Source organism: Acomys minous (assembly GCF_964271855.1).
Source record: "Acomys minous genome assembly, chromosome: 12".
Classification (NCBI taxonomy): domain Eukaryota; kingdom Metazoa; phylum Chordata; class Mammalia; order Rodentia; family Muridae; genus Acomys; species Acomys minous.
In genome coordinates this window covers 19,596,968-19,667,259 of record NC_140493.1, presented here as the reverse complement: position 1 = coordinate 19,667,259, position 70,292 = coordinate 19,596,968, and the positions used below count along the sequence as shown (strand labels likewise).

Sequence of the window (70,292 nt, the reverse complement as noted above, 5' to 3'; positions counted from 1 at the left end):
AACCCTGGGTGGGGGTCCTCAATAGTGTGGTGTGTAATACAGGCATGCAGGAGGTAGAGGCAGGAGGATCGAAAGTTCAAGGTGGCGGTGAGGTAGCACATTCGGTAAGGTACTTGCCAACAAGCCTAACAACTTGGCTTCAAGGCCCTGAACCTGCATGACAGAAGATGAGAACCAGTTCCTGCAAGCTCAAGCTGTCCTCTGATCATCACACAGGCATTGCTGCAGCACCCATACACACAGGCACAATAATAAATAAGTGTAATAAGAAGTTCGAAACAAAATTTCAAGGCTATCCTTAGCTACATAGCAAGTTAGAGGCCAACCTGGGCTACATGACACTCTGATAAAAATAAAATAAAAATAAAAGAAGGTATACACATAGCCAATAAACATCATCAGTGACCGATCAAACCACAGAGAAACATCATTTCATACCCACTAGGATGGCTGTTGTCAAGAAAGACGGGAGACAGTAAGTGCTGGTGGACAGGCAGAGGAAACAGAATCCTTGAGCATTCCTGCTGGGAGTGTAGGAACAGTACAGTCACCAAGAACAGTACAGTATGTCACCTAACAACTAGGCATGCACACCCAAAAGGAGTAAAGGAATAGCCAGGCGTGGTGGCAGACCCTTGCAATGCCAGCACTCAGGACAGGGGTATAGGTGCTGAAGCTGGCCAGGGCTACCCAGTGAGACCCCGTGGAGAGGGAGAGCTCAGTGGGTAAAGCCCATGTCCCACAAGCATGATGCCCTGAATTCAAAGCCCCAGTGCAGGCAGACACAACAGCATGCACCTGAAATCCCTGCCCTCCTGTGAGGAGATGGAAGTGGGGGAGACAGGAGGATCCCCTAGAAGCCAACAGGCTAGGCAGCCTGACCCACACAGTGGCCGACAAAAAGAGAGCCTGTCTCAATAAGGTGAGAGATGGAGACTGCCATCCGAGGTCCTCGTCCAAGCTTCGCATGTGTGCCCTGGCATGCATGTACCTGCACGTACAAATATATACTTGATTTTTTTTTAAGGTGGAGCGCACTATTGAGGAAGACACATGTAACTGCACATACAAATATATACTTGATTTTTTTTTTTTTTTAAGGTGGAGCGTTGTATTGAGGAAGACACTCAATGCCAGCCTCTGGCTTCCACATGTGTGCACACAAAGTCAGAAAGGAAGGGGGAGTAGGGAAGGAATGGAGGCTGGGAAAGAGCAGGTTTCCATGGAATGCTTTGTGCTGGGATGTTCAGAGCAGCAGCGTCCACAGCAGTGAAAAGAGAGAAGCTGCTCAGGTTTCACCTTGAGCAGAACAGCGGTAAGTCCAATTCTTTTTTCTTTCTTTCTTTTTTTTTTTTTTTTTTTTGGTTTTTTGAGACAGGGTTTCTCTGTGTAGCCTTGGCTGTCCTGGACTCGATTTGTAGACCAGGCTGGCCTCGAACTCACAGAGATCCGCCTGCCTCTGCCTCCCGAGTGCTGGGATTAAAGGTGTGCGCCACCACGCCCGGCTGGTAAGTCCAATTTTTGTACTCAGCTACAAGAAGGCACAGGGTACCAATGCATGCTACTGCCTGGATGAACCTTGAAAGCATGCTATGTAGAAGAAGGCAGATGCAAAAGGACACAGCTTGTCTTCTTCTTTTTTTTTTTTTTTTTTTTTTAATTTTAAACATTCAAGCCTGTCAAAACCACAGAAAGAGAAAGTAAATTAGTGGTGGCCCAGCCAGGAGCTTGGGAAGGAAGGACTAGGAATGATTGTTAATAGGCTCAGGGTTTCTTGGGAGAATGATTAAAATATTCTGGAAATAACAATACTGGTGGTTGTACAAGTCTGGAAATATATTAAAAGCCAGCAAATCACACACTGTAAAGATGTGTAGCCAGGCCAGGCATGGTGTTACACACCTGTAATCCCAGCACTCAGGGAGGCAAGGGTAGGCTGATCTCCGTGAGTGCGTGGCCAGCCTGGTCTACAAAGCGAGTCCAGGACAGCCAGAGATACACAGAGGAACCCTGTCTCGAAAAAACAAAGCAACACAACAACAAAAAGATGTGGCGCCAGGAGTGTTGATGCATATCTGTAATCCCAGCACTTGGGAGACTGAGGCAAGCATTTTGAATTCAAGACCAGCCTGAGTTAATTGTATCTGTGTGTGTAACTGTCAAAGAAAGTGACATCATCACAGTAACAACATGATTAAATATATACAAAATTACTAGTCAAGGAAAAAAAGTAGAAAAAAAATTGCAGTATATAGATTATATTTCAGTGAAGATTTTTTAATGGGGTCCTTATACTTCAGTTTTGAGCCCACTGGTCCCCAGGATTCAGACCTAGTCAGGCTCAGGCACTGTTCCTTCACTCACGATGTACTCTTCCCCTTTTGCCTGTGGATAACGGCTGCCCGGAGCCTAGGTAGCATGGAGGTTGCATCTTCACCCATCTTTTCTGGCACCCCAAGGAAGTGATAGTTTGCCCCATAAGTTAGTGTATTGTGAAGCTGAAGAGGAAGGCCCCAGAAGGACTCCTGTGGCTTTTTTACCAAGTGAATCAGGAGACAGAAGAGACCTTTATCCCTAGCACAGGCCTAAAGAGCTTGTCCAGCATAAAAGCAAAGCTGAGTAGGTTTGTGTGATGTGATAGTCTCTCTCTCTCTCTCTCTCTCTCTCTCTCTCTCTCTCTCTCTCTCCCTCTCTCTCTCTCTCTCTCTCTCTCTCTCTGTCTCTGTCTCTGTCTCTCTCTCTCTCTCTCTCTCTCTCTCTCTCTCTCTCTCTCTTCTCTCTCTGTCTCTCTGTCTCTCTCTCTGTCTCTCTTCTCTCTCTCTCTCTCTGTCTCTCTCTCTCTCTGTCTCTCTGTCTCTCTGTCTCTCCCTCTCCCTCTCCCTCTCCCTCTTTCTCTCCCCCTCTCCCCCTGTCCCCCTGTCCCTCTCCCTCTCTTCTCCCATGAGACATGTCACTTGGTAGCCCTGGCTAGCCTAAAACTGCCTATATAGTCCAGACTGGACTTGAACTCAGAGATTTACCTGAGCCTGGCTCCCAAGTGCTGGGGTTAAAAGCTGGCCAAAACACTTTTTTCGAGACAGGGTCTGATGTAGCCCAGACCAGCCTCTAACTTGCTGTGCAGCAAAGGACTACCTTGAGCTCCCCATCCCCCGGCCTCCACATCCTCTGAGTGGGGGGATTACAGGTGTATGCCACCATGCCTGTCTTAGGTAACACTGGAGCCTGAAGGCAGGCCTTCATTCATGCTGGACAAGCATTCGACCAACTGCACTACAGCCCCAGCCTTGGTGACATTTTTTTCTCTTTTCCCCCCAAGACAGGGTTTCTCTGTGTAGCCATGGTTGTCCTGGACTCACTTTGTAGACCAGGCTGGCCTCAAACTCACAGCGATCTGCCAGCCTCTGCCTCCCAAGTGCTGGGATTCAAGTTGTGCGCCACCACGCCTGGCTCTGACATAATTTTAAATGACATAAAAAAAATGCTTGACTATTATGCTGCATGTGGTCACAAACTTGTGAATATCTTCAGTTTGACAGAACTGAGACTATCCGACGGCCCACAGCTCTCTCTGACTTTTGTCTGTAGGAAGGAGACTTTGGGCCCAGGTACATGACTGTCGAGTGCAGGAAAGCAAGGGCCTAGTCTGTAGCGTTCATGGGAAGCTGGGTGCTGGGATGAAGGATGCTGGGTGAGAGGAGGATAGTGGATGGTGGGAAAGGAAGGAAGGGCAGAAGGGCGGGCAGACGCAGGTGCTGGGATAAGACAGCGGGAAGAGAGTGCTTACATAAGCCCCTGAGCAACACTAAGCCCCGCCCCCATCCAGAGCAGAACAAGACTCCCCAGGGATGGAACCCAGAAACGTCTGGGGGTACAGAAACAGAGGGCCCCCAGGTGTAATCTACCATGGGCTGCCATGCCTCTTAGCCTGCCTCTTAGCATGGATGGATGGTTAGGGCCACAACCACCTGCTGTGTCCTGCTGGTCCTTGGCCCAGCCTGTCCTTAGGTCTCTAAGCCCCCCTTAGGGTCCAACCAGACTTCGAGGCAACACCAACACCCTCGATGCTTGCTGTCATTTAACAGACAGAGCCTACCCGCCCCCAGCCCCCCACCCTTAGATTCTCCTCAACAGCTGCCTGCTCCTGCCTTGCCCCTCCCCAAATCCTGTCTACCTCAGCAGCCAGTGGGATCCTTGCAAACGGCACATCCAGGGGCCACACCATCTGGCCTCACTTCCTCCCAGAGCTTGTCTGCTGCCACCTGCCTCCTGCCCTTCCTCCTGCGATGCTAGCCCTTCCCTGCCTCTTGACCGTGCCAGGCCAGATCCCACTCTGGGCCTTGGCTCTTGGCTTTAATCTCTGCCTGGAATAACTCTTCTCCCAGAGGTATCACCTCGGTCCATCTTTGCTCAGATGGTACCTTCTCTTGGGCACCTATTTATAAATGAAAAACAAAATATCCACCCATCTCCCTTCTCGGCTTTATTTTTCTCTCTGGCACTTAGCACTCTTGATAACAACATATGTTCCTTGCTTATTATGTTGGGTTTTTTTTCCCTGGTTTTGGTGGGATTTTTTTTTCTCTCTCTCTCTCTCTTTGGTCTGTATCTCTTAGAACGTCCTTGAGGAGGGGGTCGGCTATCATCTGCTCCATGCTATGTGTCCAGGACTAGCTGGGGCCTGCAGGACACTGATGAGCACTCTAATAAGTTTATAACAGGGCCAGGTGTGGTAGTGCAGGCTTTTAATCCCAGCACCGGGGAGTCAGAGGCAGGCGGATCTCTATGTAGAATAAAAGGAATGAGTGAATAAGTGATTGAATAAATGAACCTCTCTCAAGGGTCCAGGCTTGGTTCTGGGCTAAGCTGGGCTACCCTGGGCCCCAAGTTAACTCAATCTGCCCCATAACCACCTGGGTCTCTAGCCTCTTCTGGTCCCATCCCCTGTCGAACTGCCCCAATCCAAGGGCCACCTGCCTCTCTTAGACACTGATAGTGGTGCAGCCAGCCTTCTAGGGCTAAGCTGAGTTCAACCACAGATGGTCCAGCCCAGAGGCATCCCAGCAGCACCTTCTCAAGATGGCCTGGGTGCACCCCAGCCACAGGCTTCTCAGAACGCACGCAGAGGCCCATTCTGCAGCCCTCCTCCCGGTTTGCTGCATTTCACCTCCTCTCTGCCTTCTGTCTCTTTACTCATTTTTCTCCCGGACCTTCCAGGGGTGAGCGGGACAGATGGTAGGGCACTGGTGGAATGTGGAAGGAACTAGAGGGCACGGGCTGCCCCTGTTCCCAGATACCACTGTGGGTAATACCCAGTGATAATGCTGGTTCTCCCTCTGCCAGTCCCACTGTGCCAGGTGCACTGCATGGGTGGGGATTTCCCAGCTCCGTCTCACTGCCGCGTGCTGACAGCCACATGGATTAGACCAAGAAATCAACGGGAGTGACAGCCCCCACCCCAACGGAGGAGCAGGAACGTCTGCAGGTTCATGGTGATAATGGTAGTGAAACAGTCAGTCACTCCTCTGAAGACGCAGAGGAACGCGGCAGCTGTGGAGGTCAGGAGCCCACACGTGCACCAGTGCACACACTGCATGTGCATATTACAGGGCCCAGGGCTCATGAAATAACTGACAGATCACGTCCACACCCTGGCACCCCAACAAGTGATCTGGGAATGTGAAAGGGCACCAGGAGGGAGCAACGAGGTGTGTCTGGACCATCAGAAAGGGGCACAACAGGCCAGGACCAGGATCTCCCTGCCTCCCAACCTACAAGTACTCTCTAGGCAGCCACTTCTCAGTCTCACTTGGAGCCTCTGCCAGGCTGGTCTGATAACGCCCATGCTCCAGGGTGGTCGGAATTAGCTGTGATCATGCACTGGATGCTCTACTTAGATTATTATTGATTTTATTAGAAGGGCTGAACGTTCATTCTATAGGCATCACGGAGCCCTAAGTTCCTGCCTCCCCCTACCCCCAGGGGGTGGGGGACTCACACATCACAACAGTGATGTACACTACAGAGTGTGTCCTAGCTGGCTGGTTCTCTGAGGCATTGTGGCTCGCTGCTTCAGCAGCACAAACTCGTTTCATCCCCCGCAGAGTCCTGTAAGTTGACCTGCTGCTGTCCATCAGCAGATGAAGAAACAGAGAGGTAAAGTAGCGTGCCCAGGGTCACCCAGCAAAGCAAGGGGCACAGCTGGAGCTTCAGTCAGAAACAGTGATGCCACTGTCAGGCCAGCCAGCATGCTGGTGGCCAAATGCTCAGATCCAGGCCGTACGTGGTGGGATTGTGCAACCCGCGGCTCAGGGAACAGCAATAAGCAAACCCTTAGTAGGGTCCAGAAATTTCCAAGAGGCCAAACGTTAAGGACAGCCTGAGTAAAGCCCCAAAGTGAGGAAAGGGTAGTTCAGGCCCAGCCTCCTCCCTTCTGCCCAGGTCCTGCCTCTGCCCTTCTGACTCATGAAGCTCTCAAAGGTCCTCATACGTGTCCTGGCTTTGCCGTTCCTCCTTGTGTGTGGTTCCCATACTCTCTCCAGGCTTGCTGATAACACACCTGCTGCATTCTCGGTCACAGGCCTTTCTTACTGCACTGCCTTGCCTCACGTAGGGAACCCTAAGCCTGAGACACAAGGGGAACTTGGGCTGAGTCAGCCAGGGTATGAGCCAGGGAGAGATGGCTCCCGGTAGGTGCTAGCTGCTTAAGCCTGACAATCTGGGCTCCATCCCTGGAACCCACACGATAAAGCAGATGCAATGGTGTGTAATCTTGGCAATCCCGTGGAGATGCAGAAGAATCGCCTGGAGTGTACGGAGCAGGAGAAAGGAGAAACTCCGCCTCAGGAAGCTCAACAAGGTAAGAGAGACCCTCATCCCAAAAGCTGTCCTCCGGCCTCTACTCAAAATGATATCCATATAGACATTAAAGGAAGGAAGGAAGGAAGGAAAGGAAGGGAGGGCGGAAGGAAGGGAGGGAGGGAGGGAGGAAGAGAGGGAGGGAGGAAGGAAGGGAGGGAGGAAAAAAGAAAAGAAAAAAACCATAGTAAGTAGCGGAAACAGAATGGGCAAAGAACAGAGTCAGATTGGACTTCCGACATCACATCCTGGGGCCCAGAGCCTGTCCTCTGTCCACTGCCTTGCCCAGGAGACAGAGACTGGCTTTGGAGTCCCACAGCCCTGAACTGAAACCTGCTCTGTTGTTACTCCAGCCAAGTTCCTCTTTCTTTCCAACCCTTGGCTTTTCCGTCTCATGCTATGAGGCCGTACCTCAAGAAGTATCTGACCAGGAATGGAATGCAGCTTGGTGGGTCATGAGCTTGCCTAGCTTGCACAAACCCTGGGTTCCATCCCAAGCACCACTGGATGTGGTGGTTCACACCTGTAATCCCAGCAATTCAAAGGTGGAGGCAACGAAAGTGAGGCTAGCTTAGACTACCCAAGATCCTGTCTCAAAAAAAAAAAATCCCCCTGTTGGTTTGATGGTAGAGCCCTTGCCTAGCATGGATAAAGCCCTGGGTTCCATCCCTAATACTACAGAAGTAAATAAATAAATGTTTAAACTTTTATTCAAGATCTGGCAAGATGACTCAGCAAGTAAACATGCTTGCCTGCAAGCCTGGTGACTTGAGTTTAATCTCCAGGATGCAGGTAAAGGTGGACACAGGCGCCTAAAACTTGCCTCCGACCTCTATCTGCACACTGTGCTATGCACACACAAATACATGTACTGATGCTCGCGAGAGAGTGTGTGTGTGTGTGTGTGTGTGCGCACATACACACAACAGCAACAACAACAACAACAACAACAACAATAATAATAATAATAAATTTAAGCATTAAAAATGTATTTAAGTAGGCATAGAGACCCTTTCACAGAGTAGGTGCCTAACAGACATGAATGCCTAGAGAAATTTGATATAGTTTGTGGGCATGGGAGTGCCCCAGCTCTGGGCACCTCAGCCTCAAACCACTTTCCAGCTAGGAAGCTGTGAAAGGCAGGCCTCTAACTTTGAGAGGTTGCCCTGGGAGTCCTCCCTCTCCTGGGGATCAGAGGGCAGGTTCTGCTGCTAAGCCCTGCTTTCCTCAGGCTCATTTGAGTGGACCAGCCCAGTACCAGGGAAGCCCCTGAGGCAGATGTCTATGGTCTGGACCCTCACCTGTAAAGTCAGAGGCAACAGGGCCTGCATAGGCACTCTGCAGGGGCCCTGCTGTGAGGGTGCTTCCACTCAGCCTGTGACAGGGGATACTTGGAGGTCCAGGAGGGGGTGTTCACTGAGCACTGACTATGGGTCAGAGGGGCTGGGTATATTACAATGCTTCCTGGTGTCTAGCATTTCTGCTTTGGCTATGAGTGTAATCGTGGACATGGAAACTGAGGCTTAGAAAGTCAAAGAAGCCTGGAGTGCCCAGTGTGAAGGCTCCTTCAGCCAATGACCCTTCCCCCATAGCAGAGGCTGTTTGAACTCTAGTGAGGACAGGGCAGATCAGGACTGCCAAACTCCCCTTTGGGACAGACACCAAAAGAAAGCTCTGGCCGAGCATGGGCTGAGGTTGGCCTCTGATATCCCCCGCCCACACCCCCAATATGTCCAAATGCCAGTTCTTCCCTCTCTGCTCCCATGGCCACCTTCAGAAAGCAGCTCAACCAGCCTGTGTGCGTCCCTCAGGTAACCGCTCTCTACAAGCCTTGGTTTCCTCCAACCATAAAACAGGAGCAGAGCCCACACTACCTGAAGCGGTTGGGGGACTTTCACGGAGTTAGCAAAAGCAGAGAAGCTTCCCCCAATGGGGAAAGGCTTGAGGGGTTTCCAGAGACTCAAGTACAATGAGGACAACCTTGTGAAAGGGGACCAGGAACAGGTGTCTAACCTGTACTATCCTGGCTTTCCCAGACAAGTTCACTTGGCCCATCTGTGTATTTGAGACTGGCCTTGAACTTCTGATCCTCCTGCCTTGGGCTTCTGGAGTGTGGAAAGGGATGATGGGCTTGTGCTGCCACACCCCTGCTGAGACTCAGCCTTGCTAAGGGCAGTGGGGCACGGGGCCAGAAATATCTGAGTCAAGTCCTTCAGCTGTCATTTTTCAGCCATGTGGTAAATATAGCTGTCAATCATCTCTTTGGTGTGAGCCTTGACTTCTCCAGGAAAAGCTTGTCTATCAGAGCTGTGGGGCTCAGCAGTATGAGACCTAAGTGGAGAGCCTTCAAGGCAGAACCTAGCACACTTCAGGTCTGGGTCCCGCTGGTGACAGCCAGGCTACCCTCCTGTCAGTGATGGCTCTACTCACTGAGAGAAGGAAGGAGGAGCCACAGCTGGGGAGACAGCCAGTCCTCAACACCCTGCTCCTACAGTCTTCTCTGCCCTCCACCATGCCAGGCTTAGCTCAGCATCTGGGAGACTGGGCAGTGTGGCAGGAAAAGCACACAGTCTGGAGTCCACGGATGGGGAAACTGAGTCTCAGAGGGAAAGTGAGGCAGCTAGGAAAACATATACTTTCCTTCCTTGGAGCCGTCACTCGCACCATAACCCCAGCCCCATCACCTGCCTTTCCTCCACCAGCCTGCATCCCCCCTACCCGGCAAGGATTCCTTTTCCCGGCCCGTGTCTTGCCCTTCAAAGTCCACCTGTCCTCTAGGTCTTCTGCAACCTCTCACCTGTCAGGCCTCCTCACATATGCCCACCTCTTAGGAAGTGCCCGCCAATTGGCTAGAGCATTTCCCAGACACAGCCCTCCACTCCACCTGCTCTACAGGAGGCCGGAGACCCTGAGGGTGGGGTGTGGGTGGGTGTTTTATCCTGCGCTCAGCATAGAAAGTAGCACAAGGCAGCTGTTTAACATCTGGCATCCCTCTACTCTTTCACTCAAGACATGCTCATGGGGTCAGCAAGATGGCTTGGCAGGTACAGGTGCTTGCTGTGTAAGCCTGGTGACTCAGTCCCTGGGACCACCATAAAGGAGAGATCTGAGTCCCAAAAGTTAGCTGTCCTCTGACCTCCACATGTGTACACACACACACACACACACACACACACACACACACACACACACACCAATATTTTTGTTGGTTTGTTTGTTTTGAGACAGGTTCTCTCTCTATAGCTGTGGCTATACTGGAACTCACTATGCAGACCAGGCTGGCCTCGAACTCACAGCGATCCGCCTGCCTCTGCCTCCCAAGTGCTGGGATTAAAGGCGTGCATCATCAGCGCCCAGCAACAGTAATATCTTTAAAAGTCATGTTTATGGGACCCTGGGTCAGGCATCTGGGATACATCAGAGAGAAATCAGGCAGAGCTCCGCTCTGATGCTAGTGCACTGTAGTAGCAAACACGTTCTTGTATGGCGAGGTCAAATGCTAATAAGTCCTATAAAGAGCAATGGAGCAGAAAAGGACGAAGAGGGGGAGGGAGGGAAGGTCTGTCTGTGATCAGAGCACTCAAAGAAGTGAAAGAGGGAGTGAAGATCACAGGCAAGAGTGTGCCCTGGGGAAAAGGAACAGCAAGTGCAAAAGTCCTGAGGTGAGCAGCCCCATGGGATGTTGGCAAGGCTAGTGTGTGAGTGGGGCCTGCGACAAGCCACAGGCAGGACTTCTCTGATCTTGAGGAAGAGACAGTACAGGCTCTGGGCAGAAGAGTGAAGGCTCGGGCTTAAGCTTTGGCCACTGTGTGCAGAAGGGGCTCCAGGGAGGTGAGAAGGAAGCAGGAAGGCCCTGAAGAGCCGAAGCTAGGCCACCATGCTGTCTTTGGAGGGAATAAGGCGTGGCGAGGAAGACAAGGGAAGGAAAGGCACACTCGGTCTTCCTGGGCACCAGGCACCGGGAAGGCCGGCATAGGATGCACGTCTATTCCCTTTGGGCAATGCGGGGCCCAAGGGAAGTTCTGTGCACAGGAATGAGAGGGTCCCATCTCCTCCACCTGTGCTGTTTGACAAGACGCAGATCCATAGCATCGTGTAGCTAGCAGGAAGCAGAGCTGGGACGCAAGCCCGGACAGTAGACCTGTCTCTAAGGTCCACACTGGCCTCTTTAGCTGAGCCTGGTCTCTGCCCATGAGAGTGGCTGGTCCCAGTGCCAGGGGTCAGGTACTGGGACTCTTCCAGCTGGGAGAGCAGGGTAAATGCATCTACCCCACCCCAACCTCACTTACAGAGAAAGACACCAGGAGGAAGAGACACTTACTCTGGACCCCAAAGCTTGTCCTCAGCTGAGACACCAATCCAGTCTCGGATGTCAAAAGCCTGAGTTGGGTGCTTGCCGGGCACAGCACATTCCCTGGAACTCCGTTAATCTGAGCCTGTTTCAGGGGCCAAGTATATTCCTAGGCCCCTCAGCCTGGAGCTTTTTCTGCTTTTTCCTCCCTTTGGAGGGGGAAGACATCCGGTGGCCCTGCCAGGTGGCCCTCAGGCTCCAGTCACAGGTCCCTCGACCCCTGTTCTCTGCCTGACTCTCATTTCAAAGGGTTTCATGCCAAGAAGTGCCCTGGTCCCACCCTGCTGACCTATGCCATAGGTCCTACCCTGCACTGCCCTGCCCTGCCGACCGATGGCTCTCCTCTCCAGCTCAGCTGGGACAGTAAAGTGCCCTTGCCAGGGGTCCACTGTCAGGAAACTCTGCAGAGGGAACTACAGTGTTTGTAGATGGGGGCAGGACCGAGGTCATGCCATAAAAATGGATTCCTAGAAAAAACAAGCCAGCTATTTACCTTGTGAATTTTATTGCCTTTAAAAAAAAAGCGATCTCATTTTAATAACACAGAGAGAAGGTACTGCTATCTCCCCTTTACTGAGGAACCAGGACACAGTCAACAGAAACTCACAGGAGGTTGTGGTCCAGTTTATTAGCCACTTTGTCTCATAAAACTCAGCATTTTTATGAAAAGAGGACGATGGCCAAACACTCTGCTTGTTTTTTGTTTTGTTTTGTTTTTTGTTTGTTTGGTTGTTTTTTAAGAACATTGCCTTTAATATCGGGCAAGGCTTGGGTTGGGTTTTCTTTTGTTGTGGTTGTTGTTGTTGTTGTTGTTGTTGTTGTTTTAATTTTTCAAACAAAGCTCAGATCCCCTCAACTCCACGCCTGTTCCTCCAGCCGCGGGCGGGAAAGGGGTTTCTGAATCCATCTGACATGTCGGATTTCTTTGTGGCATCCACTCCATCGCTCAGCAGCCAGCCATGATGTCATAAGCCCATCAGATTTCCGGTAGGGAGAAAACGCTGGGGAATCGGAGAGAATGGATGTTTCTTACCCGGCAAGGAGGGGAGTGGGAGTGGGGGATGGGTGTGTTTGGAGGAGCTTGGCTGGGGGGGGGGGAGGGGGGAGAGAGAAGAGAGGCAAGCTCAATGTTTGTGATATTAAATGTCAGACCGAACCTGAAAAGCCCAGCCACCCAGATGTTTTTTCAATATCCAGATGTCTGGCAAAGAACAGACCGTGCACCCTCCCAAGAGGCCCCTCTGCCTTTCGGTTTTGACCTCAGGTCTGCAGTGAGATCTCACTGCTAGGAGCTGCACATCCAGCGCCCTTGCATTGCCCCGCTCTCAGGGGTGGGATTTTCTTTCTTTCTTTTCTTTTCTTCTTTTTTTTTTTTTTCTTTTCAAAATCTTTACACATGGATGGTAGGGGTAACCAGGTCCAGGTTTTTAAAAGCTGTTGAAGCTGTGATTTGAAAAGTTCAGTCCTTGGAATTAGCTTCCAGAGAGTACTCTGTATAAGCCAAAAGGAAGGGGGGGGGAGAATCCCTCAGCCAACACACACACACACACACACACACACACACACACACACACATACACACACACCATATGTGACTCTTAAGTCATAGGACTTAAAACCCAAAACAAAACCAGCAAGGCTACGAACAAGGAGTCAGACTGACCCTGAGAAGAGAGAAGCCTCCCCCAGGAGCACACCTCCCCCAAATCAGAAAACCACATGAACAGCTTTGTTCTTCCTGACAAAGCCCCTCGCTTTCAAGGCGCCGACAGTTGCCAACAAAAGCACAGGGTAGAACTAATTTACACTCCAACCAGGGCTTCCAGGAGTCATAAAATATGGGAATGGAATTGGCTTGGCCAAGAAACTGCTTCCCCACCACAGCAGCAGGGACCCCTCAGGCCTCAGACAGGGCAGGTCACGGCCTGCTGGTGGCCTGGCCACGTGCCCCGGCTATGGCCACCTCCCAGACCTGTGACATCACAGCTAATTACCTCTGTGAATGAGCCAGGAGCTGCAGGCCCCTCAGGGCCACAGTCCAGGGACTTCCACAGAGAGTCTGGGGACAGGCAGCTGTAGAGGGACACAACACCAATTAAACCAGAGTTCTCAGATGGCAAGCCAAAGGAGTGGCCGAGGGGACAGTGGCTAGCAGAAGGCAGAAGGAAGCAAGCCAGGGCTCGGGGACAGGGGTGAGGATTCTATGCCTGTCTATAACAGCCCCTATGTTTTGCAGATGAGGAAATGGAGGTTGAGTGGCCTGCCCAAGGTCACCCAGCTAATTAAGGGGACAGCCAATACCAAAGAAGAGAAACCCCAGGTCGGCCACTGCAGAGCTCTTCCCCAATGCTATCTAATTTAATCCTCACAGCCTGTGAAGGGGGAGGGGAAGGACTGCCATTAACCTCTGTGTCTACAAGAACCAATGGAGGAGCAGAGAGAGGTTAAGTCATTTGCCCAAGGTTACACAGCTCCTCATTAACAGAACTTGGCCTGAACGTCTGATTCTGAATGCAGCGTGCTCTTGCTGCTGGGCAGGAGGAGGCGGTTGAGGTTTAGCTGGGAGCAGTGAATGTGATTTAAATACACGTTTAAAATGCTGGTGATCCCCACAGAACAGAAGGGAGTAAATCACTGCAAATTAATTTTTTTTTTAAAGCTAATCCAGGCAGGAGGGCTGGCTGGGCCGGTGGGTAGGTGGAAGGCTGCTTTGACGCTGTCCCTGCCAGAGTCTAAATAACATATGTAGATGAGTTCTCTAGCCCTGGGTCCCCCTCAAACCCCCTGAAGGGGGTGGGGTGGGCTGGAGGGAGATTCCATAAAAGCTTCATGGGGCATCTGCAGGAATCCGACAAAACCTGCCACGGGGGAAGGTGCCAGGAGTACAGGTCTACTGGGCATAGAAGCCATGAAAAATCAAATTACAGCCAGTTCTTCTGAGCGGGATTCCTACTTTGCAGCCAAGAGTCTCGGAGATCCATGAGTCACATAAGCAGCTCTATTTAGGGGTCTGGCTATGAGTAAGGGAAGCTGTTCAGGGTCCTGTCCACAGGACGGGAGTGGAATACAGTCAGTGTGGCCCTGGGGGCCCTTCACTGGCCACTACATTCTCTCAGAGTGGTGCTAAAGGAAACTGAATGCAAGAAAAAGAGCAGGCCGGGTGGTGGTGCACGCCTTTAATCCCAGCACTCGGGAGGCAGAGGCAGATAGATCTCTGAGTTTGAGGTCAGCCTGTTCTACAGAGTGAGTTCCAGGACAGCCTAGGGCTACACAGAGAAACCCTATTTCAAAAACAAAACAAAACAAAAACAAACAACCCCCCCCCAAAAAAAGTAGGATCAGAGGTGGGCAGGGTGGTCTGAGCCCAGGGGCCTAGGACAGGAGCTCCCCTGCGTTTCTCCTGACAGGTGCTTTGGCCCTGCAGCAGCCTTGGTGTGGCTGTGGATGGTGTGTGCTTGCTTCTCCCTGCTATTTCCCTCACCAGACTTGCTGGCTTCTTTTACTTTCTGTCTATGGACATGATGTGGGGTAGGTGGAGCCCAGACCTCCTCCAGCCAGGACCAAGAAGAAAAGAAAGAAAAATCCCTGGACACCTGCCAGGCTGAAGAGCCCCATTTTCCTTGGGAAAGTCCATCTGCACACTAGCCACTTTGCCTCCCATCCACTCAGCAGAAATCTGGGTTCTGCCATCACTGCGCATGCACCCAACAAGGGGCAAACACTAGCCATGTTGTCCCTATGAGGACTAGTCCCAGATTATAGGAGTCCCTTGGTGTGAACAGCCAAGTCAGGAAGGACAGGGAAGCCTTCCTGGAAATGGTGACAGTGGTCCTGGGGCCCAGGGGATGAGGAACAGTGACACTTCTTATTTCCTGTCAGCTCCACAGAGAGGCTGTCTTTTGACACCCACCCAAGCTGCCACCTCTCCCTCCCTGATGGTGTGTCGTTTGTCTCTGGTCTGGAATCCCTGTGAGGAAAGAGACAGCATCTGCCTTAGTCACTGCTCCCTTGCCCATGCCTAGCCCATGCCTAGCCCAGGGCTCTGAGGATAGCTCAGTAGGTAAAAGCGCTTGCAACCAAGTCCAAGGGCCTGGGTTCAATCCCAGGGTGGAAGGAGAAAACTAACTCCTGCAAGTGGTCCTCCGACTTCCACATAAGCACTGTGGCACTGGTGCTCAATCATACATGCACACACTCGCACTCGTGCGCACACGCGCACACACACAAACACTCGCATGCACACACACGAAGGGAGGGGCTAGGTTCAGTTCCCAGCACCCACATCAAGTGGCGCACAGCCTCCTGTAACTCCCGTGTTCTAGGAGATGTGATGCCCTCTGGCCTCTATGATCACCTGCTTGCACGTGGTGCACATAAACTCACAAAGGTCCCCCTCCCCCGTACACATAAATTATCTCTATGTACTCCTGGTGCCCTGGAACTTACTAGATATAGATAGACCAGACTGGACTCAAAATCATAGAGATCCGCCTGATTCTGTCTTCTGAACGATGGCATTAAAGACACATGCCACCATGCCTGGCAGTAAATCTTTTCAAGAGAAGAATAAACAATACATGTAAAGGTCCCACAGGGACAAAGGGTACAGAAGGTGATAGAAAATGAGACTGCGCCTCCCCAAGAATCTCCAGAGACATGCTGGTATCTCCTCGCCAGCAAGCTCCCCTTCCTTGGGTCAAAACGCCTTTCTTCCCTTATAGAAGAGCATCGCTCATCCCTATACCACTTGCTCTGCCCCAGGCACCTTTGGGAAAGAATAAGACAGATACTAGGGTTCCCTGCCAGAACTCTCTGCCACTAGCCTCCCGCCTCCTATTCCCGTAATTCAGACTACACGGCCACCTGAAGCAACGACGAGCAAATCCAGGATTTCCAGACCATCCATATCGCCCCACTCCCAAAACTCCACCTCTCCGCAATGTCTGGCCCTTTCTCCTCACTGAAGCTAGGTAGAAAGAGAAAAGGAGCCAGAACACTGGTGCTAACCCTGTCTTCCGACTCCTCCCAGAGTGTGGTGGGGCACCAGGTTATCCTCTTTCTCTTCAGATTCCTCACGGGAGAGATGCGGACACTTCGGATACAGCCAACTTGCACCAAAGTGCAGATCGGCAGGATCGACGCGTCTCCTGCCCTGGGGGAAAGCGGACTACTGAACCCGAGGTTTGGGGCTCCTTCCAGCACAAGTCGCCTTCCCTGGGCCAAAGCAGGTAGTCCTGCGCTCCGGGGGACGCCGCAGGGTCTGCGCGTGTGCGAGCTGCCCTTTCCCAGCTCGGAGCTACTCAGCGCACTCCAGCAAACTTTCCAGCAGCGTCTACACCTGCCCGCGGCTCTGCGGTGCCACAAACCACCAGCGCGCATCCACAGCCTCGCCTCCTCCCAGGTCGCTGAAGTAACCCCCGCCCCCCGCCCCCCGAGTCCCAGGTCCGCGTCTCTACACACTCTCCAGCCACATAGGACCTCCTCAGCCTTGAGGATCAGTCTGGCCCCGCTCCAGATCTCCCGGGTGCCTCCTCCGCACCTCCTGCGCTCATCCACACCGCCTCCCGGGCACCGAGGGTCCCTTGAGCCTACACTGCTTCGACAGTCTCCGGGTCTACACCACCCAGCACGAGAGCGGCGTCTTCAGGGTTCACCCGGTGCCTCATTCCAGAGCCTACCTTGCTCGCGCGCTCACGCTCCTGTCCTGGCTGTGCGGTCTGATTCATACATTTTACATCTTGTCAGTCGCGAAGGGAAATCTTGTAATCCTCCTGTAGCCAAGTGGCTCTTGCTCCTAACCCCCTTCTCCTTTTTGGGGGTGGGTGGGTGGGTGAGTGGGATGGGGGCTTTTAGGACAATACTCGGCCTCAACGGCCGCTAGTCGCTCGGCCCCAAGCAGGAGCAGCTGGCTGCGGGGGGCGTGGCCTGGGCGGGGATAGGGCGTGGCCTGGGCGGGCGAGGCGGAGTGTCTCTGCCCTGGCCTCCCTCTGCCAAGGAAACCGTGGCCTGCGACCAAGCCTCCTGTTCCAGCTCATGATTGGTCGGCCCGCCCGCGATGCTGATGCCTAATTGGCTGAGACGAAGAAGGCTCAGAGGTGGTGGCAGAGTGTAGATTTTATTCTTTGCCTTTTTCTTCCCTGCGGCGGCCGCTGCTCTGTGGGTCCCTACTGAACTCTGCAGCCTTTTCCTCTCTGCCTTCGTGCTCTCCATCGTAACGCTTAATCCCGCCCCGAATGACAGTTGCATTTCTTTGTCCCCTACCAAATGGTTCCTTGAGGTCTGGACTGGGGGGGGGGCGGTTCTACTGCTCAGTAGTGTATGCCCAGTGCCTGTCTCATAGTAGGTGTGCCAAACTCGTTTGTTGGTTACATTAATAGAAAACGTGCACGGCAGTTTTTGGAGCTATCTTTAACACTGGTATCAGTCCTGGGGGAAACGGAGGTGCAGAGAATGTGGTCACTGGAGAGGGATTGACGGGCCTGATTGGCGTTACATATAGGCTTATTATATGTAGGCTCCAGCTTTGTAGACAGCATTGCCCTGTGGGTAGCAGGACCTGTTTCTCATGTGTCAAATGTTGGACTCAGAGCACGAGGTGGGCTACACTGAGTTATTTCAGTGGCTGCGCGGTCCCAAGCGCTGCTCTTGGCAGCTGAATGATTCCCCTCCTGTCTCCATGCTGAGATCCTAGTGACTCTGAGCCCTCTTCCTCCGTGGGAACCCACCTGTCTAAACCCAGGCTGCATTGTCAATCTCTGACTGTTTGGGCACCGCACGTGTGTGCCCAGGGGGAGCCGCAAGAACGATGGATCAAACTATGAGCAAAACGACTTGAGCCCAGATGCCGATCTGTGGTTGGAATGTCCTTGGAGAAACCCCTAAAAAGGTCCTTTTGATCGAGGAGTGGCTTCCGAGGAGAGCTTGGGAAAGGGCTTCCCTGACAAAGGAGTGTGTAGGACGTGCTCCTGGAGTTGGATCGTGGTGGGTTAATGGACCAGAAAATGCTCCCAGGGAGCCTGTTTCCTGTATAGTGTGAAGCCAGAATCGGGCATGAGGAAGGCTGGCTTGGCGACTGATGAATGAGTTCTCCTTGTGTCTGTGACTTCACATGCCTTTCTTATAAAGACACCAGTTGTCGCATTCAGGGCCCACCCTAATCCAGTGTAACCTCATCCTAGGTCAATTATATCTGTGAGGGCCGGGTTTCCAAAGCAGGCTCCTTTATATCTTTCAACCCACCAGGATCCTTTGGATCTGTGAACAGAGCCCAGACGCCCGCCCTGAGGCTGCCGGGGACAGACTCTCTTCCCAGCTGCCCACTCTTCTCTCTTGGGCTTACCTCCAGCTCATTTCAGCCCCTGGCCCCTGGTGGCTGCTGCCTGCCCAGAGCCCAGAAGAGAGGCAGTCCTCTGAATACTAGGAACTTTCAGACCTTTCAACCAACCATACTGTGTAGTGTGGCGCTCTGAGAAGCCCCCCCACCGCTGGCCCACCCTACCCTTTTACACACACACACACACACACACACACACACACACACACACACACACACACAGCCTCCTCCCCACCCCCAACCCCACCCGGAGATGGACAAGGACAATAAAAGCTATTTCACAAGCAGCTGGTGATTAATCGCCAAGTTAATTAAAGAGGCAGTAATTGCACTCCTGTTTCTGAGGTGGGAACGATGTCTTGGGCAGGAATGGGTGGTCGGCTTAGATCTCCCTGAGAAGAGGGAACCAGCAAGGAAAAAAGGAAAAACAAGTGGTGCGTTTTAGAAGTGGATGCTTCCACCATAGCTGAAATGTTTATTTGACACAGTCGGGCCATGAGCCTAAATGTTTATGCTTGTCTCTGTCCATTTCCACATCTTTGAAATATTTCACTAATGATGCGGGGGTGGGGGGAGGGAGGGGGGAGAAATTCACCAAGGGGAAGGTTAAGTATTTCTAAACTCTAGTTCCAGATTTATAAATGACCTCAAATACCAGTGTGCCTCAATTTACACAATGGAGAGGCCTTTAAAATTATGTGCAAATCGAATCCCGTTTGCCCACCCAGTACATCTTATGGCTGCTGATGCTCTGTCTTCATTTCTGATTGATTTTCCCTGGCAGAGGCGCCAAATTCGTTGCTTTAAGTGTCAGCCTCTCTCTGTCAAGTAGTTAATGACCTATAAAGCACTTAAACCGTACTGGAGGAGATGCTATTTGGAGGCGCCCTGCTGTGTCCCCTCTCCTATTGTCAGTAATCACCCCTCATTTATTTGCTCTTATTGGTTTGGAATTTGCTCATAGGTTTCCCTAAAACCCGAGCCCTCCAGGGAGAGTCCAACTCTCTGGGAGCTCGGATGGGTGCTGGGGTTGGCACCCAGGGGCTGCTACAGCGGGGATGCCTTCCTTTCTCAAATGTGTTTTTCTCCCCTCCTGCCTCCCCCAATTGGGCATTTAACTGTTCCTCGCTGTGTCTCTGTCTATGATGTCCCAGAAATGGTGCCTGTCTTTAAGCAACTCATGAATGAGGGAGTAAGAGAAGAGGCCCAAGGTCAGAGTGAGCAGAGGCTATGGCAGAGATGGGCTCCAAAGCCCGAGCTGACAGGGAGCAGCATCCCCTGGTAGCAGAGCCAGGCAACCCGGCTGCCATGGAGTGAGAAGAGCTAATGAGTCTCAACCAGAAGGGAAAGCACGTTTGCTTTTCATGGCTCTTGTGACCAATTGCCACAAGCAGGGCTTAAAGCAACACATTCTTTCACAGTTCTGGGGGTGGAATCCAAAGCCTCATCAACGCAAGGAAACCAAGTGGCATGCATTCAGAGGCTTTAAGGAAAATCCATTTTGTCACCCTTTTCATATTTGATTTGGGACTCGCCTTCCCTGGCCATGGCCCTTTCCTCCATTTTTGAGCCCAGCACTTCCTCCTCCTGAGCCTGTCATCAGCCCGTCTCTTTCCTTCTCATAAATGATGCCCAAAATCCAGCATCATTTCTGCATCTTGAGAGACTTAATCCCCTCTGCTACCTAAGAAGCATCACAGCTCCCAGGATGAGGGTGGAGGCATCTTGGGAGGGCACAGAAGGCCGCTCAGCAAAGTGGCCCAGATTGAGACTCACGCTGGGTCTGGCGTCTCAGTTGCAACACCCAAATAGTTAGATTGCCTTGGGAAAGTTGTTTTGCCTCTTGAAGCCTTCAATTTCCTCATCGGTAAAATGGGACCAGTGCTTGTTGCCAGATGAGAGCTCAGAAGACATTTAACTGTGAGGTAGAGGGGACTCCCTGTGCCAGAGTAGAAGTCGAGAGAGGCCCTTCTGAGGAAGGATGAAAAAAGAGGTGAGGCTGGGCAGGCTGGAGTGGAGAAGGGCAACGTCAGGTTCAAGGGAAGAATGTGTGAGCTCACCTCACACGCATGTACAAATTCTGCCCTGGGGGTGATGGACTTCCGTGTCTGTGTCTAGACAGAGTAGTGGTTTGGATTTCTGTCACCGTGTTGAAGTCCCAGTCACTTGTTTATCATAAGCTTCATTTTTGTCAGGTCTACAATTCAGTGGAGTTCAGCACACAACACAAGGCTGTATAACTCTCATTACTGGGTAGTTTTACCCTATAAAGAAATACTATACTCCCCAGGCATCCCCTCACTCTAAAGGAAGACAGGACAGGCTGAGCTCTGAAGAGCGGGATAATAACTCAGCCTTAGGTCTAGATTAGCCTAGACTAGACAGTTCCCTCCCTGACCCCTGACCCCTGACCCCTAGCCTCCCCCTGCCTCCCGCTTGCTTTGACCTTTGAGACAGAGATGATCTACCACACCAGACACACAGGACTAAGGAAAGGCTCAGGATCACAGTGTATAGCCACAGTAAACTTTAACTTTTATGTTTAATCTTAAAGCAGGCTCTTCTGTACGTAGGTTAACTTTGAACTCCCTACTTAGCTTAAACTTCTGATCCTCCTGCCTCTAGCTCCAAAATGGTGGCATTACAAGTCATGTTTTACCGTGCCAGGTTTATACAGTGCTGGGGGATCAAACCCTGGGCTTCGTCACTCACCATTTTATGTTTTCTGGATCTGATGTCCTGGCTCTGGAGCAATGCCCATTCCTCTAGCTTCAGCTGTTCATCACAGAAGCCAGCAGCTCTCCTGGCTCCACCCCCAGTACACAATAATCAGAGTCCCTGCCCACAGAGGCCGTGGGCCGAGGGGCTCCTGCAGGAGTGGGGGGGGGGGGCATAGCTGGATCCTGACTGAGCTGCTCCAAGCCTGCCACATTGATTTAGCCATTCTGGGGGTGGCTGTGGGTCTACTAGAACAAAAGGGATTCCAAGAGGGTTTCTCCAGCTGGTAACTGGGAGACTCCCAGGCCCTTTCTGCCAAGGGTGCCTGGACTTACCTACAGGCAGGAGGAGAGGCCATCTGGTGGAGTGAAAGCACGGTCAGGACATTGCTGAGCCATCTGAGGCTTCCCCTGGCAGTGATAGGGGCTTCTGGGAGCAATTAGCAGAACCACACTTGCAAGCCTCATGGCCCCTGATCTTGTCTGCCAGCTCACATCACCAGAGCCTCTTGTCAGCTGCAAGTTACACACACTGCTGGCCCTGTCCTCCCTGGCCGGACCTAGAGCTACCAGGCAGGTGGTACAGCTTCCAGAACCCCTGGCAGGGGCTCTGGTGATGTACATGCCCTAACATGCCCATCTCAATTCTCACAGATGTAAAATGGGTTACATTTCATGCATTTAATAGCCACTTCCTGGAAACTAGAAGAAGAAGGGGGGAAAAAATCATTCTCCTTCTTCAGCAAGAACAGGCACCGAGAGGCAAGTGCAGAAAAAGATTCATTTATTTTTTAAGCAAATGACTCTTGAGCCCTGAGTATGTGTCAGGGCTCAGACAAAGAGACACAAACAAGCATTCTCTGTGCTGGGAGCTTAGGACCTCCTGGGGGAGACGTGTGTGAGTGAGTGTGTGTGTGTGTGTGTGTGTGTGTGTGTGTGTGTGTGTGTGTGAACTGATTTAATATGAGGTGATGAAGAACAAATAAACCACCTGGTGGGGGGAAGGAGCTTAGGGAAGCTTCGTGGAAAAGGGAGGGGTATCTGAACATCCTCCTTGTCAAGCAAGAATTCAGTGAGCAGCCTTAGCTGGGGCAGGGGTGGGGGGGTGGGATACGGGGTGAGGAGCTGGGCATCTTTGAGGAGCAGCCACAGCACAGGTCAGACTTGAAGTGACTTTAGGCTAATGACAGCTGATCAGTCAGGAGTATCTATCTATCTATCTATCTATCTATCTATCTATCTATCTATCTATGTAAAGATCGCCCTCTCTATTTTGAGGCAGGGTTATATATAGCTAGGCAGGCCTTGAAATCACTATGTGGTAGAAGACCTTGAATTTCTTTCTTTTTTCCTCCTCCTCCTTCTTCTTTTTCTTCTTTTCTTTTTTCTTTTGGAACTCACTCTGTAGACCTTGAACTCACAGAGATCTGCCTGCCTCTGCATTCCAAGTGCTGAAATTAAAGGCGTGAGCCACCACTGCTGGCATTTTCTTTAAAAAAAAAAATCTTTAAATCATATTTATTGTGTGTGCTTGAACGTGTGCGTGGGTGAGCGTGCCACATCATGCATATGGAGAACAGAGGATACTTTGTGAGAGTTGGCTCTTTCTTTCCTCCACGATGTGGGTCCTAGGATGCAATTCATGTCATCAGCCTTGGCCAAAAGCATCTTTCCTCACCAAGCCATCTCATTGGCTCTGATCTTGAACTTCGGATGCTCCTACCTCCAATTCCTGAGCACTGGGACCACAAGTATATATTGTCATGGTACCAGGAATCAAACCCAGGGCTTTGTACATGCTACACAGACACTATTCCAAATACATGATCTTTCTCCAACCCAGGACCATCTATTCCTGTCCCAGCCCTTAGCAAAGGTCCTGGAACATATTTGAATATGACAAATGTTGAAAGAGTGCTGGGTGGAAAGAAGACTGAGTGCTGGAAAAAAAAAAAAGATCAAGCCTCAATCATGCACATCACAAAGGCTGTTGTGAGCTTCTGTATAGGGTGTGAGTCATCCTTGGCCATGTCGATACCTATTTCTCCCAGGACCATTTGTTGAAAAGCCCATTCTATCTCATCGAATGATCTTGTCCCCTTTGTAACAATGAATTTAGCCACGGAGTACTGCAGGTGATGAGTTTACTATGGTCAGATCTGAGCTATAGAAATATTGATTTGGTGCAGAATCGGGGAAGGTCTGAAGAAGAGGTTAAAGAGACCGAGGAAAGGGGGCAGGGATTTGAAGAGACAAATCAGTCCCCAGATTATCCCAGGCAAGGTGAGCTGGAATCTGGTCCACAGAGCCTGAGGATCAGGGATGAGGCGGTCCAGATTGCTGGACCCCTAGAGGCCCCCAGAGTGGGGAAATAAAAAGCCGCTCCAGACATAGCCACTTGCAAAGTAAGTTTTCAGGCAATAAGAGGGTTGTAAAGGCAGCGCGGTGCCAATTACAGCAGCATTATCCTGGGTGATGGAGCTCCTGGGAGGTGGCTCCTGCTTCCAGGCATGCTGTGCCTGGGATTTTCCAGGGGACACCTGGGATACCAACGTCCAAGCTGCCAGGAGTAGGCTGCTAGGAAAATGTAACCCCAGGACCTGCACTGACCTGCCTCTATTTTCACCAAGGATGTAGACCACTGGGAGGTAGGAATATCCATCTCTCTCTCTCTCTCTCTCTCTCTCTCTCTCTCTCACACACACACACACACACACACACACACACACACACACACACACACCCTGGATGGAGGGAGAGAGAAAATTTGGATATGGCCCATCTCTGGAGAAACTTTGACTTTCTGGAGGACTTTCACAGCATCAAGTCCCTTAATCACTTTCTTTTCCATTCTTACCCATGGAATCACTCCTTGGCCTGACCCATGGACACATGCTCACATCTGGAGCCAGCCCAGCATTGCCCTGTCTCTTCTGGGCGTGTACGCCTTTTATCCTGTCAGTTCCTCTCAACAGTAGCTTCTGCTTTGGTAAACCAGGGAGATCACCCTCTCCCCCCACCCCAATCTGCAGGTCTGTTTTCAAAATTAAATGAGATGTTGGCAGATTAAAAAAAAAAAAAAGTCCAAAGACTGAAAACCAGTAGAACCTCCGTGCCTGGCAGTGTCTGTTGAAACAGGAAAGCTCCAAGCTGGGAGCCCCAGGAATCTCTTTTCATCATTTCCCACAGAGAAGATTCAGCAGGTATAGGTCCAGGTGGTAGATTGGAGACTGTTCCTTGCAACACCTTACACGGAGGTTGAAAAATTGTGAGCAGCCAAAGGGGCCATTGATAGGGGCCTGATTAAATTAGGACCATCCGTCCTGTGAGTCCTTTGCGGTAATTAGAGTCTGGCAGCATCCACACACTGTCTTGGGCAGATCCCCACGTGGGGCTTTGTGAGCAAAGCCAATGCAAACACCACCTACAGAATGACTGCACCAGCTCTTCAGCAACCTCCCACAAATACCCTACCCTTCATCCATCCAGATATATAGAGGCGATGAAAAAAACACCAAGGTAGGAAAGCCTCCCTCCAAAGCCTGGTGGTAATCTCCAGGGAGGTGACGCTGACAGAGGCAGGGAGGTGGCAGGTGCATCAGAGCGAATTTCACCGTGCTGGAGTTTAAATGTTTTACCACACTCAGTGTCTATGTCACCTGCTTGTACGCACAGTGAAAATTCAGTGCCAACTGCAGCACGCAGCACTTAACTAGCGCTCAATCAAGGCTCAGGGGCGTAATTATAACCACAGATCAAGGAGGAGCCAGCGGAGGTTCACAGAGCTTCATGTCAATGTCTGGAGTCTGGATCCAGGGCTGAAGCCCCTCTGGGGGGGCAAATGACATCCCCGGGCATTTAGGAGGAACAGATTGACGCCACTCAGCTTGGCCGGGCTGAGGCAATGGCCCACCTCTCCTAGAAGAGCTGTCTGCCAAGAAAACTATTGAACTACATAAAAATCCATCCCTGAAGTCCCAGAGGCATCCTTAGACTGCAACATGGCCTTTAAATTAGATGGAGGGGGAAAAAGGCAGGTTTTGCCTGTAACTCGATTTCAGGTGAGTGAGAGCTGGTGGCCGAGGAACCGAAGCTGCCCCCAGCAGAGGCCACCCACTAAAGTCCTGTGATACTGACTGTGAGAGACACTCTAGCCCCACTAAAAAGCACTGATGATAAACACATGTTCCCATGGAAACTGCTGCACAGAATCCTCTGGAAAATTTTTTCTGGGGGTGGGGGTGGGGGCACAGCTCCTGTACCTACTTCCTGGGTTGGGTTTCTAGAGGTGATTTTCCTCTGTAAAGATCGGGAGAGCTAGAGAGCCAACTGAGGGGGCAGGCAGGCAGGGGCCATCTCCTTCCGGCCACTTGCTACTCTTGGGAGAGGCTGAAGTGGGGAGGCTGGGGGGGTGTCAGAGCCTTGGAAATGTTCCTGATGCCCTAAGACTCTGTAGAAGCTAAGCAAGTGGCAAGACCCCAGAGGGATAGCAGCCTAGGCCAGGAGAGAGGGTGCAAATCCCCCCAGTCAGGGATAAGAACCAGATCCACCGATGAGGCAGTCATATCAGCCTTTCTTGAAGTCCAAGCCCCCCCCCCTTCGCCTTCTCCCGTTCAGCCACTCTCTCTCCATCACTCTCCTGGCTGTGCCCCTTCTTGGGGGGAGGGCGGGTGCTGCTAAACCCAGAACCACCTTCCCTCTGCCTTCCCACTCCTATCCCCTGTGGCTAGGGGAGCCCCAACCTGTGTCCTGGGAGGGGTTCTTCTATTTTTTTAAAAGTTTATTTATTTTACATTCTGACCCCCCCCCCTGCCCTGTTTCCTCTCCTTTCAGCCCTTCCTCCACACCCTCTCCTCTCCTACCCATCCCTCCTCCGTTTCCCTTCAGAAAAGGATATTAATCAGCCATATCAAATAGCAATAAGAGGAGGCATCTCTTTTTCTGTTAAGGCTGGACTAGGCAATGGGGGTGATGGGGTGGGGGTGGGGGTAGAAGGTCCCAAAGGCAGGCAACAGAGTCAGAGACAGCTCCTGCTCCCACTGTTAGGAGTCCCACAAGAAGACCAAGTTAGACAACTGTTATGTGCCTATTTTTTTCTAAGGACACCTGCCTGCTCTCTCTGCAGACTCTTCCCGTTGGCCTAGCAGTTTGAATCTCAAGGAAAGACACACTCACCGCGACCCTTTGCAGGACCCAGGGACCTCCCCACCTGTCTCTACTACCACAGCCTCAGTGGTCTGGACTGCTGCTTAGGCAGGCAGGCAGTGACAGTCAAGTCTGAGATGCTAAGAGGTGGAGCTGGGTCCTGAGGGAGGTCCCACGGCCACTCAGCTTGCCTCTCCTCTCTGTTCCCTTCCCATTCAGAGCTTGTCCCCAAGGGGTTGGCATTCAGAGACCCCTCCTCCTCCTCCTTCATCACTGCCATCTGCTCCCTTCAGCCTTGTATCAGCTGCCCTCTGCAGGCTCTCAGGCCTGAGGCAGGGGACTGGGTGCTCCTTCTTCTTTGTTAATTACTGGGAAGACCCAAAATATGCCCCCCACCCTCCGCACTATGGCAACCCCTCTTATATCCCACCCTGAACCCTTCTCCTCTTCCTCCTCTTCCTTTGTACTCAGACTCTCTTCTTGAGCATTAGAGCCCTTGGTAACCTCTGCTCCCACCCCCTTCATCTTTTTCCTAGTCACTCAGCCACTGGTGAGTGTCTGTGTCTGTGTCCCCAAGAGGGACAATAGGTCAGTCTTTTGGGGGGCTCTTAGGCCACAACAAGGAGCTGGGGATCTTATTCCAAGTGAAGTATAAACCATGTAAGTTTTTTGTTTTTGTTTTCCCATAGGAAAGGGACAAGACAAGTATGTCTTTTTTTTTTTTAAGATTTATTTATTATGTATACAGTGTTCTGCCTACATGTAGGCCTGCACACCAGAAGAGGGCACCAGGTCTCATTATAGATGGTTGTGAGCCACCATGTGGTTGCTGGGAATTGAACTCAGGACCTCTGGAAGAGCAGGCGGCACTCTTAACCACTGAGCCATCTCTCCAGATTCCCTCAGCTGCTTTGTAGGGAAGAGGCAGCAAGTGGGAACAGGGTGGCTGCTGGGAGATCTGGGTGCTGGTCCTGAACTAGGGCACAGTGTGAAGTCCCACCAAGCTTTCCTCACTGCCCTGGAAAGGGCTGAAAAACCTGAGTTCCACTCAGAGAGATTCCAGAGTCTGGCCTTAGGGTTCAGGAGGTGGGAGAGGCAGCAGCCAAGTTCCTACTGGCTTTCTAGGATTTCCACCCCAGCACTGACCTCAGGCTGCTGGGGTCAGGAGCCTGGAGGCAGCTCTGTGCCAGGCAGCTTCCCTTCCTCACAGACCAGAAATTCGCTAGGCCAGCCTCAAGAAGCACAGGCCTTCACTCAGCCCGGCAGCCCATGAGGAGCTTTGCTTGTTGGATGTTCAGAGGGTAGGGCCCAGAAAACCATGGTGCCACCGTCCAAGGACACAGAGGCTTCTGGGGGCCAGTCTGTGCCTTCCTTTCCAGCCTTTAGGTACTGCCTGAGGGGTAAAGGTTCAGCAGTGCTTGGGCAAGGCTAGGTGTGTCTGCCTGGGCACCTCCACATTCCCTGGGCTCCTGCGGGTTTTGGAAAGAGAGCATCCTAGGAACTTTTGAAGCAGCCTAGAAATTAGAGGAAGATTTACAACTAAACTGACTCTGGGAAAGCTCAAGAAAAGGCAGGCTAAGGGGGAGGGAAGTGGGGTACAAGAGGAGAGGAGCTCGGCACTCCAGGGCACTTCAGTCCTTGACTCCCAAGGAGATGGCTTCCCTATTGCAGGGCTGCCTGGAGGGTGAAAGGAGGGGGGTGGTGGTCCTTGAATGACCTCCTGAAGGGCCAGAAAGACTGAATGCCAGGCATTGGGGAGATTTTGTCCGCGCTGGTTTGAGTTTCTCTAGCACAGAGACCCACCCACCTGCCCAGGGAGGCCCAGCGGCAAGCCACACAGCTGACCGGCTGTAGGGAGAGGGTGGCATGGAGGTAGCTAGGCTGGTCTCCATCAGAAGGGAGGCATGACAGGCGAAAAGCAAATAAATTAAGACGGGCCACAAGAAGGGGATTTGGGGGGGGGAGGGACCCTCGGGGGACTGGGTCTAAGGGTGGAATGAGGAGCAGAGGCCTGGAGGGCCAAGGGGGGGCAGGCACAGCGAGGCCTGAGCCCACACAGGCTGATGGGAAAGCAGCTCGGGTTCTTGTGGGGGGAGGGGAGCTCCTGTTTAGGCGCCCTCCACTTTTATTTACCCCAGATAAGAACGTAGATTCTGTTGTGTACGAATGTTTGGAAGTTGCCTGCTCCAGGGCCCTGGCTCATCGCCACTTCGGACTCACCCAGTTTTTGTGACATTCTCTGAGGCCCACGTTTCTTCTGTCCTTAGCCATACCATTTTCCAACTCCACCCAGCACGCGCCCCCTCCCCCAACCTTGTACAAACCTTTCGGCTAGCTGAGCGGCTCAGTGGCCAGGCATAGCCCTGACTACCCTATACCACAGGGGTCCTTCTGTGTGCTTCTAGGGGCAAGGCTGCCTGTGGACCAAAATTCAGGCCAGTGCCAGGAGAGCCACAGACACAGCTCTGTCTGGGTGGTAGTGCGGGCTGAAGAGGGAAAGAGGTGATGTCCAAGAGAGCCCCGTGGGACTGAAGACCCCCCATGGGGCCAGGGGGAGGAATGGCTTTCCTGATAGAGGGACTGGTCTCGGGGGGGAAAATCCCAGGGACATTAACTGTTCAGGCTCAGATGCAGAATGTGAGAGCAGGCCAGGTGAGGGTAGGGAGAGCCCTGACTGTCGGGTGAGGTGATGGGGTGTCCTGAAGGCCCTACTCCTGGTCCTCAGACAGGAGAAGTGGTTCTGGGGTTCCGATCCAAGACAAGGCTCGAGGCCCGTAGAACTTCTCCTAGAGATTTTCATAGACCATGTTGAATTCGTTGCCATCCTCAACCCTATTCAGTTTCTCCTAGGAGAAAAAGAGAAGGAGGTAGGGAGAGGGGAAAATATTAGATAAGAAAAGAGCAAATTTGAACCGATTTTTGTTTGTTTGTTGCGTTGAACTCACTGTGTAGCCCAGGCTGGCCTTGAACTCATTACAATCTTCCTGCCTCAGCCTCCTGAGTGCCGGGGGCAGGGATGTGACAGACATGAGCCACCATGTCTGGCTATGAATTTGTACCGATTTAGTTTTGGTCAGGAGCAGGCAGATAGCTTACTGAGAGTCATTTTGACAGGAAACATGACCTTTGTCCCCAAGGCCACCTCTTCTTCTACCATGCCTCTCCAAACCTGCCCTCCACCCTCTAGCCTCGCCAGGCTCCCTTAGCCCCTCCCCCCCCCCCCGTGATCTTCTGGAACGTGAGCCCTTCCACACAGCCACATGGGTGCCTAACTACCAGAATTCACCTTCCAGGACCTCAAGAGGACTGGGGGGGGGGGCTATCGGGGAGGGACACTGGGGGCATCCAAAGGCAGGTAGCCCAATTCTATGGTCTATTACATTCACATGGCGTAGATGAGGGAAGGGTCAGAAAGAAGGAGAGGAGGAGCCGGGTGTGGTGACGCACCCCTGTAATCCCAGGACTCAGGGAGGCAGAGGCAGGCGGATCTCTGTGAGTTCCAGGCCAGCCTGGTCTACAAAGCAAGTCCAGGCCAGTCAAGGCTACACAGAGAAACCCTGTCTAAAAACGAAACAAAACAAGCCAACAAACAGACAAAAACAGGGCAAGCAGGAGCCAGGTTCCAGGCCCCAAGCCTTGTGGCATACCTTGGAGGGTGGGCTTTGGCTGGAGACAGGGCTACCAGTCTCTCCCCCGAGGCAGGCGTAGACCTCTGTCTCTCGGGGCTGTAGAGACTGCAGGAAACAGAACACAGGGGTCAGTGGCAGGTGCATGGAAGGGCAGTCCCCAGGTTCCTGGAGCAATCCTTCCTGTCTTGTTAACCTGACAACAGACATTAAGCCCAAAGGGAGAGCAGAACGTGCCACCCCCTCCCAGCTCGCCCCATCACACCATTAAAACTGTTAGTCTGAGTTCCAAGGCGTATGATACCAGTGCACATCAAATAAAACTAAATAAAGGTTTTTTTGTTTTTTTTTTTTAAACTGTCAGTCTGAGTCCCCCGAGCCCCTGCCATGATGGTACAGGGCCAGCTCTGTCTGTACCCCAGCACTCCCCTCAAGGACTACCAGCCCAGCCCAGCAGTGGGCTCTGCCCAGACTTGCACCTGGCTGGTAAAAGAACATACCCTTTCCTACCATCCCTGCTGGTCCTTAGGACCCTGGGGCCCCAGCAGCTGGGACCCCCTGCATGACACCCAGAGGCCCTGCTAACTCTGTCCTTACTCACTGGTTCAGAGATTCTCATGAGAGAAATCCATCCACCTTCTAGGTCTCCTCTTACTCACTACCCCGGGCACACAGATGGCAGAAGCACCCAGTAGGGGGTCTCATCACGTATCCATCAATCCTAAATGCCTTCCTTGCTGGAGGAATCCAGAGCCCACTGTGTGCTTCTCTCTCCCGAGACTGGCATTTCCATTTCTGCCCTCAGCCAGCCTCCCTTCTCTGGCCACCTACACTCCAACCAGTCCCTAAACACACACCCTTGGAAACGCATGCTCCCAGTCTCCCCTCTGACCACAGCCATGCAAATCCATGACACCCCAAGAAAACTTCCCCTGGGGGTGGGAGGCTGGGACCCAGCCTCGGTGGCTCTCGGTAGCACACGCAAAACACATCCACGGCTCCAGGAGACTGGGCTTATCGTGGGGACAGGGACCATGCCTGGTTTGTCTGTGGGCTCCTGACTCTAGAGCTGGACTTGGCATAATGAGAGTGCCAACAGATGACAATTGGTGAGAGAACATGTCCCCTACAAGGTGTGTGGGGAAGGGAGTGGGGCAGTTCAGAAGCCAAACCACAGATTCTAAGACAGCGAGAAGAACCAAAATTTGAAGATAGACAAGACCACGTTCAATTCTTTTTTGTTGTTGTTGTTGTTTTTTTTAAGACAGGGTTTCTCTATGTTATCTTGGCCTGCTCTGGACTTGCTTTGTAGAACAGGCTGGCCTTGAACTCACAGGAATCCGACTGCCTCTGCCTCCCGAGTGCTGGGATTAAAGGTGTGCACCACCACGCCCAGCTCGTGACCAGGTTCAATTCTTGGCTCTGCTATCTGTGGCCGCAGGCAGCCTCTTTGTTTCTCTGTGCCTCAGTTTCCCCATTTACAAAATGGAAATTATCATATCTGCCTTGCAGGCCCAACACATGAATAAACATGAGGCTGTACATAAAGAGCCTTGCACAAAGTTAGGCAAATAGTAAGTGCTTAATATGCAGTTGCTTGAGGATCCTCAGGGAAGGCCAAACATCCCCTTTTCCGCATCTCCAGCTGGGGTGCATCAGGGCTCTAGAACAGAGCTTGCAACAGCCCAAGCAAGAAGCAGAAGCCTTCCCTTCCCCAGTGTACTTGTCATATGGATGCCGGCTTGTTGCCAAGGAGGCGGTTTCCCTGGCAACAGTCAAGCAGGGGTTGGTGAGGCAGGCTGAAGAGGCAGGTGGTGCTCAGAGGCAGGAGGGAGGGTGGAGAGGTGGGAAGGGAGAAGGGAAGAAAGAGCCCAGAGGTAGCCACGCATGAAAACCCCTGTAATAAACCGTTTGGCACTTGGGAGACCCTAACTTCGTCAAGGACATCAGACACAGGGTGGTGTGGCTGTCCTGAGGACTGGTCACAGTGTCTCCCCTGAGCCAGACTCAGGGTGGAATCTGGGAGAGGATTTCCCAATCTGCCTCATTTCCAAGAGAAGGGAACTTCCAAAGCCTGTTCTGGCCTGTGTAGGTCGCTGTGCCTGACCAGAGCTCTAGCCTTCTCTCAGCGCACAGGATGAGACATGTTGCCCAGTCACACTGAGACTCCTTGGGTCCTTCTCAGACCTGACAGAGTTGGGACCCACAGGTGGTTCCCTCTCTCTCTCTCAGGTCTCCACTCTTATGGGATGCCCTAGCAGGTGCAAGCCTAGAGAAGCCAAAGACCATCAGAGACAAATAAGGGCACCCTGGTCCTGGTATCTGTGCTACAAAAGGCAAGGGTGGCCATCGCTTAGCTGCTGCAGAGTGGCGCTTTTGACAGACCTGACCCCCTGGCTTCGTTTGCATTCAGGGTACAACCTGCTAAGTGGGCTGTGAAATGCAGGGTAGAGCCTTGTCAGCAGAACCCTGTCTTCCTAGCCTTCAGGCCATGGAAGCCGGGATGACAGGAGAGACTGCCAGCCTCCTCTCTGAGCTGCAGGGCTACACTGCATTAGACTAGACTCTGTCGCAATATCTCCAAGGTAGGCTCTGCTAGGCTCTGCTCTCAGTGGTCACAGGTCCTACAGACAGGCCCTTTGCCTCCTGCTGTGCAGTGGGCAGTTACAAATGTTCATTAGCCTGGTGGGAGAGTCAAGGCCAGTGGCCAGGTTGGCTTAGGGCAGTGCAAAGCCAGTTTTCTGGGCCTGGACCAGGTTGAGTGCTGGGCATTGAGGTCGTGGGCTAGCTCTGAGGTTACAGTTCTGAAAGGAAAAATATTTAGTGGGAGAAAGAGCATTCCAGTTCTGGGTTGAGGGCCTGGTATGTTTGAAGTCACCAACGCACTTCTGGGAACGGTTTTCGGATACTACATCTGAGTGATGGAAAAGTCACTTCAGGGGACTGGCAAGATGGCTCAGTGGTTAAGAGCACGGGCTGCTCCTCCAGGGACCTGGGTTTAAGTCCCAGCAACCACATGACAGCTCACAGCTGTCTGTAACTCCAGTTCCAGGAAACCCAACATTCTCATACAGACATGCATGGAGGTGAAACGCCAATATGCATAAAACTAAATAAATCTGAAAGGAAAAAAGTCACTTCAGCAAGGACAACAGTGAGGCACTGGGCGGGGGGGACTCTTAAGGGGGAACACTGGAGGGGACACTGGGGGAGGATACTAGAGGAGACACTGAAGGGGGCACTGGGGACACTGGGGGAAATACTGGAGGGGACACTGGAGGGGACACTGGGGGCAACTGGAGGAGACACTGGGGGACACTGGAGGGACACTGGGGGCACACTGGAGGGACACTGGGGGAGACACTGGAGGGACACTGGGGGCACACTGGAGGGGACACTGGGGGCACACTGGGCCAGGCAGAGCTGAGAGGAGATCTCTAAGTGCTGCTGACACCCCACATTTGCTATAGGCATTGCCTCTACCCTGCATTAGGTCTCATAACTGAAGATACCCTTGGAAGGCCAGAGCAGATTTCAGGGCACCAGCACTGGCTTGTGTAGGATGAGGCAGGGGCTTGAGGGAAACTGGAACCACACAAGAAAAAGAGCTGGGCATGAAGAGTTTGGAGAGACAGAGAGGGTCCAGGAGGCTGTCATTTATATTATATTATGATATATTGTGTTGGGTTATATTACATTGTACCATCCCATCCCATCCCATACCATAAGGAAAAGGCTATCTGAGGAAAGGCTGGTATACGAAGGACCTCTTGGACAGGCAGACAGAGACAGCTGGGGAGGCTAAGAACAGGGCTGTTGATCTTGACCCTGGGTGGGATGGAAACTTACAAAGGATTGTGATGGTCTCAAGAATTGCTGTTCCTGCGGGGCGGTGGTGACACGTGCCTTTAATCCCAGCACTGGGGAGGCAGAGGCAGGGGGATCACTGTGAGTTCGAGGCCAGTCTGGTCTACAAATGGAGTCCAGGACAGTCAAGGCTACACAGAGAAACCCTGTCTCAAAACACAAACAAACAAAAAAATTGCTGCTCTGGGTATTCAGGGGAGGGGGGGGAAGACTTTAATCCTAACACTTGAGAGGCAGAGGCCAGAGCAGCCTGGTCTACATTGTGAGGTCCAAGCCAGCCAAGTGAGACCTTGTCTCAAAAATAAATAAATAAATAAATAAATAAATAAAATTTTTAAAAATTGCTTTCCCACCTCCACCTGGAGGAACAGGAAAGAATTAGGACTTGAACTCCTGGCCTCTGCAACCTCACCCTGCTCAGAGACCTTGGACGTTGCTGACAGCCATGCTATGTAGCTGAGGTGCTTCTATGATGTCCTCCTCTTTCCTCTGCAGGCCCTGCACCCAATGTGCTGACTGTCCCAGGAGTGCCAGCTCCTTTCCCCATCTTGGGTTTCTCTAGAAAGACTGCCGCTCATTAGTCCCCAAGTCACCAAGGTGCTAAGGCAGAGGGGTGATTTGTCAACGGCTTAAGGGGATGGCTCCGGCTGCTGCCAGGCAGAGGACAGACAAGGAAGAACACAAGCACACTGAAGAGAGAGAGCAACGGCAGGGACCACCGACAAGAGACGAGAGAGGCGGAAACAGGAAACGCTGGATGTGCTTGAAGCAAGGCCTGCCGATGGATCAGATCAGGTGATAGGCTGCCTAGTTGTATGTCAGCTTGACACAAGCAAGAGTCATCTGAGAGAAGGAAATCTCAACTGAGAAAGTGAGTCCACAAGATCCAGCTGTAAGGTATTTTCTTAATTAGTGATTGATAGGGAAGGCCTGGCCCACTGTGGGTGATGCCATCCCTGGGCTGGTGGTCCTGGGTTCTATAAGAAAACAAGCTGAGCAGGCCATAAGGAGCAAGCCAGTAAGCAGCACCCCCTCCACGGCCTCTACATCAGCTCCTGCCCCTAGGTTCCTGCCCTGTCTGAGTTCCTTTCCTGACTTCTTTCAAAGATGGACTACAAATATGGGAACATTTTTCTCCCCGACTTGAGTTTCATCATAGCAGTAGTAACCCAACTTAAGACAGGTGACGCTGGAAAGCACACCTCCAAAGTGTCTGGCCCAAGTGACTGAGGGAGCAGCCAAAACCTTCCAGGGTGAGGATGTTAAGGAGGAGGAACCCAGTGCCTGGTTTGGAGTTTGGTTGAGCAGTGTGGATGAGACAATCCCAACGCACCTGGGTCCAAGGCCCCGCAATGTCTAAGACATAACCTGGGGCTGGTCCAGACGTGGGTGGTGTTCTGAACCCTTCCCAGTCAGATCACTGAGGTGAAGATGAAAGAAGACAGGGTCCCAGGGCTGAGCCCCACTGTCCACACCAACGTTTGGAGGTTAGGGTTCCGTAGTTGCCAAGAAGAAATCAGTGAGTGTGGACTGGAGAGCTGTGGCAGTGAATCGGGGGATGGGGGTGGGGGCTGAGGAACAAGAAAGAATGGAATGATCTAGAATCAAAGAGGAGAGAGCACTCAATGTTACCAGGAGCTGCTAAATCATCAAGGGACCCGAAGACCCAGAACTGCCTGCTGGCTATAACCACGTGCAACTACAGTGACTGGGGAGGGTCACAGCCAGACTAACCAGTCAGAAAGGAGAGAGGAAGGCTGGGGACCACAGTTCAAACCTCTAGAATCTGCGTAAAACCAGGCGCAGGCGCAGGTGGTGTGTGTGTCTGTAATCCCAGCACTGCTCCAGTGAGATGAGAGGCAGAGACAGAAGACTCCCTAGGAGCTCACGGGCCAGGTAGCCTGGAGTACGCAGCATGACCACCCGGAGGGCACCAGCGCCCAAGGTTGTCCTGTGACCTCCACATGCATTGCGGTCCACACTCACATTTATAGATGGTACGTAGCTGGGCGTGGTGGCGCACGCCTTTAATCCCAGCACTCGGGAGGCAGAGGAAGGCGGATTGCTGTGAGTTTGAGGTCAGCCTGGTCTACAAAGTGACTCCAGGACAGCCGAGGCTATACAGAAAGACCCTGTCTCGAAAAACCAAAAAAAAAAAAAAAAAAAAAAAAAGTACGTGCGCGCATGCGCACACACATCCTGATTTTTTTTTTTTAATGTAAAATAAAAAATAAAGAAGGGGCATCAAGTAAAGCACCCTGGAGTGTTCTGTCATCCATAGAGGAGGGAGGGCAGCTGGAGCGGACACGGACACAGTTCGAGATGAAGGATTTAAGACGGAAGGAACCACAGTGTGCTGGGAGCCGTAAATGCAATGCTGTCTGACTACTTCCATATTAACCATGGCAGGACCGGGACTCAGAAGGCTTAAGTCGTGGAACCAGCAAGTCCCAGCCCAGCGTGAGTTAACACAGTGAGTGAGGTCCTGTCTAGAACAAAACAAATGCGAGGTTCACTTCCTTCGGCTGCCACACTCTAAAAACTCCTGGTAGGTCAGGTTCTAAACACAGGCTGGAGTGATAGTTTTTTATGTCATATGAAAGAAAACAAAGGTGACCCAATTTAAAGGAGAAATATGTAAACCATGATCCCACTGGCAGATAACTCACTTCTTTTTTAACAACTGATAAGACAAAGAAAACCAATAGAGATCACTAAAGGTACGGAATGCTGGCAAACGCCTTTAATCCCAGCACTCGGGGAGGCAAAGGCAGACGGATCTCTGTGACTTCGAGGCCAGCCTGGTCTCCAGAGTGAGTCCAGAACAGCCAAGGCTACACAGAGAAACCTTGTCTCAAACAAAAACAAACAAACAAGGTACTGAATATTTTAGCAACATGATCAGAAAGCCTGCCATCATTGGCATGTGTAGAACACTCACTTGCCGTGTGTGTGTGTGTGTGTGTGTGTGTGTGTGTGTGTGTGTGTGTAGAGCATCAAGTGAGACATAAAGCAAGTCCCAGCAGAGTTCTGATTATATGTACATGTGAATAATAGACTTAGAGATAAGGAACATACAAAAATAACGCAAGGGCCCAGTATGAAGGTAAAGGCGTCTGCCACCAGACCTGGGACCTCAGTGAGATCCCAGGACCTACACAGCACCCGAGGCCCAACTTCCATAACTTTTCTTCTGACCTCCACAAATGCATGCTGTGGCACATGCGCGGACTCTCATATATATATAGTTTTTGAGATAGGGGTTCTCTATGTAATAGACCTGGCTGTCCTGGAGCTCTCTGTAGACCAAGCTGGTCTTGAACTCACAGAGATTGCCTGCCTTTACCTCCCGAGTGCTGGAATCACAGGCATGCACCACCACACTCGGCTAATAAAAAAATCTATATATAAATTTTTAAATTATTATTTGATTTAATTGATTTTTTGAGATAGGGTTTCTCTGTGTAGCCTTGGTTGTTGTGGACTCAGTTTTGTAGACCAGGCTGGCCTTGAACTTACAGAGATTTGCCTCCCTCTGCCTTACCGAGTACTGGGATCACAGGCATGCACCACTGCACCTAGCTAATAAATAAATAAATATATACATATATTTTTTTTTCCCAAGACAGGGTTTCTCTGTGTAGCCTTGGCTGTCCTGGACTAACTCTGTAAACCAGGCTGGCCTCGAACTCACAGAGATCCACCTGCCTCTGCCTCCCGAGTGCTGGGATTAAAGGCAGCGCCACCATACCTGGCATAAATATCTTTTTAATTAAGCAAATTATTAAGAAAAAATACTAGTGGTACAAGTAAGATTTCTTTGTGGAATCAGGGAAAGAGACACATCCCATTAATCCCAGCGTTTGGGAAGCAGAGGCAGGCAAATGTCTGTGAGTTCAAGGCCAGCCTGGTCTACAGAGTGAGTTTCAGGACCCCCAGAACTCCATAGTGAGACTTTGTATCTAAAAAACAAAGTTAACAGGAATTCTCTATGGAAAGTTTATACTAAAAATAATGAAAATGCAACGTAGTAGAGTCTTTTGGGGGAGGCTGAGTGTGATTAAGTGTACTAACAATTCTAACACTTAGGAGGCAGGGGCACAAAGATTGTGAGTTCAAGGCTAGCCTGGGCTACATAGCTAGCTCATCTATTATATTATGAGAACTGGGGATAACGGGGTAGAATAGAGTTTAGTGGTGGAGAGTGACTACATGCAGGAGGCCTGGGTTTGACTGCCAGCAGCACAAACACTCATCTAATGGGATGCAGCTAGAGTCATACTTAAAGGGTAGTCAGACTTAAATGCTATGTGAGAAAAGACGAAGGGCAACCGGGCATGGTGACACACACCCCTAATCCCAGCACTCAGGCAAAGGCAGGCGGTTCTCTGTGACTTCAAGACCAGCCTAGTCTACAGAATGAGTTCTAGAACAGGACAGCCAAGGCTACACAAAGAAACCCCGTCCTGAGGGCTGGAGAGATGGCTCAGCAGTTGAGAGCATCTGACTACTCTTCCAAAGGACCCGGGTTCAATTCCCAGCACCCACATGGCAGCTCACAACTGTCTATAATCCAAGATCTGACACCCTCATACAGACATACATGCAGGCAAAACACCAATGCACATAAAATAAAAATAAATAAATTTTTAAAAAAGAAATCCTGTCTTGAAAAACAAAACAAATTGAAACAGAGAGAGAGAGAGAGAGAGAGAGAGAAGAGACAAAGGGTAGAGCTGGCAAAATGAAGGTACTAAAGACCTCTGGAAAAAGAAGACCAACTCCTACAAGTTGTCCTGTGACCTACACACACGCACGCACACACGCATGCGCACCCAGACACAGGCATACATACACACACAGGCACACAGAGACACACATACACACACAGATAGACATACACTACACAAATTAATAGGTTTTTTTGGGGGGGGTGGTTTCTTGAGACAAGGTTTTTCTGTGTAGCCTTGGCTGTCCTGGACTCACTTTGTAGACCAGGCTGGCCTTGAACGCACAGCAATCCGCCTGCCTCTACCTCCCGAGTGCTGGGATTAAAGGCGTGCACTACCACGCCCAGCTAAATTAAAAGAATTTTTTAAGAAACCATAAAGAACAGAAAAATCATATAAAGAAAACGAAGGAAAGAACGACCTTCCCTGGAGGCTAGGAAGAGGACAAGGATGACCCCGTCACATCCCTAATCACCTTGGAGGCCCCAGGCAGTAGAAAACACCTGGGAGGTGGGCAGAGGGATAGATAAGGGTAGAAGGGCTGGAAGGCGGGAAATGAAACAGCCATTACTCATCTGATAGACAGGACGGGGCTCATAGTCAGGGCAGAAGAATTTACAGAGGCGCTATCAGAATTAGTGAGGGAATTCTTCAGGCCACTCTATGTAAAACCAATGTATATCTTTCTACATACTAGGAACAGGCTGTTCAAAAATGGGGATGCCTGTGCCTCAAAGCCTCATCGAGAGCATGGCCAGGTGAAGTGGCCATGCCTTTGATCACTGTGAGTTCGAGGCCAGCCTGGTCTACAAAGGGAGTCCAGGACAGCCAAGGCTACACAGAGAAACCCTGTCTCAAAAACAAAACAAAACAAAACAAAAACCTTATCAAGAGGACTGAAGACCTATCAATTACAAGCACGTGTTAGGCACATGTGACAGATGGCTCCTGACACCATCATTATTTTGCTAATGACCTTCTTTTTTTGCCCAAGTCCAGACTGGTAGCCTTTGTTTGTTTGTTTGATGTTTTTTCGAGACAGGGTTTCTCCTTGTAGCCATGGCTGTCCTGGAACTCATGCTGTAGACCAGGCTGGCCTCGAACTCCCAGAGATCTGCCTGCCTCTGCCTGCCGAGTGCTGGGATTAAAGGTGTGCCACCATTTTGGCCACACTAGTGGACTCTTATTTCAAAGGCTTAGTGAAATTCTGTGATCTGTCTCTTTCCACACCTCCTTTCTGGTCCTAAAGTCTTAAAGCCAGGCCACAGAAGGGAAGATGCTACACACAGACAAGGAAGATGGTCAAGGGGAAAGTGAGTCTTCTCTATTCAAAACAAACAAACAAAACAAGACAAAACTAGGATGCTTTCCAAGTGGGAAATGCCCAGGAGATAGTAGAGCCTGAAAATCAAACCAGGACTGGAGATACAGCTCGGTAGTGCACTGGTTGCTCTTCCAAAGGACCTGGGTTCAATTCCCAGCACCCACATGGCAGCGCGAACTTTCTAGAACTCCAGGTTCTACAGGACCTGACGTCCTTTTCTGGCTTCCCCAGACTCCAGGCACACAATGGAACACAGATATACGTGTATGCAAAACACGGTGCATACATTAAAATAAAATAAATAAGGGAAAAATATATATGCAATCCTAAGTTTCGTTTTGTTTCTTTTCAAGACAGGGTGTTTCTATGTAGCCTTGGCTGTCTTGGACTCACCATGTAGACCAGGCTGGCCTTGAACTCATAAAGATCCTCCTGCCTCTCCCTCCTGAGTGCTGGGATCAAAGGTGTGCGCCACCATGCCCGGCTTCAATTCTAAGTTTTTGAAGTACGGTCGGACAGTGAAACTCAAGGTTGTAATTCCTGCGCTCGCACTCTGGAGGTGGAGGGCAAGAGGATTAGGAGTTCAAGGTCAGCCTGGGCTACAAGTGTAAAAACAAAACCGGTGTAAGGACAGAGGCTACCCCTCAGTGGGACAGCACTTCCTTTTTGCCTAGCATGTACAACACCCTGGGGGTTATTCCCAGAAGAGAGAGAAATGGAAGGGAAGGGAGGGCGGGGGGGTGAGCTGAGAGAGAGAGATTGATTTTCACACAGTAGCTAACGCCATAATCTCCCACAGTGCTGATCTGCTAGGAAGAAAGAGGGAAAGTCGGGGAGTCTGAGGTGGCATACGCTGTGACAGCTGGTGGAAAGCCCCTGGGGAGGAGAAACTGAGGGCCCTTTGAGAACTGTCCTGTTCTTAGAGCTGTCACTGCTGGCCCCGTGGGAACATTCCTTGGCCTCACTGCTACCAACCCCGTCCTCGGTGAACAGCACACGTCTGTCTGTTTTGTTGTTGCTGATTTGTTTTTCCAGACAGGGTTTCTCTGTTTAGCCCCGGCTGTCCTGGAACTCACTTTGAACACCAGGCTGGCCTCAAAATCAGAGAGCCACTACCTCTGCCACCGGAGTGCTGGAAGTAAAGGCATGCACCACCAATGCCTGAACAAACTAGATATTTCTACAAAGGTGATCATGCTGCGTCCGGGGAAGGGGGTTTATGGTCAAGTCTCGGGACAGGGAAGAGTGACAAGACCATCAAAATATGTCCTTAGCTACCCGACAGGCCAGCTGTGGAGCCGGGAGCCTGGTGGCTCTGGCTGACAATGGTGGCGAATCCTTCACTTGCTCTACAGTGAGCATCCCCTATTCACACAGACTATAAGCAACGCAACCCACAGGGGGAGTCCCCTGTCCAGTGGCATAGCCTCCTTAGGCCCTTCTCTCATAACTGTGAAAACTGTGGGGGTGATGGGAAACGTGTGTGACACAGCAGGGCGTGTGACACATGGAGTCTTGCTGTGACTGGAGGGATGAGTGAGGAACGGAGTGGGTGGGCAATAGAAAACCCTTGGTGTGTCCTGGGTGTGGGGTGGCACCTGGCCCTTTCCTCTTTTTGTGACGTTTTTGCAGTTGCTGCTTCAATGTCGCTTGTGCAACAGGAATAGGAAGAAGCTTGCACACCGGCTCAGGGGATAATTTGGTCAGCTGATGGAAGTTTCTTCATCCTTGCCAACTTCTGCTCTCCATGCCTCATGAGTCTAAAGGGGGGGGGGGCACACATTTCACCTCTGTAGAAATATCTAATTTGTTCAGGCATTGGTGGCACACGCCTTTAATTCCAGCATTCTGGAGGCAGAGGCAGGCGGCTCTCTGATTTTGAGGCCAGTCTGCTGTTCAAAGTGAGTTCCAGGATAGCCAGGGCTACACAGAGAAACCCTGTCTGGAAAAACAAAGCAACAACAATAAGGCAGACAGACAGACCAACAGACAGACAGACACAGGTCTAATTTGTAGAATCACTGTGTCCATTTTACAGATTAGAAACTTGAGGCACAGAAATATCCTGCAGCTAGTCAGGGCCCAGTCAAGCCTGAAAAAGGTAGAAAGGCCCTGGGACTCACCGTGTAGATGGATTCTGCTGGAGGCTTGGTGGCTTTGCCGGTGGCTTTGGGACCAGGACATGTCCTTGTGGTGTGATTGCCCAGAACTGACATCTGTTTCTGTGTGGAGAAGGAAGCCAAGGCTGTCAAGGCTGAGGAGAGGTAGCTCTCCCGTCTCCCTCCCGTCAGATTGTCACGGGGGTCCACAGAAAAATTAATCACTCAACACTTTCACCCACCCTCTCCAGGGAGAGGTGCCAGAAGCTAAAAGAAATGCAAAGATCCACACATGAGGCATTGTCACAGGCGGAGTGCCTGACTCTGGGGAGACAGGGCCTGGCCCTGGAAGCCAAACCATGGGTGGGCCCCAAGTGGATGCCGAGACAGCCAGCCCTCCATGGACTGTCGCCTGAAGCAAGTCTTCTCCCTCTCTATTTCAGTGTCTTCAGCAGTAGCACCCGCACCTGTTCGCAGGATGATTGCAAGGATTTGGGGGAGGGGATGAAGAGAAGGCCCTAGGTGGCACTTAGGAAACTCTCAGTCAACCACCCCTACGTTTGCTGAGCACCTCTGTTATGGGGACAACATGGACAGATAGGTGGACACATTCCTGCCCTCCTGAACGTACAGGCTTCGGGAGAGGTGGGCAAGACATAGCAGCTTTGCCACAGCAGAGCTTCCTGTGCACAGGGACCAACGGCTCAGGAAGGGGGTGTGCGTTCAGCACACACCCGGATAAGAGGGCTCCAGGCAGAAGCACAGCAGGCAGCAGGCAGGCATGCAGCGGACCTGCAGGGCTGCGGACCTTAACAGAGGTCACCCTGAGGCTAAACGCCCTGCTGGGCAGACTGACAAGCGGAGCAGTGTGGACAGGAGGCAGCACCGAGGGCTCTAGGGAGCATGCCTGAGCCAAGGCAGCTTTGGAAAACACCCCAAGGCTGAAGCACACAGCAAGTGAGAATTTGGAGAACACTGGGTCACCCTGCTGGAAAAGCACAGGGCCCCGGGTGACAGTCAGAGGGAGACAGTCGGGACACACACAACCCCCCCCCCCCCGCCCCCATCCGCAGGCACCACACTGCCAACAGTGGAGCAACAGCGGCCTCATCTCAGGGCACGGAGCTAATTAAAAACCCTGGCCACCTGCCAATCCCCAGCCCATCTACTCCCGGATTAGCGCTCAAGAGCCACTTAACTCGCAGGCAGAAGCCTGTGCCACCCCCAGTCTCAGCATTATACAACTCTGAACATAGAGCCAGGCAGGGAGATATGCCTTGTTGCTTGTATTCCTCAACAAACCAGCAGACAAGTTCCCCCACAGGTCACCTCTCCCCCCGCGCATAAAGAAGTGAAGTCTTGGAGAAAGCAGGGGATGGCTAGGACCACACAGGCAATAAGTGACAGGGGCGGGATTTGAACCTATGCCTGCCTTCACTAAGATGCCAACCCAAGTGCTACCCAGAGCGCTGGCTTCTGTTTTGCAAGGTTTTGTAGGTCTCATACAAAGAGCTGCTACATCTATGCATGGTTTATAATTCATAAAGAGCCCTGGCCTTGTCAACTTGTCACTTAATTCTCTTGCGGCCTGAGGGAGTGGGCATGGAGTTGTTACCATTTTCACAGAGAGGGAAACTGAGGCCTTTCGTGCTAGTAAATGTCTCTCTGTAGAGGGGACATGACTCTGGCACCTCCCTGCACTGTCTGTTCCTGGACACACTGTCACAGTCAGACCTGTGGGACACTGGAGGCACATTGATACGTTCTTGTCAAGATGGCTGGGGTCCTGGATCGCTCCCCCCCCTCCTTTCTGAGCCTGCTTGTTCGAATGCCACCAAAGCTGAAGGACAGGTGCTCACAGGTGGTGGCGATTTGGAGACTACCTGGATAAGGTCCTTGGAGCCGAGGCTGGAAAACCCAGGCACCGTGGGAACCATTGTCAGTGCTCCTCCAAGGCCTGGCTGGGCCTGGAGATCCTGTGGCCTGGGGAGCTTGCCACGGAGAGGTCAAAGGAGGGGAGCTCCACTGTTGGCCTCAGGAAAAAGCTCAAGGGCACAGGAGGCTTCAGATTGTTAGGGGGAGGGGTATGCTGAGGAGGGGACAGAGGAGGAGGAGGGGAGCAAGAGAGTAGGGAGAGAAGAGAAAAGAAGGGGAGATGGGTAATGACAGGGCCACAGAATACCAAATGACACAGGTGTCTTTACTGGCGTGTGAGGTGTTGGGGGCTGGGAGCTGGGGGGGGGGAGGAGAACAGTGGGTGTCACCGCAGCTGGAAGTGGCCAGATTCGTTCTCCTCCACCTCAATATGTGGCCTCAGATGCAGGTGTAAGGTGGATTGAGGTTTGGGGGGGCAGTGGGGAGGACATCAAGTCTTCCAGCGCTACCCGGCCAGCCGAGAGGCCTAGGCTGAGGTGGGACTTCTACGGGGGCAGAGGGAGAGCACCATTTGCAACTTGGTTGGGCTGTGTTTTGCTGTGGAGGTTGGGGGTTCTGTCCCTTGGGTCAGCTCTGTCTATGACCCAGGCAGCCAGAACTGGTCCTTTCACGTTCTGATTATCAGGTGAGGAAACCAGCCAGCGTGGTTTCTCCCATAATGCCTAGCTCTCTGTTAGCCACGCTCTCTTCAGCAGATATTTACCGAGGACCTACTACGTGCAGAGTCCTACACCACAGGCTGAGGCTGCATCAGGGGACAAGCATGGAACAAGAGACCACTAAGAGATGGTGAGAATGAGGGGTGCCCCCATGGGGAGTCAGCTCTCCTAGGGAGCCACCATGAACAGGAAACAGCCAGGCAAAGAGCTGGAGCAAACTGTCCCCTTCAGGAGCACTCGAGCCCTTACTCTATCATATGCTTTCTATACGACCACAGCCTCCCCGAGACTCGCTCTCTGGGGCAGTGAGATGGGAAGAAATGTCCTCACAGAGTGATGGGATGTGGGTGGGCGGGTCAGGCACAAAGCATCTTCTAGGCTCTTCTTTACTTCTGAGTTGCTGGCTATCTGGGCAGGGCTCTGTCTGGGAACAGCACGAGAGGCTATGTCTTCTCGCACTGTTTTTGTTTTGTTTTTGTTTTGTTTTTTTGTTTTTTGTTTTTCAAGACAGGGTTTCTCTGTGTGGCTGGCTGTCCTGGAACTCACTCTGTAGTTTAGGCTGGCCTCAAACTCAAACTCACAGAGATCCACCTGCCTCTGCTTCCCTAGTGCTGGGGTTAAAGGAGTGTACCACCACCACCCTGCTTCTCCCAGGTTCTTAAAAGGATAAGTAACCTGGGAAAATCTAAAGAGTCCCTATTTCTCTCAATAGGGTCAAAGTGGATGTGTGTGCTGATAGAGTGTCTTCCCCAGGGTCTAGGGTGCCCTATGGAATAGGGGCAACCCTTCTGGTCCCGGAAGCCTCCCCGGTTCCATAGTGTGGGTGGATGGGGCAAGACTCCACAGAACGTGTTGTGTGTCCATGTGGTCCTCACCTTCCTCCAAAGCAGCAGAGCTGTGCCGAGTACACTCAGAACACTCAGCAGGATGGTAAAGGTAAACATCAGGGCCTCCTGGACCTTAAATGAAGGTGGCTGGTACCCTGCGTCTGGGAGGGAGGAGAGCAGAGAGTGAGTTTCCCAGAAGAAACGAAGGGCCTACCTGGCTCACCCACCCCTAGCCCCCAAGCCTTGCATTGCCTTTGGCCCATTTCTTTTTCTTTTTTCTCCAAGACAGGGTCTCTCTGTGTAGCCTCGGCTGTCCTGGACTCACTTTGTAGACCAGGCTGGCCTCGAACTCACAGCCTGCCTCTGCCTCCTGAGTGCTGGGATTAAAGGTGTGTGCCACCACGCCCAGCCTTTGACCCATTTCTAGCTCTCTACAACTCTTGGCCTTGTCAAGAGCCCCCTGGGACCCTTCCGGGCCATGTTGACTGCCATGCTACTCTAAGGACAAGGACTAGGTCATTTGCTCCCTTAGTGGCCCTGCCTCAGTGAGCTGGCACTGCCAAGGGCTGCCTCTGGGATCCTGGGTGAGTCATTTCATCTTTGGGGACCTCTTTCCCTGTATCTGAAAATAATGGCTATATGTGTGTGTTGTGGGGGTTTGGGGAGGCAGGCTTACATTGGGACTGACAAGGAATGTGGCACCAAGGATAGACAAGGGACAAACTTCCCCTCCTCCTGAACTCTCCCACCACCCTTTTTTCCTGCCTGTATCTGGCTGGCAGAAATGTACAGAAAAATGACCTACTTCTGGGCCCATAATAGCTATTTAGCAAGTGCCTCCCACCCCAAGGCGGCAGCCCATCCTGTGCAACATTGCTGAAGTCTTTGATGAGCAGAGCACTACTGTGAAGGTCAGGCCCAAGGTCACATCCGGTCAGGCAGTAAGTCAGGAACTCAAACCCAGGTCTGAGGGACTCTGAAGTCCCCACTCCCTTAGGTGACTCATAGAGGAGAGGGGAGCAAGAGCCAAGACTCAGATCATGGCTTGCTCTTAAGTTTGGGGGGGGGGGCGGTTCCCACACCATTGAGAATGATGACTAGGAACTACTTCCAGGATGATGTGAAGCAAATGCTCACTCAGGCGAGACACCCACAAAACCAAGTCAGTGTATGCATGCACACGCCGAACCCCACACTGTCCCGCACTGCTAATGGGATTCTGGCACCAATGGGCCGAGTTGACCTCTCTCAAGTCACTTGTCCAAGGCAGCTAAAGGCGGATCGACGTACTGGGCCCCTTCTCTTTCAACACAAATAAGGCAGGTAGGTGCCTGGCACGCCAGAAGGGCAAGGGTGTTCTGGGGGCGCTTCCGGTTTGTTTGCAAAGCTGAAAGACGTGGCAGAGAAACTGCCAGGTGACCCTTGCATTTCCTTCTCCCTGGAAGGATCTGAGAGGAGGCCTTACCTCTGACCAGAATGAAGACGCCATCGCCCTGCATCTCGGGCGACCCCTTGACTAAGCAGTAGTAAGTACCAGTGGCTGATGCATCTGGCAGCCTGAGCCCAACCACGCAATCCATAGTTTGGTTCTCTGCGCCAGGACTGCGTTGGCAGTGAATCGGCTTCTCTGAACTTCTCTTGCCATGGAGGTCCACATGAAAGAAGCTAACGGTGAAGTCCGTGAATCTTGGAATGTTCTGGTAGTTGATTCTGCAGCTAAAGGAGACAGCTGTGTTGGCCAGGGAGACCACGATAGGAAGGCCGGGATAGGTCACTGACATCCCTCCTGTTGGGGGGGAGGGGGACAACAGGGTAAAAATGACAGCTCACCGGAAGTGTCCTCAGCCCACGTGCACCTCCTGCACGTGGGCCGCACAGGGTGACTCTCACAGACTCCTTTTCTCCAACACAAGGCAGACAGCCAGGCAAGAAAAGAGCCTTGATGGGAGGAAAATTGAGACTCTGGGAGGTCAACCACTAGGTCAGATTCCTCAACAAGTATGGAGTAAACCAGAGACTGCACCCCAAGCTAAGGGGACCCCAGAGCTCCTAACTCCTCTTCTTCCTACAGGACAAAAGACGCCCCCCATGTATTCCACATAGAGACCTAAGGAGCCAAAAGCTAGTGATAAACTGAAGAAAGGGGGAAGGCAGGGCACCCCAAGCACTTCCTGGAAAGGGATGGCAATGGAGCAGGTCTTCCTACAGCTCAACCAGCAGGGAATCGGGGCTCAGAGAACTTTGTCAAGTCCCCATGTGGTATAGCGAGCCATTTTCACATGGAGCTGCAAATCCCACCACAAGGCCAGGTCCACCACAAACATCCCCCTACTTGGAGACACTTGTTCTCAAACAGTCTAAGCCCCCACCCCCAACGCAGCCGCCGCCCAGCCTGGCAGCAGCCGCCTTCAGGCTTCTGGGATGATGTTCAGATTTGGAGCAGGGTCAGCAGCCACAGCGCCCTGACTTTGGCAACGCAGGGCTCTCAGCTTCAATATTCCATGCCTCCAGGGCCGTTCCTCTCCGGCAGCTAAACAGCAGACAGTTTTTAAATTGAGGTCGGCAGCAAGCAGCCAAGAACACGCAGGCCGGCTTGTTAATCGGGAAAAGATCGTGCGTTTTGAGACGCTTAGAAAGTCTCAAGATTTATTTTGCTGTGGAAATCGAGCTGTGGGCCTCCTGCCTGTGGCGCGGGCTGTCGTGAAGCCAGGAGGGCCTCTTCTGGCCTCTTCATTTTTTCTGCTGGGGGGGGGCCTTCAGGGGAGGCTGGGCCTTCTGGAAGACTCCAGGGAAGGAGGAGAGAATCCTCTAGTGAGGCCTCACAGTTTTGAATGGGCTACTACTTTGAATTTGCTGTTGAGCCTCTAAGAGACACTCCACCCCCTAAAGAACAGGGGGCATTGATTGTGCCCTATTCACTGTCAGAGTAGGACAATGGTCACTTTGGGAGTATTGGCTAATGTGGTGCCCAGGCCCTTTCCCTGGCAAGGAGTCTCTGTTCCAGGCTTCCCTCATGTGGCATTGCCCTCTTGCTCTCTGGCCTCTGTGGCAGAGCAGCCATGGCTTGAGTATGCTATACGTGCCATATAATGCCAAGACAGCAGTATTCTGGCTTTGTCATTAAGAGGCTTTTAATGTTGCCAGGCTGGGTAGAGCAGGTTGGGGGGCAGGTGCTATGGAGTGACTGCCCAGGGTTCCTGGTGGACTGGAAAGTGCATAAAGTGCATGAGGATGGAACAAACTACAAATGACTGCAAGCTCCGCCCACTCTGCCAGCGACTCATCTGTCACCCAGCCCCTTCTGCAGCTGCTCTGCCAGCAGCTCCCTGTACCTACAGCTGCCCTCTCTGTGGCCTGTCTATGAACCCCACCACCTGTGTCCCTTACCTGAGGAGTTCTCTATCTGGGGCCCCTTTACCTGTGTCCCCTTCCTATTGCCTATATTTTTGTTTGTTTGTTTGTTTTGTTTTGTTTTGTTTTTTGAGACAGGGTTTCTCTGTGTAGCCTTGGCTGTCCTAGACTTGCTTTGTAGACCAGGCTGGCCTCTCGAACACACAGAGATCCGCCTGCCTCTGCCTCCCAGAGTGCTGGGATTAAAGGCGTGCGCCACCACACCTGGCCCTATGGCCTCTATTTCTTCCTATGTCTTTCTGGTTCCTCAGGGGCACCAGCACCAGCACCTGATCTTCCTGATGGGCTCTCAATATGCCCCTGTCAGGCTGCCAGGGTAAGCGGAGCTCAGATGGCTTCCCCAGGGTTTCCAAAGTGAAGGATGGAAGTTGTCTTTGGTTGGTTGGTTTTGGTTTTTCCGAGACAGGGTTTCTCCATGTTAGCCTTGGCTATCCTGGACACTCTTTGTTGAGCCTGGCTTCGAACTCACAGTGCTCCACCTGCCTCTGCCTCCAGAGTGCTGGGATTACAGGCGTGTACCACCACTATGCCCGGCTTGTTTGTTTGTTTTTGAGGTTTCTCTGTGCAATAGCCCTGCTATCCTAGAACTCTCTTTGTAGACCAGGCTGGCCTCGAACTCACAGAGATCTGCCTGCCTCTGCCTTTCGAGTGCTGGGATTAAAGGCGTGCGCCACCACCACCCGGCTGAAGGGTGGAAGCTGTAATCCGAGCAAAGAGACCTAGAAAGTGGTCAGCCCTCCGCTTCTCCAGCGTTGAGGTCCCTCTCAGATGAGGAGCGGTGGACATGCTGCCAGCACGAGGAAGCTACCTTCCCATTTTTCCTGGCAGGAGGATATCCATCTAATTGTCTTTAAAAAGTCCCCGACTCAAGGCACCCTTCTGGAAAATGATGGAGTCTGCTACTGAAATTAAGCTGATCTTTACAGTTCTAGACGTCTACTGTTTTACAGCCTCGCGGCATCTTCTACTTTAAGGTTAAAGGATTACGATGATGAAAAGTCAAGGCCTGGCTCTGGCCAGCCATAGTACACAGGGACTTTGGAATGAAAACTCCGGGCCCAGATGAAAGTGCTGTGTCTGAAGGGGGAGAGACGGCATAGCTCCTTCTGCGTCTCGGAAGCAATGCCACTACTCTGGAGCCAGGAGAAATCTCAGTGCACTGTCCCTCATTTGCTGAGGTGTCATCACCCCACAGCTTGGACCACCTAGCTACCTGTGGGTGTCCAGCCCCCTGCCCTACTTGTCTGCCAGTGAGAAACAGCCCCGATTCAGCTGCACCTGAGCCCCGAGAAATTCTAAGTCCACGAAACCTTCTCTTGTAGCACTTGCTGTGCCCCCCAACACAGACACAAACTCAGAAGAGGTTACCAGGGAGCTTGCAGGTCCCCGCTGGCCTGTCAGCATACCCTGTGTGATGAGCGAAGAAGCCTGGGGTCAGCGGAAGGTAGAGTGCCAGGGGAGGGAGTAACTAAGTCTCTCTTGATGGGGGGTGAGGGGGGAGCAGGGAAGGTGCCTGGGAGTTGAAGACCTCTGAGACTTGGAAGTGGATATATAAGAAATAGAAGGAAAAAAACAAGTATAGAAAAATCTACCCTAGTCACGCAGGACACAGGAAGAATGACACGAGGCAGTTATAGTAACCGCACTCCACAGACAAAAACAAAAACAAAAAAGCCCAGAGAGCCAGGCTGGCAAGATAGTTCAATATGGAGCTGGAAAGACTGCTCAGCAGTTAAGAGTGGGCAGTGGTGGCGCACGCCTTTAATCCCAGCACTCAGGAGGCAGAGGCAGGTAGATCGCTGGGAGTTCGAGGCCAGCCTGGTTTACAATGAGAGTCCAGAACAGCCAAGGCTACACAGAGAAAATCTGTCTCAAAAAAAAAAAAAAGTACTAGCTTATCTGAGCCTGGCACACCTGTTATCCCAGCGCTCAGGGAGGCAGAGGCAGGTGGATCTCTATAGTGCTCTTTCTTTTAAACTCGACTTTATTTGGGGGTGTTTAGGCCTCAACCTCCCTTCCAACCTCCCAGTCCTGCGTAGAAGAGAGAAGGTTAGTGGGGTGAGGGGGCCCCTTTACTTCTTCAAGCTGTTTAGGGTCAATTGAGTTTTGGGCTATACTTGTCTCCATCAACAGCAGTCACAACCCACAGTCTCCTCCAAGCCGCTGAGCCCCAAAGCATTTCTCTCTGTCTGTTTGCTCCAAACCACCATACTGTCTGTCTCTCTTCATACTGCTACATGCCACACACCCTCTGTGCTCTTATTTATATCCTCAGAACTCTAGACCCCACCCCTCAGAGCCCTAGGCCACACCCCGAACCCTAGGCCACACCCCCTCAGAGCCCTAGACCACACCCCTCTCCTTGCCCCTGGCAAAAGCCACACTGCTCACAAGACAATTGACAGGTGTGGACAAGCTAAAGCTCAAACTAAAACCCCACACTTGGGATTAGAACAAAAACATATTTACGTAACACAGCTGAGTTTACAAAGAAACAAAAACTTCTATTACAGATCTCTGAGTTCAAGGCCAGCCTGATCTACAGAGCAAGTCTGGGACAGCCAAGGCTACACAGAGAAACCCTGTCTCAAAAAAGAAACAACAACAACAACAACAACAAAAAACACCCACAACAACAACAAAACCAACAAAGACAAAACAAGAAGAGTGTTAGCTGCTGCCCCTGCAGAAGACCCAGGTTCAATTCCCAGCACCTGAGTAGCAGTTTACAACAAACCATCTGTAACTCTAGCCCCAGGGGATCTAACGCCCTCTTCTGGCCTCTGCAGGCACTTGGTGCAAATGGTGCACAGACATTCAGGCAAACACTTGTAGACATAATATTTTTTAACGTCTCCAAAAGAAAAAAAAAGTGGAAGCAGAGCAGTGGTGGCGCATGCCTTTAATCTCAGCACTCAGGAGACAGAGGCAGGGGGATCTCGGTGAGTTGAGGCCCAGGATGGCTAGAGGTACATAGAGAACCCTGCCTCAAAAAACAAAAACAAACAAACAAAAGGAAAGTGGTTCAGTGGGGAAGACGGTTGTCACTGAGCCTGATAGCTTGAGTTTAATCCCTGGGACCCACATGGTAGAAAAAGAGAAGAGTGCCTCAAATTATCCTCCGATGGCTACACTCATGCCCGAGGAACACGAACACACACACACACACACACACACACACACACACACACACACACACTAATTACATGCTAAAACAAAGGGACGAAGAGTCACAGGGGATCAAAGCTACAGGATTCACAAACAGTGGAGCTGTGCTTGGAACTACCCTTCAACTGACTCTGCTGAGGGAAAGGGCAGGGGCCACAGGCACAGGATGGGAGTGGGTGGTCCCTGGAGGAGCCAGGCACCATAGCCAGCAGCTGCGGAAGACAGTCTGTCAGATCCTGGCAGCAGTCACATTTGAACAGTCCAGTCACGGACAGGTTGGTTACATGTCCTTTGGCTCATGGATCTTTGAACTTTGGCAGCGTGTCACTCACAGGACGATGTGACCAGGACAGGGAACTGGCTGTGCATTTTCTGCACGTCTGTTCCTGCAGCTGTCTTTTGAGCTAAGCACCCCAGGAGCGTCACTGAATGCACCCCAGACTTCAAGAGGCTGAGAAGAGAGAGGGCCATAGACTGTGTCTGAGTGGTTCTGTTTGTTCCTTTGTTGGGTTTTTTGTTGTTTTTTAGGGAGATTTTTTTTTTTTTTTTGAGAGTTTCTCTGTGTTAGCCTTGGCTGTCCTGGAATGCAATCTGTAGACGAGGCTGGCCTTGAACTCAGAGATCTGCCTGCCTCTGCTTCTCCAGCACTGGGATTGAAAGTGTGCACCACCCTGCCTGGCTTGAGTGGAACCTTTTGTCACTGTAATTCCCAGAACACGGTCACCCCTGACCCTCCTTGGTTTTCCTTGCTCTATTTCCACCCAGGGCAACCATGTGGAAAGACAGAGCAGGTGTCTGAGTGGAAGAGAGAGATGAGGAGACCTGGCCCCACCCTCCACAGACTGGCAGCTGTGTGGGACCAACCTTGGCAGTTGGCAAGGTCAGCATGGCCGTTACAGGCTCGTGACTTGAAGTTCTAGGAATCATGGGTGATTTCAAGTGACCCAAAGACCGAGATGTCCTCAGAGAGACCGGAACTGCTGAGGGTCCAAAGGGCCCTGACACAAGTCAGAGTGGCCCTTGTGGTCACGCTCAGAGCTCCACAGGTCTTCAAGGCAGACAAACCAGATACAGAGGGGCTGTCCCAAGAAACCTTGTTTGTCCCTTACAAGGGAAGGGACCTAAGGCCTCCACTTTGGTGAGGTCAGGAAGGCTGTGGGCATGGGGCGTGGCAGGATTCCAGGAGGGCAGTGGGTGAGAAGGCAAGGGGGGGGGATTATGAACTTTCTACCTTGCAGCTGCTGGGAGAACCTCCTTTTGACCCTGGTGGGAAGGAAGAGGGAGGGATAATGGGAAGGTAAGGTGTGTGTCCTCTCTGTCTCTCCCTGTCCTCACATACAGTTCCAACTAGGAAGCACAGGCTACTGCTCAGCCCACCCACTGCACCCCTCCCCCCCAAGAGCAGCTCAAAGCAAACTCACTCAGCTCTCTACAGCTCCAAGCGCTACAAGGAAGCATAGAGCCAGGCCACAGACTGGGATGTGTTCAGACCCAGGAACTAGAGGCAGCAGGCCCAGATTTGGGTCCTCACTCTACCACTTAAAAGCTGTACAACCTTGAGCAAGTGTCTTTGCGTCTCTGGACTCCAGGAGCTTCTTCTCCGGAATGGAAAAGAGCCAGTGCCAGCCTCAGGGTTATGGTGGGGACTTCACACTCCCAGCTTAAGTGTCACACCCACAACAGGCCTGTCCTGACCCAGTTTTGTCTATTTACCTGAGGTCCTTCCCTGACTGAACACTGAGGTGGGTGTCACCCTGGAGCGTCAGCTGCTGGCCTGGCCTGGAGGCCTGCAGCTGGGTGTCTGGTTTGTGTGTGAGGGGCAGGTTGGAAGGGTACTCCTCCCCAGGGCCCCACCCCGGCCCCCTGACAGCTGCCTCCTGCTGCTGCCTCCTCCCGCCTGTGTTCAGCCTCCTGACTGGGAAAGACTTAGCCTATTACCCCATGGTTTCTGATTCTTCTCTTTCCAGTTCTGACTCTGTAGCTGCTTAGTCTGATGGCGGGGCTGGGTGGAGTTACCAGCTGAGGTCCAGGACAGGGAACAATTTGCAATCAGAGAACCTCCCAGCAGTCTTCCTCCCCGGTGTACCCAGCTAAACCCCCCTCTGGCTACCCTCCCTTCCTGCTCTCCCAGACACTCACAGATTCAGCCTCACCCCTGCCCTTCCCAATCAAGCAGGGGCTCCCCTCCCGGAGGAGGCCCAGGAAGGAGTCTGAAATCAATTCACAGGGGGCAAGGCAAGCAAGTCATAAAGGACAGAATGTGGAGGGCACATTTCACGCGGAGTTGGGCCCTCGTGTGTCACCTGGTTTCCCTTCTTCTCAACTGGGTTCAAACAGGGTCACCCTAAAACATGCGGCTTCTGATTTGGGGTTACTGTAGCCTACAGTCCCTGATCTTGGAGTAACCCTCTTCACATCCAGGTCCCCTTCCTGAGACGTTGGACGCTGCTGTCCCTTGCACACAAGGCTCAGAGACCAGATGAAGTTTGCCCAAGCAGCACAGCTATCAAGCAAAGATGAGACTGTACTCTGGGTGCCTCTAAATCCTCACCCGCACACACTCGTATTCACAGGGTCTGCCCGGTTCTAAAATGTCTGAGCAAGCAAAACTCAAATGACAGCAATACTCCCTGCTGGACGGTGGTGGCGCACACCTTTAATCCCAGCAACCTGGCAGGCAGAGGCAGGAGGATCTTTGCGAGTTCGAGGCCAGCCTGGTCTACAAAGCGAGTTCTGAGATGGCCAACCAAGGCTGTTGTTACACAGAGAAGTCCTGCTTCAGAAAGAAAGAAAGAAAGAAAGAAAGAAAGAAGGAAAAGAGATCACTTCCCTAAATGTGGGTTATACAGACAGGGCTGGCCACATGGAGGGGTTGAGGGAAAGCAACACTCAGAATTGTTTCTTTAAGCATTAGGGGGAGCTGCTGGCATTGGCCTAGCTCCAGGAAACCCTATGGCCCTATGGAGAGGAAGTGGACCCATGAACCCTCTATGGTCTTGTAATAAGGCTCGGAGTCCTCGGAGAGCAGATGGTGGCCCTTTAAGGAGGAGGCAGATGAGAGGAGTAATCTTGGGAAAACCCGCCTACTGGAGGAGCAGGGGGTAAGTGCTTAAAGTTTCACCTCACCCCCATCTCACCCCAACTCTGCTCCAGCTGCCTGACCTCGGCTGTGAGCTCTGTAGAACCCAGCAGCCCCTCCTGAGCCTTGGCTGGCTCCCAGCTCTGCCTGCAACTCAATCCCTCCCACGGCCCTGTGCGAGCAGTCAGGGCCCAGGCGTGCTGATCAAAGGGATCCACCCTGCCTCAGGTCGATTTTTAAAGGAAAACACTTTGATTTCAAGCTCCAGAAGAAAGTCGTTCCCACGGTCTTTATACGAGGCCTGGGGTTTTGCCCTCCCACCTGTGCTGACAGCTCTCAGAGCTGCGACTCTTGAAAGGACCCTCTAAAGGGTCCTCGGGAAGACTGCCGGCTGCTGGCTTGTCCCCCCCCCCCCCCGCCCGCCCCCCAGTCCCAGCCATGTGCCTGAGTGTGACTCTCAGGACACCCTGCAGGGTATCCTGAGTCATTCCTGACACAGCAGTCACCAAGTGGCTGGTGCATGCGTTGGAAGGCGACCTTTGAACGGTGGGTGTCTTACGGAGGTTTGAGTGCTAATGTTCTCCAAATGGCATGCTTAGACAGGCTGTCATGTCGCTCAACACCTTTGAATCACAGTTGCATACAGATGTGGCGTGGCTACCGGCCCTTTCCACAGCTTGTCCTTGTCCCAATTCTCACATTTCTAGACCCCAGACCCAAGAGCTCAGGATAGCCACGGGGAGACACAAGCCAAGTGAGCATTTGGTCAATTGTTTGGCCTCGATTAAGTTCTCAAGTGTTGACTGGAGTGGCTTCCCTTTGAGCCCCTGGTGAGCGAGACCTGGGTGTCTGCCTTTCCACACATCTGAACCCTCAAAAGAGTATGTGGACCGGCAGAGATGGTAACAGAGCGAAGTGGTGGAGACAGGACCCTTGTCCTTGAATGCAGATGAGAGGAGGACAACCTCACAACCCCAATCCTCCACCCCCCTAACCCCCACCCTGCCCCAGACAGGGTCCTAGGAAGGGAGGGGGCTGAATGACAACAGCTGGAAAATGAAACAATAGAGGGACCATCTCCATGGGTGTAGAAACCCCCAGGACAGGACCCTACCCATCCTGAGAGGGGATGGAAGCTTCTTGAAAAGAGAACCCTTGCACTGGGTCATTGTTCTCTGTACTTGAATTCTTCAGGTCCCTCCTCCCCAACCCCCCCCCCCGCCCCTCCGCATAAGTGCAATCTGCTCACCGTGGAGATCCTGGAAACCACAGGGAAGGATCAAGAAGAAAGGCGGACTTGTCTGCAGTTCCGCCACCCTGACAGAGAAGCTGTGAACATTTTGATGTCTTTCTTTCCCATCTCTTTACCGGGCTGAACTTTGAAGGAAGAAAAGAGTTGTAGGAGGCAGCCGCGTGGGGGAGGGGCGGGCAGGCGGGCAGGAGAGTCTTCAGCGGGAGAAAGCTCTTTGGGTAGAGCTTCCCCACAGGGCGCTGGAAGGGGGGGAGCGGGGAGGGGGGGCACTGAAGAGGAGGTACTGAGAGAAAAGGGTTTGCGGCTGGGATAAGCAGGGCATCGGGGGCTGGAAGAGGTTGGAGAGGCTGGTGGAGGTGGAGGGTGGCTAGGACCCAGGCGTAGCCTCTGGGAGCTTTTCTATTAGAAGGGGAATGTCATTCTGTTTGAGAAAAAGGACAAGAGGATGCCACAGAGTTCCAACCAGTAGACCTGGGGCCACCTCCAACCTCCCATCCGCCAGCATTAGTGATTCATCTGGCTTCTCCTTTCTTCCCTTCCGTCTACTTTTAAAACACAAGCTGGGGGATCGGAGATGTCGCTCAGTTGGCAGAGGGCTTTGCCTAGCATGCGCCAAGCTGCAGCGGGTTCAGTCCCTAGCATGGTACAAGCCAGGTGTGGTAGGACACACCTGTAATCACAGAGCTTGGGTGGTAAAGGCAGAAGGGTCAGAAGTTCAAAGTCATCCTTGAATAGATTACCAAGTTTGAGGCCAGTCCGAGCTCTATGAGACTCTGTCCTTAAAATAAAAATAAAAATAAAAATAACTGCACACTGCCAGGCGCAGTGGCACACACCTTTGATCCCAGCGCTCTGGGGGGGGGGGAGGCAGAGGCAGGTGGATCTCGGTAAGTTTGAGGCCAGCCTGGTCTACAAAGCAAGTCCAGGACAGCCAAGGCTACACAGAGAAACCCTGTCTCGAAAAGCCAAAACAAACAAATAAAACTGCACAAGTTCCCATAGCTATTCCTCAGGCTCCATCCACCACCAGCACCCCAGATGCTGTGCTTGCAGTTACCTTCCTCCACCCCCTCACCCCAGCCTTCCCTCACCACAGCTTCGCAGGCTGCCTCTTAGCATCAGGAGAGCTGCAAAGGCAATGGTGGCTGGGACTGCCACTGTTTCTGGTCTTGACTCCTGACCTGCAGACCCTCTCTCTGAGCCTTCCCTTCCTCCTAGCCCCGCCCCCACACACCTTAGCCCCGCCCCCCCCACCTGCCCGGCTGCCTTTGATATCCCTAGCTTTTCTTATCTCATCCCCTGGCTAGGATCCTAAGATCCTTGGCACAGCCTTACCTGCCCCAGATCGGGCTCAGCTGTGTCCTGAAAGGCAAGGGAGGGTTCTCACTGAGTTCATCCCCCTAAGAGCCAACTGCTGCAGTGAGGCTGTGAGACCAGGGCAGCCTCCTGGTCCCTGAGATTCTTGGCTTGAGAAGGATTAAGAAGAGCACTTGGTTAATCAAAGGCTACACATATTCAGAATGTAGGTCTGTGCCCTCCCTGACTTCGTAAGACTCAGCCTGCATAGTAGAGGCCACCCCTGCCTTGGCTCTGTGTCCTGCTTCCAATAGCTCAGCAGTAGCAGACAGGCTGTGGTACGTGCCATCCTCAGGCAGGGCAAAGGCAGCTGTCCAACCATGTCAAGCACTTCTAAGCACTCTGCAGGGCCACTAGCATCGGGAACAAAGCCCCCAAGCACAGCCACCCATCAAACAGACTCTGTGAAACCAGGGTCCCCCAAGTCCCAGTCGAGAGTCCCCACAGGATGGCTAGGTCAGAGCTGCCCCATCTTGGATCCCTAGCCCCTCATCTGGGACAGGCCCTATACTGACATAGAGCATCAGAGAGAGGATGAGGTCTGGCCTTCCGGAGGCTCTGATGTGGGTGTGCGCAGAGACAGTGACTCCCTGTCCCCTGCAGGAGGTGTGGGAAGACCCCAGCCTGTAAGGTTCCCAAGCCCCAGGCACAGAGGAGAGAGTGGCAAGGGGGAAAATGCTGGGCCCAGAGGAGTCCAGGGGGCAGGGTGTATACTGATCTCACCCTGGGAAGAGAGCACCAAGCTGAACCATTCACTGTGCCTACCTGTGAAGTCTCACACTGACCCCTGAGAGCGGCAGCGGGACGGGATATGACCTCCTGTCCTCCTTAGCAAAAAGTTTGCGTAGAGAGCCCCTGAATACCTCAGCAGCATGGGAAGGGAGGTGGAGAGCGCTCAGGTAACTTGGCCAAGGTCTCTGAGAACTCAGATCCAGGCTGGCCAGGCCATCTGCCAACTTCATCCCCGCCCCTGGCCCCGCCCCCCACCTCCTCGGGCTCACCTGGAGTTTTTCCCTCCCCTTCCTCAGGCCTTAGCAACCACTCCAGCGCCATAATCCTACCACACAGGCACCAGGAGCAGGGGAAGGGCAGCTCCCACGCTCGCTTTCCTGTTTCTCCAACACCCTGCCAACTCCCCACTCACAAGACCCAAGAGGCTTCGTACCAGAGACGAGCATCAGTTCCGAGAGAGTCGGAGCTCTATGTCTAACCAGGATGAACAGCTCGACAGCCCATCGCCTGGGGAAAACAGGGGGAGGAGGAGAGGAATGGGGGGGGGTGGCGGGAGGACAAGAGGGGTGGGGGGGGCTATCGGGGCTGATGCACTGCATTTAGCTGCAGAGGTTACTCCCTTCTGAGCATCCCCTGGGTGCTGAGCACTGGGCTGGGAGGCCCAGGTATAAAGCCACAGGGCTGCCGGTGGTCCCTGCTCGCTCTGTGCACACTCAGCTTCCCGCCACACAGGACGACATGGGAACGTGTGCCCTGGAGCACAATGCACAGGGACGGACATACACACCTGGAGACCGTGCGCATATTCCCAGCCCCACAGCAAGACGCCCCTGCAATGTTCAGCATGACTCCAGAAACTGCACTGTGCTCACTTAGCAGGACACTCTACGGCAGGTGTCCACATGACATTTCAGGCTTGTGGGACATGTTGGTTAGGTCCCAGCTATACTCTGCTGTCACAGATGGTCTATGGACAAAACGCATGTCCGTCCCCCGGGAAAACTCAGTTATGGACTTAGGGATTTGAGCTTGGTATAATTTTCAGGTCACCAGATATTTTTTTATCCCTATCCCTAACCACTTAAGAAATATGAAAACCACTCATAATGCTCAGGCCATATTGAGGGGACCGGGATGGGGGTCTTCTCTAGATTTACTTTAGGGACCATAATCTGCTCCTTCTCAGCAGCAGTGAAAACAAATGTCATTCACCACTCATCAGCTTGGCACTCCTTTATTTGTTTGTTTGTTTGTTTGTTTTTCAAGACAGGGTTTCTCTGTGTAGCCTTGGCTGTCCTGGACTCACTTTGTAGAGCAGGCTGGCCTTGAACTCACAGAGATCCACCTGCCTCTGCCTCCCAAGTGCTGGGATTAAAGGCCTGTGCCACCATGCCCAGCAGCTTGGTACACCTTAAAAGGCATAATGTTGAATCAAAGAGACACACCGCAGAAGAATACATACAGTGGCCAGGCGCTGAGGGGGGGTGGGGTGGGCGGGGAGCAAACCTTTAATCCCAGCACTGGGGAGGGAGAGGCAGCAGGATCTCGGATGTTGAGGCCAGCCTGGTCTACAGAGTGTGATCTAGGACAGCCAAGGCTACACAGAGAAACCCATTGTGCCAAGTTCGAAAGCAGACAATCTAGGCTCATCGGTCCTGCGCTTGCTTAGAGTGTATGAGGCCCTAGTTTTTGCTCTCAGTGCTAAAACAAAACAGGCAAACTAGTCTGTGGGAAGTGGCTCTGTGCTGACAGGAGAGTATGAGCAAATAGGTCCAGCTTTATCCAGCACCATCATGCCCACGCTCCTTCAGAAGAGCAACGCCTCTAAAGGGAGAAAAAGTGTCTGTGGAAGAATGTTCTGGAATGTTCTCTCTCATGCCGCATGTCTTAGGCAGCGCATTTTGGGGGTTTTGTTGTTGTTGTTGTTGGCAGTATTTATTATTCATCCCTGTACTTTCCAGCAGGTGTATCACATCTCACAATTACAATGAAGAAGGCAGCGGGGCCAGGACCTCCCTTGACAGGCATTATAATCTACTGGAACCGGCCTCACATCCCTCTGCTTGGGGAGACTCCCCTCTCCAGTCAAACAGAACCTCTCCATGTTTCTGGTCCCCCAGCCTTTATCCATGCTGTGACAGTGTGCCCCTGCTCTGTTTTCCTCTGAGTCCAGCCCCCAGCCAATGCACTCTCCGGCAGGCAACCTTCCCCCCACACACACACACACTCTCCCTGAGCCCACCTCAGCTCTGCACTGCCTCTCTGCCTCTCCGCAGGCCTCTGCCTCCCAAGCTCTTTATTGGGATTAAACGAAGATGAAAGGCACAGGCTAGTGGTGACAGAGGCTGGAGGGCTAGGAAGGGAGGCAGGAAGCCTTGGCTTGCAGAAAGCGGAGCAACTATTCATGTTTGGGAACAAAGGGAGTGGTGACATCTGAGGCCAGAGAGCACAGTCAGAGGCACACACACACACACACACACACACACACACACACACACACGAGCTCCATCTGGATCCCGCTCCCTGGGACAAGTCTCATGATTTTTACCCAATGGAGACAGTAGGCCTGGAGCTTATTCTCCTCTGTTGCCCGCAGTGTCTAGAGACCTATGGCCTGGGAGGCTCTGCGAGCCACTTCCTCCTCCATGGGCATTTGAGAGAGAAATCAGTAAAGCTCAGAGTTTGAAAACAGTCAAAAGAGAAAAGGCGTTGACATTTGTCAAAGACACTGAGGCCCAGGAAAGGTAAGTGAATTACCCAGGTCACATAACAGTCAAAAGGAGGTGACAATCCCCGCATTTGAAAAACTGAGGCAGGAAGATAGATGGAGAGTTTAAGGCCAGCCAGGGCTAAACATTGACTTCTGGCCAGCCTGGGCTATATAACAAGTTCAAGCTACACATTGAAATCCTGTCTTAAAAAAAAAAGAAAAACAGAAAGAAAGAAGAAGCCGGGCAGTGATGCACCTTTGATCCCAGCACTCAAGAAGCAGAGGCAGGTGGATCTCTGAGTTTGAGGCCAGCCTGGTCTATGGAGTGAGTTCCAGGGTGGGCAGGGCTATACAGAGAAACCCTGTTCTGAAAAACCTAGGGAAAAAAAGAAGGGAAAAAGGAAGGGAGGGAGGGAGGGAGGGAGGGAGGGAGGGTTATCAATAGGGCTCAGTGGGTTAGGCACTTGTGGTTATCCTGGACCTGAGTTCACTCTCACATAAATGTGGAATATGAAAACTGACTCCACTGTGTTGTCCTCACTCTCTGTGTACAACCAGGAAACATGTGAACCACACACATCCACACGGTAATAATAATAAACAAAGGGAGAAAGAGGAAGGAAGCGGAAACGAGGGAGGAGGAAGAGGAGAAGGAGGATGAGGAAGAGGAGAGGAGGAGGAAGGCTCTCAAAGCATCAGGCATGGCCGTGCCAGCCTGGGATTCTAGTCCTCAGGAGGAAGCTGAGGCAGGAGGAAGGCGTTTTTCATAAACCAGAGAGAGGGGGGAGGGAGATATCACTAAAGCCTGAGACAGGGTGTGGAAGAGGAGCAGAAGCTGTGAGAGGCAAGAGGCTGGACCAAAAAATGGGGCTGTGTGTTCCTCTGACGGCCCCCACCCCCCTGGGAGCCAGGGAGCAGGCTTTCCCCTCTCATGCAAGAGCAGGAAGAACTTCTCTGTGGCAGAGGGTTTGTTGCAATACACGGCAAGAAAAAAAAGAAAAAAAAATTCTGTTTTTGTTTGTAGCTCATCCTCTTTCAAAACAGCTTCCCCGAAGCTGCAGTCGCTTGGCCAGCAAAGCCTCCTCTAACTCAGAGCCTTGGCATAGGGAGGGAAGAGCCATACAGAGACAAGACTGGAACGCGAGGGACGCTGAGTTAAAATGGCTATGTGGAAATTCTTTTTTGGGGGCCAGGAATGAGAGTTGTTGAGACAGCATCTTACTCTGTGGCCCAAGCTAATCTGGAACTAATTGCAATCCTCCTGCCTTGGCCTCCCAATTCTCATAATTACAGGCACTGGCCACAATCTCTCGCTTAGGTGATCAGTTCAAACACAGTGTCAGCAACAGGTCCGTTCTGTCTATTGGCTGTCTTTACATAGGTCTGGGGTGGGCAGAGTGGGGCACACAACATTAAAGGAGACAGGCCACAGGGTTGTACCTCTGCCTCTTTTCTTTCTTTCTTTCTTTTGGTTTTCTTAGACAGGGTTTCTCTGTGTAGCCTTGCCTGTCCTGAACTTGCTTTGTAGACCAGGCTGGCCTCGAACCCACAGTAATCCACTTGCCTCTGCCTCCTGAGTGCTGAGATTAAAGGCGTGCACCACCATGCCCAGCTCCAGTGTAAATTTTTCTATGAAGACTGTTCTTTGCAAAGAAAGGAACAACAGAGCCAACAAAACCCACTGGGCAGGGTTTGGGCTGAGCCAAGGCTAAGGTTGAAGCTGACCCTGGCCTGCAGCCTAATCTCTGACTTTTCTGCTGCCTGACATCAGATGTGTTGACAGACCACCCTGTGCTTGCGTCCCTGCCAGTGAAACGATGCCTAGGGCGCTCAGTGTTGGGCCTAGGCAAAGGTTCAATAAACGCTAGTTCCTGACTGTCAGAATACTTGTCTGTGATATCAATGAAAAGGGGGATATGACACAATTGGGGTAGAAACAACTCCTTGTCACCCCATGAAAGCCAAAATGGCACTGGGCAGAGGCCTCAGTGGGTAAAGTGCCTGCGACACAAGTGTAAGGACCTGAGTTCGAATCCCTGGAATTCACATAAAGCACGGTAGCCTGTGTCTCTAATCCTGTTGTTCCTGCCACAAGATGGGAGGCAGAGACAGAATCCTTGGAGGTTTGCAGGCCAGCTAGCCTGCAATGACAAACAATACACAGCAGTGAGAAAGAAAGAAAGAAAGAAAGAAAGAAAGAAAGAAAGAAAGAAAGAGAGAGAGAAACAATCTCAAGCAAGGTGGAAAACTAGGATGAACACCTAAGGCTGACCTCTGACCCTTGTACACTAGCCACGGCACAGATACACTTACAAAATAAATACACAGAAGAAAGAGCACTCGGCCTCCACAGTACAGCGGCCATGGCTCAGCCATGGGCTAGCTGCTAGCCAGGCCTGAGCAAGGACGCAGAATGCCTGACAGACGTTACCCAGCACTGCCAGGGACTGGTGCTAGCTGTCCTGAGAAAGATACCCTTGGAGGTACACTGGCCTGGACAAACTCTCCCCTACCCCACAGCCTGCTTTGGATCCAGACCTCCCAGTTTTCGAGGGAGCCTGGTACCAGGAAAGGGCAACAGAGATTTCCTGGTCATAAAATCCTTGGCCTCACAGCACAGTGGTGGTGCACACTTTTCATCTCAGCACTAGAGAGGCAGAGGCAAGTGGATCTCTGAGTTGGAGGCTAGCCTGCTCTACAGAGGGAATTCTAGGATATTCAGGACTACATAGAGAAACCCTGTTGGGGGGAAAAAATCCTTAGCCTCTGGCTGTATTTTAGGAAGTGAGAAGGGTGGCCTTCTCTAGTGGCCTTAACAGCACCGTGTCCCAAGGCGCCATGCTCTGGCTGGATACTGTCCTGTCGTTCTTTCTATGGTTAACCACCAACACCACCCAGGGCAGCTCTGCCACCTGCAGATTCAACATAATGGCTCTACCATAGCCGTGGTATAAGTGCAGTCTCTGCCACAAGACTCCACACCCGACCTCAAAACACAGCAGCCACCCTCCTTGTTTAAGGACCAGGAGGCCCAAGCTATGCTGTCAAGCTGTTAACGCTGGGGTGAAGGCACCGCACTGTCCCTCACCCCCTTCAAACGCCACCTTGGAAAGGCATTAGCTAAACCTCCTCTCAGTCCCCCAAAGGCTTCCCTCGTGAAGTCTACGGCGGTGTTCAAATGCAACCAGCAAATCCCCAGAGGCAGGTCCCGAGAATTAGCTGCTACTGCCTGGATGAAAGTCCCTCTGATGTACACGCGCAAGAGGACGATGCGGATGCGGAGAGGAGACAGACTTGCCTGCTAGCTGCAGGGTCCAGGGCACCAGCAGCAAACGGAGGAGCCACCAGGCTGGGAGGCGGCTGGGAGAGTGCAGGCATCCTTCCCGGACCCCGCACCACAGAGGCCAGCTTTCCATGGGACACTTGATCAAAGCAAGTCCCTCCTTCCTCTTTAGTTCACTGGAGACTATGGCCCCTGCCGACAGCCACAGTTCCTTTTTGTGTCCCCATAAGTTCCTCTTCTGGATGGGCAGTTCCCTTCTATAACACTCACTGACTTCACTCTGAAACAGTGGGAGCAGCCGTCGTGGGGGGCGGGGCTCCAGCAGATGAGGAGGGCCAGCCTGGGACTCCAACGTGTCCAAACCACACAGTAGGAAAAGAGCGTGGGACCTCGGCCTCCCCAGGGCAACTCCTGTCCTCCTCAGCCCCCTTGCAGTGGAGGACCCTGTCCAGGAAGCTGTGGTGGTCTAAAACCCTGTAAATGACCACAATTCCACCTGCTCAGGGGTTCCTGCAATCCCCTGATAAGGTGTCCTGAAGAATGGGGGGTTCAGGAGGGCATGGGAGTGGCAGGAGCCTAGCAAAGGGGCAGGGGTGAGGTAGAACACGGCCAGACAACAGGGCTGAAGGGCCAGAGCACACCTAACACCTCCGGCCGCCTTTTTGTAGGAGCCCTTGGGAGAAACTCCTCCTGATCCACCGCAACTGTCCCTACTCCTCCTGGTGGCCTCCCTAACCTGAAGTCACCCCCATCTTCCCCCAAAAATGAAACACAGGCACTGACTACTTCCTCATCAGCTCTTCTCTCATGGCCCCCATCTTTTTAAAGGCACCAGCACAGGGCTAGTGGTGGCCTACTGCCTGGCCCCAATCCTTAGCACACTCTAGGGAGAAATCTTGAAGTCCTGGGGTCCTATATTTGCCTGTGTTACCTGAGTGGTAGGGATTGAGTGGGGGGGTGGGGGGAGGCGCAGGAAACCAGCAGGAGGGAGCCTGAGGGCTGGACCTGCTGAGCACGGACCTTCAACCTTCGTCATTAATACCACAAACCCAAAAGAGCCCCAAATAGCACCAACTCACCATTGAGAAAGTTCAGCGCGAAGAGGTAAAGCAATTTGCCCACAATACCGGAAGGCCTGTGGGGGAACGAACTGGAAAGCCAGACAGATTTATACTTGAATTTTCTTTGTCACTTCTGCCACCATGGTGGAGGATGGCTGATGTCCCCCCACGGGGCTTGTGTCAGTGTCTTGCCTAAATCCCTTCCCCTTGGCTCCGCACATTAACAGTAAAAGCTGCGGGGAATCCAGGAGCAGGAACCCCAGCAGCCATAGGCTACCCACCCGCTGAGGAAGACATATGTATAGAAGAAAATGCAGCACGTGGAGGGGCGGGCCAGGTCCCAGGCGGTATTGGCTGTTGATCCATCAAGGTGATACATGATCCCGGGTGTCACAGCGAAGCACGGGTAATCTGCTTCATGCCGCTCCCCAGCTCCTGCGGGGAGCACGAGCACGTTGTCTAAGCACTCCCGGTACCATGGTGATAGACGTCATGTTAATGCCTCCGAGCACAGAGGGAACATTTTAAAGGCATCGGTCTGTGCCTCCCTGTGTCTCCTCATGACTTGGCACCAGGAGGAGCCTGAGTGCCAGGCAGCATGACACAGAGCCCAGCTTCTCCAGGACTGAGGCTGTCCCCATGCCTGCCCAGGTGCCAGCTCGCGGCTCCTGCCTGCCTGTGCTTGGCACTGCTTGGCATCCCAGGCAGATAGGCATTCGGGTCCCTCATAGCATATCTATACCTAAGCTACAGGCAGTGAGGCATCGTGGGACCCTGCTGCACACCTAACAAGCCTGTCTCCTGCAGGTCTTCAGCTCTACAGACTTTATGCCTGGTACAGGAAGTGAGTTACCCAGAGGCCAAGTGCTACCTGGTCCAAGTCAAGCTGATGAGCACAGCTGTGATTGCGGAGGTGGAGGCCGAAGCCCTGGATCATTATGGGGCTCCTGAGCTGCTGGGAAGAGGCATGGGCAGGCCTGGGAAGAGGAGCCCCTCTGGCCAGGTGACAACATAAAGGGAATTCACCCAGGGCACACTCAGAAACCAAAAGCTTGCCCCAACTTTCCAGCTCCCTGTCCCCCAGTGCTACATGCAGCTGTCCAGCTGAGCCCCATTCAGGTCATTGGTTTTGCCTGTCCTGTGCGCTGGGCACAGAATGAAGGTCCTCAAGGTCGGAGGAGAAAGACAAGAAAGAAGTGAGACTTCACAGCCTTTGAGCTTAACTTTGTAGATGAGGTTGCCAGGGGACGGCACCTCTCAGCCACGGTTTGAGTCTAGCGAGGCATCCATCCACTGACCCTGCCATCTGTCCTCTACATCCCACTGGGCACGGCCTCGGCTCAAAGCACTGGCCTTCCGAACGGATACCAGGAGGGTAAGTGCCCATCCTGAGGAGCCATGTCGAAGAGGAAAAGCAACAAACCCAGACCAACTCAGCCTGACTGTGTGGTCCAGCCTAGCTGTGGGCTCCAAACATTTGTCATGGGCTTTTCATCTCCAACTGGTGCTCATGGAGATTCTGGGCAGCAGGTCTCAGATTGCTCCCCTTTTATAGGGGGCAGAAACTGGGGCACAGGGAAGACAGTGATTTCTAACGAGCACCCTAGAGCAGTGGTTCTCAACCTTCCTAATGCTGCGGCCCTTGGATATATATAGTTCCTCAGGCTGTGGTGAGCACAGAAGTATCTTCATTTGTAACTGTAGTTTTGCTACTATTATGAATCTTAATGTAAAGATCTGTGGTTCTTGATGGTCTTGTTTTTGTTTGTTTGGTTTTTTGTTTGTTTGTTTCTTCATTTTTCAAGGTTTCACTATGTAACTTTGGCTGTCCTGGACTCGCTTTGTAGACCAGGCTGGCCAGGAACTCCCAGCGATCCACCTGCCTCTGCCTCCCGAGCGCTGGGATTAAAGGCGTTCACCTCCATGCCCAGCTCTTCTGGTGGTCTCAGGCAGCCCTGTGAAAGGGTTGCTTAACCCCCAAACGGGTCGTGACCCGCTGCTCAAGACTGAGTACCTTAAGGTCAGAACAGCACCCAGAGCAAAGAGAAATGCCCAGGAGGGAGTGAAACACGGAGAGCTCCTGGGTTGGCGTTGTGGACAGCCCTCAAGGGGGAAGTAGAGCAGGGCACGTGGGAGCACATGTTCCTTGCAGTCCCCAAGGGGCCTCCTGTAGAGGGACACTAAAACTTCCCTAAAAAGACAAGTCACCAGCGTCCTTATTCAGTCTGCTTGTGTGCAGACAGTCAAGATACAAAGACTAAGGCAGAATTTTGCCCTCTGACTACCCCAGGAAGAGAACTTGAGCCCAGCTGCTGCTGCCTGACCCGAGCTTGGAAGGTCCTCTCCCAGATGCAGGGGTGCTGGGACAAGACAGTCCCACCCCTGACCCACTTCCTGTTACCTCTTCCTCCCAAAGACTCCAGCTCCCAGAAAGACCTATCAACAAGAAGACCCCAGCCAAGAGTGGCCCTCTGTTCCAACCTGGTGATTAAAACAAGAGCGATCAATGGCTAGGGCCATTTCGGTCTAGGGTGTCAGAGGTAACACCCTTCTGCCTTTCCTGTGCCCTATGAACCCAACAGTGGCAAGGGCGACCTTCCCATCCTAGGAACACAGGGCCTGCACTCGGGAAGGATGCCATCTGGCTCCTCCAGCTGGGTGGGACAGGCCTCCTGCTGAGCTGCCCACCGGGCCGATGGGTTTGATGGGACCCTCACCAACACAAGGCAAGAGAGCCATCAATGGCTCCGGGAAGGAACATTGCCACAACCATGGGCTGACCCTCGGCGGGCCACCTCCTTACCCAGGAAGGAATAAACTCTGCCACTGGTGGCAGGCAACCCCATCCAGAGCCCATCATCCTGCGTACTGATGGGAGGAGGTTCATGCCCTGGCAAGAAGCCCAGGCTGGCCCATTTCCAAATCTCTCCTCAGTTCAGGCTGCCCCGTATCTTTGGCCATTCCTTCTAAATGAGACCTAGTTTTAAAGCCTTTTCATGTATGTCCCACTTCCACTCTCACAGAAACCTGGGGCGGGAGGAATTCTCACTGCCCCTAATTTACAGGTTAGGAGACCCGAAATCCAGAGAGTACAACTCACTTGCCTCAAGCCCCATAGCAAAGAAGCAGACAGATAGGAATTTGGGTTCCTGGGACGGCTCTTGGGCCCCTGTGTGCTCTGGCAGCCTCCCTCACTTTCCAATCTAAGCTGCTCTCCTAACTCTCATTTTGCAAGTATAACAAGAAAAAAAAAAAATAGAGCAAATGACCTGTTTGGAGGTGGCAAAGAGGACCAGAGGGTCAGGGCCAGCACCTAGGACTGGCCTGTTAGATACATACCCATAACGTGGGCAACACGTCTAGAAATAGTAAAAACTAAAAAATAAAGGTGGCTCCCCTTTCAACATTCCTTCCACGTTCACCATGCGCCTTGTGGGGCTCTTGACGCGGCTGTGTCACTGGAAGAAACAAGCACCACCCAGGAAGCTAATTGTTGGAGGTTCCAGGGAGCAGCTGTCAACCCAAAGGCCTCGGGATTTCTCTTCTGGCCATGATGGACAGCCCTGGGACTGCTTTGTGCTGCCGCCGCCACCTGGTGGCTGACATGGGAATGCTCTCAAAGGAGACCTCCGTGTCCCTTGCTCCGCTAAGGAACCCTGGGCCACCCAGAGGGCAACACCTGACCAAGTTAGACCCAGACTTGAATGGCAGCTGGGAGGAGCAGTAGGACAGAGGTCAGAGATAGGCAGGACACAGGCTGCAGAACCTAGATCAGCCCCGCCCCCCGCCCCACAGCAGCGCTACCGCCCTCCCTGGGGGCAGGCAGCCAATTCTCTTCTTCCAGACAGCTGCACTTTCCAGGAGCACTTTCTAATCTCTTCTGGGGGGGGGGGGTGCGGGGGGTTGCGGAGCCTCCTTCCCAGCGGCTCATTGGCGGCCAGGAAACCCATCCCATCTTCTGCAGGCACAACTGGGGACTTTGCAAGCAGAGGCTCTCCAGGGGCAGCCTCAGCCAATTAAGGAAACAATTAGCCTTCCCTGAGGCAAATTCACTCTTTAGTCACCCACAGCTCTCTGATTTTGTGGGACCTGTGGGTACAGTGCGCAAGCACCTGTGTGCGTGCGTGCATGTGTGCGTGTCTGTGTGTGGACACTTGAGTGTGTGTGGGTGTTCGTGTGGGCATGCAAATAGGCATGCAAGTGGGCATGCCCCCCGTGTGTGTGTGTGTGTGTGTGTGTGTGTGTGTGTGTGTGTGTGTGTGTGAAATTGTTTGGTGAAGGAAGAATTGAAGAGGCAGAGGTGAAACCACTTGGTAAAAATAAGGTGATTAACAGAAAGGTGAGAATTAGCTGAGTGTGGTGGTGCACACCTGTGATGCCAGCACTTGAGAGGTGGAGACAGGATTAAGAGTTCAAGGCCAACAGGACAGGGGTGATGGTGAAACCTTTAGCCCCATGGAAGCAGAGGCAGGCAGATCTTTGTGAGTTTGAGGCCAACCTGGTCTACTGAGTGAGTTCCAAGACAGCCAAGGCTACACAGAGAAACCCAGTCTGAAAAAGGAAAACAAAACAAACAAACAAACAAAGGAAAGAAACAGAAAAGAAAGAAAAAGAAAGAGTTCAAGGCCAGACTAGCCTATGTGGAACCCTGTCTCTTCTGTGGTAGCTGATTTACTGTGTAGGTCCCTGTACGAGGAGGGTGTTGGCAGAATCACTTACAAACCCGGTGTGATGGCGCACACCTGTAATCCCAGCACTCGGGAGGCAGAAGC

At 52.3% G+C, this 70,292-nt stretch overlaps 1 protein-coding gene and 1 long non-coding RNA gene across 3 annotated transcripts; one reads left to right on the top strand and one right to left on the bottom strand.

The window, feature by feature from the left end:
- The first annotated feature begins 12,052 nt into the window (after window positions 1-12,052).
- LOC311578554 lies at window positions 12,053-18,208 on the top strand. The gene is made up of 2 exons (XR_014772890.1): window positions 12,053-12,193; window positions 16,274-18,208. It is a non-coding gene; the product is annotated as an uncharacterized lncRNA (long non-coding RNA).
- An 8,834-nt stretch (window positions 18,209-27,042) lies between these two features.
- NFAM1 (NFAT activating protein with ITAM motif 1) lies at window positions 27,043-64,668 on the bottom strand. 2 transcript variants are annotated; one of them, XM_084748423.1, is made up of 6 exons: window positions 64,475-64,668; window positions 46,934-47,184; window positions 45,517-45,629; window positions 42,072-42,170; window positions 30,049-30,135; window positions 27,043-29,247 (listed from the first exon to the last, which is right to left on the bottom strand). In XM_084748423.1, the coding sequence occupies exons 1-6, from the start codon at window positions 64,552-64,554 to the stop codon at window positions 29,188-29,190; spliced, it is 690 nt and encodes a 229-aa protein (XP_084604549.1). In that variant the 5' UTR covers window positions 64,555-64,668; the 3' UTR covers window positions 27,043-29,187. The 2 variants fall into 2 exon arrangements, with proteins under 2 accessions (XP_084604549.1, XP_084604548.1); XM_084748422.1 differs by having other exon boundaries at window positions 27,044-29,247; window positions 46,934-47,254.
- Window positions 64,669-70,292: the final 5,624 nt, after the last annotated feature.

Bases quoted from the DNA above. Each gene is read 5' to 3' on its own strand.
- NFAM1 (XM_084748422.1), bottom strand. From the start codon at position 64,592: ATGGAAAGCTGGCCTCTGTGGTGCGGGGTCCGGGAAGGATGCCTGCAC. The intron at 42,171-45,516 runs GTGAGGACCACA...TTCTCCACACAG, and splicing joins CTCTGCTGCTTTGGAGGAAG to AAACAGATGTCAGTTCTGGG. The intron at 30,136-42,071 runs GTGAGTCCCAGG...TGTTTCCTGCAG, and splicing joins CAGCAGAATCCATCTACACG to TCTCTACAGCCCCGAGAGAC.